This window comes from Archocentrus centrarchus, chromosome 24 (assembly GCF_007364275.1).
Source record: "Archocentrus centrarchus isolate MPI-CPG fArcCen1 chromosome 24, fArcCen1, whole genome shotgun sequence".
NCBI classification, from domain to species: Eukaryota; Metazoa; Chordata; class Actinopteri; order Cichliformes; family Cichlidae; genus Archocentrus; species Archocentrus centrarchus.
In genome coordinates this window covers 25972007-26035221 of record NC_044369.1, presented here as the reverse complement: position 1 = coordinate 26035221, position 63215 = coordinate 25972007, and the positions used below count along the sequence as shown (strand labels likewise).

The 63215-nt window shown below is 42.6% G+C and overlaps 1 protein-coding gene across 2 annotated transcripts; it reads left to right on the top strand.

The window, feature by feature from the left end:
* The first annotated feature begins 2490 nt into the window (after positions 1-2490).
* On the top strand, positions 2491-32816 carry hmbox1b (homeobox containing 1 b). Of its 2 annotated transcripts, none has more exons than XM_030721717.1 (10): positions 2491-2724; positions 4750-5433; positions 13996-14081; positions 18270-18380; positions 24105-24258; positions 24520-24602; positions 25153-25248; positions 26673-26764; positions 27373-27456; positions 29774-32816. In XM_030721717.1, exons 2-10 carry the CDS (start codon positions 4757-4759, stop codon positions 29915-29917), a joined length of 1527 nt encoding a protein of 508 aa, XP_030577577.1. In that variant the 5' UTR covers positions 2491-2724; positions 4750-4756; the 3' UTR covers positions 29918-32816. The 2 variants fall into 2 exon arrangements, with proteins under 2 accessions (XP_030577577.1, XP_030577576.1); XM_030721716.1 differs by having other exon boundaries at positions 26670-26764.
* Positions 32817-63215: the final 30399 nt, after the last annotated feature.

Below are 63215 nucleotides of genomic sequence, written 5' to 3'. Positions count from 1 at the left end.
GATTTATCAACCTTTGGATTTTAAAAGCTTAGATGTGTATGTGTGCTTTTGGATGATTTTCAAGAGCCTTGTACATCTCAACTGCGTTGTCAAAGTGGAATAAAAAGACAGGCAACATTACCTTAAGGATTACCTTAAGGCAGGGCTCTTCAACTCCAGGCCTCGAGAGCCCCTGTCCTGCAGGATTTAGATGTGTCCGTGATCCAACACACCTGAATCAAATGGCTGAATGTTCTTCAGAGTCCTGCTAATGACTTCTATATTTGACTCAGGTGTGTTGAAGCAGAGACACATCTAAAACCTGCAGGACAAGGGCTCTCGAGGCCTGGAGCTGATGAGCCCTGCCTTAAGGATACACTTCTAAATCCCCTACTGACTTGGGTTACAAAATTTTTGAGGAAAAAAAAAAATTGGGAGTTACAAAATTTTTGTGGGTTACAAAATTTTTGTGGGAAAAAAATCCTAATATCAAACCTTTTTTTCCACCTTCTGGCTTCTTAGTAACACAAAAACGTCCAAAGTTTTACAATCGCATCTATATCTTTGAAGTAAAAATTCCAAGTTGCTGTCAGTGTCATTTAGAGGCAGAGCAAAAATTTCTGAATAATTAAAAAGGTAAACATAAAAAGGTAATAAAAGCTTTAAAAGGTACTCATAGTAAAATCTCATGTCTAAAAATAGCTAAAAACATCAGTGTGACTTCACGACTGAAACATGTATGTATGGTGTTCTAGAAATATCAACTGAAGCTGTAGTACAGTTGCATGAACTGTACTTTCGTGCAATACCAGTTTGCACCACCAGATGGTGCAGAAAGCCAATGTCACCTTGAAGAGAACCTTCTTGGGAAAAGCCAAAACCTCTTTGAAATGGGGGTAGTTTAAGATAAATATGAATATTTAAACAGCAGCACATTTGTCCACACCCACCAGTAAAATGCTCCCCCTTGGTGGTCAAAGATTTAGATAAATTCTGCGAAGAGAAATTATTTAAAAATACCTTTAAACTACATCCTTGATGTGGCATTGAGAGACACTTTATTAGTCTCTGGATATTGGAAAAAGGGCGACTGAACTTCTTTTTGTTTCTTGAAGATGTTTCACCTCTCATCCAAAAGGCTTCCTCAGTTCTGGTACTATGACCTGAATGACTGAGAACCTACACAGACAGTCTCATGGCAGCAGTGAACAGCAGTTCTCTGGGCAAAAATATGCCTTGTTGATGCCAAAGGTCAAAGGCCAATGGCCATACTGCATCAAGCTGATAGAAAAGCAACAGTAACTCAAATAACCAACAACAAAGACATGTAGAAGAGCATCTCTGAACACACAGCAGATCGAACCTTGAAGTAGATGGGCTACAGCAGCACAAGACTGAACTGGGTCCTGTCAGCTAAGAACAGAAAACTTAGGGTAAAATTTAAACAAGCCCACCAAAGTTGGACAATAGAAGACTGGAAAAATGTTGCCTGATCTGATGAGTCTGAATTTCTGTTGCGACATTCAGATTAGGGTGAGAAATCAGTGTAAATGACATGAAAACATGGATCCCTTCTGCCCTGTATCAACAGTTCAGACTGCTGCTGCTGCTGGTGATAGTGTAGGGGATATTTTTTGGCACACTTTGGGCCCCTCAGTACCATCTGAGCATCTCTGGGGAGTGTTTTCAGCACCTTGTTGAATTTATGCCACAAAGAATAAATACAGTCCTGAAGGCAAAAGGGGGCCCAACCCTGTACCAGTGAGGTGCACCTAATAAAGTGGCTGGTGCGTGTATGTAATAATGTGGGTGTAATATTAAGCCTGTTGTGCCATTTCAGTTTATACTCTTTTTTTTTTTTTTTTGCTTTTTGTGTGTTTTTATGTTTCGTTTTGTTTTCTGTTTGGATAGAATCTGCAGCTTTGAGGATCTAGATCCTTGTAGTAGATTCCCATTCATATCCTTGCCCATTCTTTCATTTCTAAGAGTGGATTCCACATTTAATATAATCTTGATTGCTGAGGCTGGTTTCTTACATCCTGGAGAGTCTGGGTCATTGCTACTGATGTGTGCTCCAACCAGGGCTGTTTAATTGGCTATTCTTCTAATCCCTCTCCCTGGGTTGATTACTGCCACCAACTCAATTAGACATTTTTCCACTTCATTTAAAGACTAAGTGCCCTTTACCTTTTGTTTAATAGAGTAACAAGTAGAGACCCCTGTATTGTCACACTGCAATTGAATTTGTGTGAGATGTATGAAACGTTTTGCAGCTATAATGCAGTTAGATGCGCAGTGTGTGCAGCCGGCTGGAGGCTGGTGGTACGGGTCGCCTGGTGCAGCTGCTGCGGGGTTAAGAAGAGCAGCCGCTGTGGCCACATTAAAAACTGCATCGCCCTTTTTGTGACAACTGTAGATCAGCGAGCCATCAGCTCCCCCTCTCCCTCCCTCCTTTCAGGGATTTGTAGTCTTTAGCGCAGGGAACGCCGCCGCGTGTTAGCGGCCTTTGTGGGAGTGAAACTACAGTTCCCTCAGAGCTGCTCGGAGGTGTTAGTTGTCAATATGGCTGTTGTCAGACAGACAAAGCGGAGAGGCAAATAATTCGCCTCTGATTAGAAATCCTTGGAAAAGGGTCGGACAGGGCACTGTTATCCAGCTGCTTTATTGTTCGGCTGCAGCAAACGACACCGCGCGTCTTTGCTTTAGTTATAAAGTTAAATGGTTAAGCGGACGATTTGAACCGAGGTAAGTAATGTACTTAGCTCTCTCTCAACACTGAAAGTGATGTTATTAATATCAAACGCTCGCTAGCCAGCCGCGGCGGCTAGCGTCAGCTAGTGTCAGCGTTGGCAGTGGCTAGCATTTTATGCTAATCATCTCACGAACCCAAAGCGAACCCGTTAAGCTGCTACCCGCCCTCTGCGGTGGCAGGGGTGCTGTAGTCAGTGTGAATTCAGCCCCGGGGAGCAGCGAAAAATGACTGAAGTCCCAGAGCGTTACAGGGGGCTTGCCTGCTGGGTAATTTGACGGTGTAGACGGGGGGCATTGTCGGCGTGCCACGGTACGTTCGCTAACGTTAGCTTTTGGGCAAAGGGCGTGAAAGCGGGCATCACCAGCGCTTCGCCTGCAGCGGTGAAAGGCGCGACGGATTTGTGCTCTCACTGCGGGCCCCACAGTCAGCAAAACAAAAACACATGGAGGGAGAAGGGACCCACTGGGGCAGGCAGTTTGTAAAGACTGAGAACATTTAGAAAGGCGCGCTGTCAAACAAACTAGAGTTTGGCTAGGAACATCTGATGCGTGTAACCTCTATTTAACGGGAGAGAGACCGCGGCTGTTTCTGGTGGCATGAGGAGCACTCAGTCGCTGAGTTGTTGAACTTAGTTGGACTGTTATCAAGGGATATTCAGCCCGATAGGAATGCAGACAAAAGGAAGTTTGCGTTAAAGCCAGCTCCGTTTTTTAACTGCTTTAGGGCAGTAATGTGCACGCTGCCTTTTATGCAAGATTAACTCCTGCGTACTGTGTGAATAGTTAACTCGGCAAATATTTAGTCACAATGGGCATGATATCAGATCCTTTTTTTTTTTTTTTTTTTCACCCTGCAACACACATTTTCCTTTCACTCAGTAGTAGAAAATCTGTAAAAACTGGTGAAATTCTTGCGTGTTTAAAACTGATTTTATTGTGAAATTCACCGGTTCTGCAGCCTCCTGTGCAGCTCATCTTTCTGGGGTGTGACAGGTTTTGTCCTGTAACTCCCCTCGGCAATGATTTACAGCATTAACAGCTTGCCTTTTAAACTTGAAGGACTAGTTAATATTCACCTGTCAGTGCTACTAAGCCACTGAGTGCAAAGAAATAATGTGTTCCAGTACAAACCCAAAGTGACTCTCTACTGTATGTGTCTGAAATCTCGATAATGGTTTATGTTCCAGACCCTCCCATTAGTTTTCCTTTTATGATAACTTCAAATGCACTCAGAAGTCCATTTATGGGTATTTTTTTTTCTGTCCTCCGCACAGTTCAGAGAAAGACAGATGTAGAAAAATGCCAGTGACCCCTTTTAAACCGTTTATCATATCGGCACAGGTCGGGCTGGCACAGAAGATGGAAAATCTGCCGCAGTCTGATTCCAGTTGCATTGATTTTGAGCACAGCAAATTGCTCATGAAAAACATACAGCGTGGGTGGTGCACAGAGCCGGGGATGTATTGTAGCTCTTAAAGAACGACAGTCAGAATGTTAAGATAGCATCAGCTGTCAAGGTGACTCTGGCACTCTGCGCGTGTTGCCTGCTGCTTCCCAAAAATAGCTGATTTTTATGCCCTGCCCCTCCCCTCGCCTTTTTTTTTCTTTCACACTTCTGTCTCTCGCTCCTGTCTCCCTTTCTTCTCTGCTGCCTCTTTATTTTCTTCCTGCAGTTTTTTTCCTCCCTTCCCACCCTTTTCTTCCTACTTTATCCCTCTAACTCTCTTCCTCTACCTTTCCTCTGCCTCCTTCCCCATCATTCTCATTTTTTTTCCTCCCCATCTGCAACTGCGTTTCTTTTCACTCTTTGCTACTTAATCCTCTCATTTCCTCTGTGCCACCACCATCCCTTCAACCGTCTCATTTATGCTTGACTTTCCTCCTTTTTTCTCCCTCTTCCTGTCCTCCTCAACTTACTTTCCTAGGGATTCCTTCCTACTTTCCTAAACTTCCCCCTGCATTTCCTGTTTCCTTTCCTCTCCTCTGTTTCTCAATCTGTCTCTATTGTGTCTCATCCAGCAGCAGGATGTCTGAGTTCAGCGAGGAGCCGCGCTTCACTATTGAGCAGATAGATCTGCTGCAGCGGCTGCGTCGCACTGGCATGACCAAGCAGGAGATCCTGCACGCGCTCGACACTCTGGACCGGCTGGACCGGGAGCACGGCGACAAGTTTGGCCGCCGCACCTCTTCCTCCTCCTCCTCTTCGTCCTCCTACGGCGTAGGCGGGGCAAACAGCTGCACCAACAACTCTGCCTCCAATACTACTACCACATCATTCAACAATAACAACACTGCCTCGGCAACCACCACCTCTTCCGCATCATGCAATGGCAACAACGGCGCCATCAACAGTGGCGAGGTCGTAACCGCCGATCACACCGCTGCCACCTCTTCCACGACCTCCAAAATCTCCACAGCCACGCAGACGCAGTTCAACAGCAGCGGGGGGCTCTCGCCATCTCCCAGCAACAGTTACGACACGTCCCCACCTCCAGGGCCACCGCCGCCTTCTGCAATCCTGCCTTCCCCTGTGTCGCTGGTGGCGCTGTCTCAGAACGGCCGTGACAGTCTAGCTGCCACCCCCAACGGAAAACTGTCTCCGCCACGATATCCAGTAAACAGTGCAGCAGCAACGCGAGCATTTGGGTTTGAAGCTACAGAGGAAGATCTGGATATTGATGATAAGGTGGAGGAGCTCATGAGGTCAGTATTAACAGAGAAATTTTTTTTTTTTTTTTTTTAATTATTTATCTATTTATTTGAAAGATTTTTGTGTCACTTGTGCTTTTATTAGTGTGTCATGGAGAGGGGGGGTGGGGGAGACACGGTAAAGGGTCAGAGGTCGGACATGAACCTGGGCTGCCTGCGCCACAGCCATGGTGCATATGTGGTCGCCTGTTTAGTCACTGAGCCACCCCAGTGCCCCAAACTTTTTTTTTTTTTTTTTAATATTGGGTGGGTGTTTATAGAACTGGAAAGAATATTAACAGTAGCTTGAGCAGTATTCCAGTATACCAGGTATTTAGAAGTCCTGGGGGTTTGATTTTTCCAACTATTTTTTTTTTTTTTAAATTGTCTTTTTTTTTTCTTACAGACTCTGTTTACATGAGAACATTTTCAGGTGAAAACCACAAACTTGAGTTGTGCTTTGGCTGTTTGTTTACATGACAGCTGCATTTTGAGTCCCTGAAAACAGTACAATTTGAAAACAAGTTCCAGAGTTTTTGAAATGCTCTCTGATTAGAGATTCTCTGTCTAATCAGGGAAAAACGCGAGTTTTCCACAATGAGAGGTACTGGCACACGCGCAGTGTGGTTACACATAGACGTTTTTGTACTCACCATTTTGAATGCTTAGAATGAATGTATCGTTCTCATGTATGCCTCTAAGTAGGAGTGTGCGCATATGCGCATGTTTTTATATTACAAACCACACACTGCCAACTTGTGGCCTGGTGTGGAAACTACAGTGTTTTCAACATCTCTTGTGGTTCCATGTGAATAGGATCTTTTTTTTTTTTTAAACGTTGCCCTCTGTATGCATTACTTTCTGAAAACAACAACAAAAAAAAAACGATAGTTTCCAGCAGATCATTCTAATGTAAACAGGGCCTTAGATTTTGGGTTGTAATCCACTGCACAAAAACATCACCAGAGGGCAGTATCAGCTGGTAAACAAGCAGCTGAGCTCAGGGAGCTGTGAAAGACGGCAACAGGGAGTAGCAAAGTGTAAATAAACTGTACTATTTTGGTATACTGTTGGATTCACCTCTGGAAAGTTGTTGCAGAAGATGGTAACACTTCAAATCATCATCAACACAGCTTCTCCATTCAGTCCAGTGTGTTGGTGTCCACAGTATTAGTGAACCTTTCACAAAATGTCCATGTGCATATAAACACAGCATACACAAACTGCTACTAAAACCTGATAGCTTTTTTTTTTTTCCCTATCCTTTTTGCAAATTCTTTATAAAAGCTTGCAGTGGTCACTAGGTTAGAGTTGGGAGATTGTTTTTATTACCAGTAATGCTGGTAATGAAAAGGCAAGAAGGCATTGTTTATGTAAGGGTTAATTAGCTGGAAACTCCATTGAAGCTTGGTTGTGTGCAGCTGTTGTTGGAATGCATACATGAATTTCTTGGTTGTGGAGGTAGAAGTTTAGAGAAAGATGTCGCTAACAGACTGGTTAGAGTATCATGATCTCCGTTTTGCTTTGCCATACTGTCCATATTGGCTCAAAACCAAGTTTAGGTCTTGTTTTTGAACCGGGAATAAACAGGTCTCAATTTTTATAGCCGTGCTGTAGCGTTTGGCTTCATGTTGCATAAAATTTCACCTGAAAACCTCTGTAAATCAGGTTTCTAAGGTGAAACAGTGGTGAAATGGTTACCGCTGTTGCCTCTCTTGGGTTTGAATCTACTGGTCATGCTAGGGCCTTTCTGTGTGGACTTTGCATGTTCTCACTCTGCATGCGTGGGTTCTACTCCTGCTTCCTCCCACAGTCTAAAGACCTGCTTGTTGGGTTGATTGGTTATTCTAAATCAGCCGTAGGTGTGAAATTGGCTGTGAGCATGAATGTTTGTCTGTGTTAGCCTTGTGGTAGACTGCTGACCTGTCCAGACGATACCCCACTGCTCACCCCATGCCAACTGGGATTGGGCTCTAGTCGCCCATGACTCTGCATGGGAAAAGTGGATAAGAAAATGCATTGATAATGTTGTTATTCTCATAATTCCCTCCAAGAAGGTTATATGTGGTTCTCTTTGTTTAACACAAAAAAGGTTATGGGCAGATTTAGATAAAAACCTTTAGTAAGAATTCTTTATCAATGAGACATTGGACATTTTGCATCACAGATACTTAACCTATGCATATATTGAATAGATTTAAGAAAAACTGAGACACATTGTCTTGATGTTTAAGAAAATATAACAAACTTACCTTGATCCAAGTACACAGTTCATGCATGTGGAGGGAATTTTCAGTCTTGGCAGAAAGGTTTGTAGGTTTAAAACAGCAGCAAGTGCAGTGTTGGTTCATCTCCTCAGGTAGACGCTTGTGATCTTCACTCTGAAGTTCATCCCACTTTGTCACAGTACTTTTATGAGTGTCATGCGGCTGTGTGGAAAAGCTTGATGAATGAGCTGATGAACTCATTATTAATTAGCTTACTGTTACTGATTGACTAGAGCTGGTCAATAGTACCTCTAGGAATCCGTTCAGGTTGTTTAATTGTATAAAGCTTATTTGATTGAACAGTGGAGGTGCAGTGGGTTCAGACCTGCCTGAATGCGTTCTGTGGAGAGTTTGCATGTTCTCCGTGTGCCTGTGTGGGTTTCCTCTGGGTGCTCTGGTTTCTTCCTGCAGCCCAAAGTTAATTGGTGATTCTAAAATTGGCCGGAGGTGTGGACTTGAGATGGAGAAAACGTCAGTGTGTGAAGAATAAAGCTGTATGGGTGATTGTGGCTTATAGTGTATCTTTTGAATGCCCAAGAAGACAACAAAAGCACGGTTTAAATGACTGTCCAAGCCATAAAGCCTTGCTTGTTTTTTTTTTTTTTTTTCCTTTTAAGTGCACCTTCTTATATCTCATATTCTCATAATCATGCCCACTGGAGGGGAAAGCAGGATGCCCTACAGTATTTATCTGATTGCTAGCTAACAAAATGTTGGATTTCATTGTCTCAAAAGGTTATGTTAGCAATCTACTGTTGGAAACTGTGACACTTAAACATAGTAGACACTCAGACACAAGTTGCACGCTGCCAAAATGCTTTGGGTTACAAAAATGCTGTCTTAATACTGAAATTTGTAGGATTGAATTATCAATGAATAGGTTATGCACACAGGATCTCATATGTTCCCCTTTTGTTTTCCTCCTCTGGAGTTTCCTGTTTTCTTGAATCTATACACTTGGTTTTTTTGTTCTCCTGAACAGTTCAGTTTTTGGTCAGGCAGTCTTTTCCGTAGTCAGACTGACCTATCTTCAAACTGTGAGATTGCCAATATTTAATACAATGCTATTTCATGCCTCCTGTGTGACCCAAACACACAAAAGAGCAACAGCTACTACTGCTGGTGTGAGTCAGAGGGGAGTTAATTGCCTACTTCTACCACTCCCACTTCTAGAAAGGAAAGATGAGAATGAACGTCTATCAGCCCGAGAGTCTCGTTAACACATGATCAATGATTTAGCTGACCATAAGTGGGCTGATATCAGCTCAACAGTTAAAACTGTATTCATCATAACATGCGCCTGGCTTTTTTAAATTTTATTCCTTTGTACTGGATCCATCAATACAACCGGACATTGCACCACACACAAGCTTTTTCAGGTTTTCTGCTGATACATGGAACTAACACAGACAACACAACACACAGCTCTGCTTTGTTGGTCCCTCAGGTGTGGGCAGGACCGTCTCCAATAATACAAATAAAGAGGGTAAAACAGGCAATATTACAGCAAGGTTCTGTAGTAATGGTTTCATCCAGTGACTTGAAATAACTTACATCCTACGTCATTTTCAAGGTCATTTACTCCAGTTCATTTTATGGACATTTGCAGTCACAGTGTTCTTAATCTGATTGTTTGGCTGCAGCTATTTCTGTGTGATGTCCTTTTAGCCAGCAGAGTTTTAAAGAGGTGTTCATCTAAAGCCACGAGTTTGTCTGGGATGATGCCCAGGTGCGTCTCTACTAAAGGGCAGTAAGTGTTGACTCCCAAAAACATCTTCAGTGGTCTCATGCCAGGAAGGAAAATCTGAGAGTTGTTTGTGGTCTTAGTCATCTTTCCATTTATCAAGACAGTCATTTTCACATATCTCTGTGCCTGGTTGTGCACAGTAGTGTATTTCTTAGTTTTTGTTCCGTTGCATGTTCCTGATATACTGTAATTTATCTGCTGTTTATCTTCTTTACTAAAGAAATAACTGACCTGGAGATGGTGGAAGACGGTGTTCTTTTTTTATTTTTTTATTTAAGGTTTTATATGTGTGAAAGGTGTCTTTAGGGTTCTCTCTCATATTGGGCTGGTTGTTTGTGTCCATTTGCACAGCTGCTCTTTGTTGTTCGCTGCCACTGGAAAGATGAAATGATACAGGAAAAAAAAGGTTGCTTTGGGCAGGGTTTTCATAAACTTAAGCCATTATTTTTTCATTGTTTTAAAGATTGGAAATTAAGCAGTGATATGGCATCGCATCACATTGGTGCATTGTTCCTTCCTCTGTCCATGCGTCATCTCCCCAGCAGGTTCCATGATGTTTGGATGGGTAGTTTTTATAGAATCGGATGGAAAAACAGACAAACAGATTTTGTTCTTCTTTGTCTGCTCTCATGTCAGCAGGGAACTAAATTAAATGCTGGTTTATTGCTAAGTGCAGAACATAGAGGGTCAGTGAGGCGCATTGAGAATCTAAGGTATACTGCCTTTCCTCATTTATGGTTTAAAAAAAGATTAAACCTAGCCTGTAGGCTAGATATAGGTTGTCAAATGCAAGTCAGTAAAGTGCATTGTTTATTTAAATCTGTAGCTTGGCTTGTATGCACTGGAAATGTAAGGAAAAAAAAAAAAGTGCTTTTGCAGAAAGAATAGTCCAGGTTTTAGAGCAGGGTTGCTGTGTACTTATTGCTCACTAGGAAAACCATTAATGGTCGACATGCTCAAATATGATTGAGCAGGATTAAAATGTATTTTTCTTAAAAACTCTTGTTGCACAAATTTACCTTTACTTAGGGGGAATTTTTTGGGGGGTGGGGTGGGGGTGCGGCACACACCGATTGTGGTTTTGCTTGCCACCCCTTGAGGTTTGCTTATAGTTTTGGGTTTTTTTTTTATTTTTTTTTTTTTATATAAGTTTATTATCCTGGATATAAGTTATTCTAATTCTTATAAAACTGACAGATTTCATGTCTCATGCACAAGGCTGAATTCTGTATGAACAATTAACCCAGTACAGAAATAATGAAGCACAGAAATTTTGGCGCTTTTCCTGTTGAGAAGTGGATCATCACCCTGAAATCAATCTGATTTCAAGCTCCATCTTTTTATTCTGTGATTCTGCGATATTAAAGTAGCTTTGCATAACAAGCCACCCTACCTTCAAGCCAGCCTTCTTCTAATTGGCTGCCCTTTGCAAACAGAAGGTTGAAAAGCAGGTGGGTGGAGCTGTGTTACTGAGATGACTATTATGGGAATATCTGATCTCAATGATATCATAGAGCACCAAGAGTAGTTGGACCAAATCCACTGTGGACATTACATGCTTGTACATCAGATAGGGATACCTCATATATAGAACGTTCCACATGCATAACAAATTACGAGTGTTGGACGGGGCTGTGAAGTGGGAAGAGGCGATGGGCCACTTGGTTATTCTATTTCTGGGGCTCTTTACTCAACTGCATCTTACAGATCTGTGACGCTGTCCTATTGACAAAATCTGTCTGCAGACAGACACATAACCACCTGTCAAAGTACTCCAGATCTGTTCATGGGCACGTTTTGTTAGAATCACACAGTGAAAGCAATAGGAGCTGCGTCATCACGACTGCTAAAGATACCCTACATTATCTAGCAGTGCTGTTCATTTCAGCAAAGAGAAGATTCATACTGGAAATATTTTAGCTGGATCACATAAGCCCGAGTTGTTGTTTACCTCATCAACCACTGTAATCTTAAAAAAACCAAAACAGTGAGACCATGTTGGTGTCTTTTGAGTTAGATGTAGACACCATGGAACATTTGTACCCATGAGTCAAATTCAGTTTCAGTAAGGGGACATTGGGGAAAATGAGGACCAGTCATATGTATGTTTTTATTCTAATGTGCTATTTGGTTTTTATAGAATCCTGAACAAATCGATAATAAGGGAAACATGCTTAGCCATCTGTTTTTTAATGCAAAACCAAAACATTTTTAATAGAGTTTTTAAAAGAAAGCTGCCATACAGCCTATTTCCACAGCTTGAGTACGAGACTGCTGGTAGTACGGGTCATCAGTCTGCCTGTCTTCATGTAGCAGAACCTAGCCTTCTGGGCTTAAATAAAAACCTTGAAAGAAAACATGTACTTTGCAGTTTCTTCAAACATCCCAGTCTAAATGACCTCCCTGACTCGAGCATTTGCTCTGCTGTCATGAAACTTGCCTTTACAGCTCCATCACTTTGAGATCTGACTTGAGGAAACATTTTGCTGAAGCAGCATGGCGCCTCTTCAGTTCAGCAAGGCACAAATGGACAGGCAGATTTCTTCTTATTAGTAAGAAGATCGAAGACTAAAGATCTCCAGTTTAATACATGAACTGCGTGATGAAGAAACAGAAGTATTCTGGTTAGTTCTTTCTTTAGCAGCAGAACATGTGATAGATGTGATTTGGCTTGTACCCCACAAAGATATGCATCCTGTGAGATATCAAAATAACTCAGTCGGCATAGAGGCGTTTTTGTTGAGATGATGCGTATAGTCAGAGAAAGGAAGTACTCAGGAAGAGGCGTCGGAAAAGCCTTCAGGGTTCAGGCTGATCTTCTCTATGAAGGAAGAAAGAATGAGCATTCTGTTGTTCACCTCTGGAAACACTACATGAAATTACATTTAGTAACATTCAGTTATATTAGGTTTGAAAACACAGGCTCAGTAGTTATTTAGGCCCATTACTCTGACAGGTTCAGTGTTCATAATGTATCACAGTGCGCATGTTAGCCACCTCCTCTCTTCTTCTAAGCACTTCACACATGAGCTGTCTCCTCCTACTGCTGTGTTGTCCTGCTGCCTTCCAGCTGCCCTGTGTGAACTGTCAGAGTAAGAATAGGCTCTATCCTCAGTGCTGCACCGGCTGCCCCGGTCCTCATTCTCACTGCCTCTGCATTAGATTACATGTCCTCTTTAGACAGACTGAGAAGTTAAGTAGCATTCAAAAGCCCTCGTCCTCTCCGTCTGTAGGGCTCTCGAGCTTCTCGCTCTGCAGGGCTGCGGGGGCGTGACATGAGGTTTCAGCCTGTCGACAATCCCACGGTGCCCTTTCCCATTTTTCTCACTTTAAAAGTGCACATTTCCTTCTCTGCAGGAGTTCGGGCTTTGAGTTGGCACCCAAAACATCCCCTCCTTTTCCTCCTCCTCCTCCCTCATTCTAAGTCTTGTACAGCAGCTTGTGCTACATTGATTCACTGGTGTCGATACAAGCAGCGTTTTTCGAGCTCTAATTTTAGCTGCGCCGTGAGAGGCTGGTGTGGATGATATTGATGCTGGATGTCAAGAGTCGTGACGCATTTTAATTTCAGAAATATGCCAAACAGAGCGCTCAGGACTTTGATGCATTTTCCATTTTGCATGTGTGAGTCTGGGATAGTGGCTGGTTCAAAGGCTGCTGTGATTGTATGGTTTGTTGGGTGGGGGTAGGCGCCTGCTGAAAATGCTTTCCTGTGGAGGGGAAAAAAAAAAAACCTGTATGCACTTTTAGATGTAGACATCTGACAAGTGTTTGCAGTGTGTGTGTGTGTGTGTATGTATCTGTCTGTAATATATATATATATATATATATATATTATTATATTATTATATAAAATATAATATAAATAATGGGAGGGGAATGGGCTTGATGCCAGAAAGCAGGGTGGGTACATTGTGTGACTACACATCCTCCATTCCTGCAAGTCTGTGCATGCTTTATAATTTCTCTAGCTGCTGAGGACTCAGATAGCGGAAACATGCCCTTTTTAAATACATCCTGAAAATATAGATTACTGGATTGCGGCTCAGCTCTAGAGCCACTGCCTTTATGTTCATCTGAAATGCAACGCTGATTATGTGGGGACCATAAAAGGAAAAAAAAAGAACAGTACAGCGATAATGCTGTCGACATGTGGGCCAGATTAAAAAGGAGCTGCGGTTTCATAGGTCGCCCGTGAATAGGTGCAATAAAGAAACGCAGATTGACTCACTGGAATGTGTTATTGTGCAGAAAACCAGACGAATGGCTTGTTCTAAATGAGCGCAGAATCAGTGACAAAAGCATTAAACATGTATGCATTTCTCTTTAAAGCTGGGTAATTATACAGCAGCATGCCTGTGTAATTCCACTTGAAGAGCATAACAGTAAAAGCTGTAATTCAATACATATATTTTTACAGCCATCCAGCAGCTAAACATCGCCACAGCTTTACCAAATGTATAATAATGAAGCTGTTTTCTTTGCATTGCTGCCACTTCTATAGTGCTGTCTTCTTTAGGTTCTTGGCTCGTGCTCTATAAAGTGGTGTTGCTGTGTTTGCAGGAGGGACAGCAGTCTGGTGAAAGAAGAGATCAAAGCCTTCCTGGGGAACAGGAGGATCTCTCAGGCAGTGGTGGCACAAGTTACCGGTTAGTAACTGACAAACTGACACTCCTGTGTCAGACCGTGTCCTTGATATTAGATGTTTTCTGTTGCTGTCTCCTTGCTGTGCACGTGTATTGATTGTGTGTCCTTCTCCTCAGTTTTGACATTGATGTTTAAGGAAATGTGTGTTATTTCTGACTCCTTTTGAAAAGCTTGTTTCCTGACCCTGAAGACATGTCAGCCTGGCACATTATAAGCAGGGCTGCCTTCTAAACACTGACAAGGCGCCCGATTTCACACATCCTCTGTGCACTTTTTTTGTCTGCATCATTTCACACAAAACAACACAAGATCATAATTCAGCAAGCTATAATTTTTACACATCGAGCTGTGTTTCTCACAGATTTAGTAGGATGCTGTGTGCATGCAAGTGCATGTGCACACATTGAAATAACTCTGTTCATAGGTTTCTTCTCTGCAAATAGGTTATTTTCCAAGTACTTTCTGACAGATCATTGAGCAGTATGATCAGTTTCCTCTCCAGCAAGTTTCTCATCCTCCACATGAACTCTGTCTCTGCCGTCTTGGATTGCAGCTGCTGACAGCAGTCCTTGTTCTGCTCTGCACACGAACCAGATTTCCACCTGCTGCAGGTTCTCATTACTGACCCTCCAGCCCAGCTACTGCAGTCCAGGACAGTGGAGCAGGAGTTTGTCTGATTGCAGGATGAGAAACTCATGGATCTTGAAGCCTAACATAACAGCTGTTTAGCAGAAGCTGAACTTCAAAAATGTTAGGGGGTCCACTAGTATCGCAACTGTTCTCAGTGTCTGAAATACACTGCTCAAAAAAAAATAAAGGGAACACTCAAATAACACATCCTAGATCTGAATGAATGAAATATTCTCATTGAATACTTTGTTCTGTACAAAGTTGAATGTGTTGACAACAAAATCACACAAAAATCATCAATGGAAATCAAATTTATTAGTCAATGGAGTCACACACAAAATTAAAGTGGGAAAACACACTACAGGCTGATCCAACTTTGATGTAATGTCCTTAAAACAAGTCAAAATGAGGCTCAGTATTGTGTGTGGCCGCCACGTGCCTGTATGACCTCCCTACAACGCCTGGGCATGCTCCTGATGAGGTGGCGGATGGTCTCCTGAGGGATCTCCTCCCAGACCTGGACCAAAGCATCTGCCAACTCCTGGACAGTCTGTGGTGGACGGAGCAAGACATGATGTCCCAGATGTGCTCAATCGGATTCAGGTCTGGGGACTGGGAGGGCCAGTCCATAGCTTCAATGCCTTCATCTTGCAGGAACTGCTGACACACTCCAGCCGCATGAGGTCTAGCATTGTCCTGCATTAGGAGGAACCCAGGGCCAACTGCACCAGCATATGGTCTCACAAGGGGTCTGAGGATCTCATCTCGGTACCTAATGGCAGTCATGCTACCTCTGGTGAAAACATGGAGGGCTGTGCGGCCCTCCAAAGAAATGCTACCCCACACCATTACTGACCCACTGCCCAACTGGTCATGCTGAAGGATGTTGCAGGCAGCAGATCACTCTCCACGGCGTCTCCAGACTCTGTCACGTCTGTCACATGTGCTCAGTGTGAACCTGCTTTCATCTGTGAAGAGCACAGGGCGCCAGTGGCGAATTTGCCAATCCTGGTGTTCTCTGGCAAATGCCAAGCATCCTGCACGGTGTTGGGCTGTGAGCACAACCCCCATCTGTGGACGTCGGGCCCTCATACCATCCTCATGGAGTCGGTTTCTAACCGTTTGTGCAGACACATGCACATTTGTGGCCTGCTGGAGGTCATTTTGCAGGGCTCTGGCAGTGCTCCTCCTGGTCCTCCTTGCACAAAGGCGGAGGTAGCGGTCCTGCTGCTGGGTTGTTGCCCTCCTACGGCCTCCTCCACGTCTCCTGGTGTACTGGCCTGTCTCCTGGTAGCACCTCCAGCCTCTGGACACTACGCTGACAGACACAGCAAACCTTCTTGCCACAGCTCGCATTGATGTGCCATCCTGGATGAGCTGCACTACCTGAGCCACTTGTGTGGGTTGTAGAGTCCGTCTCATGCTACCACGAGTGTGAAAGCACTAAGAACATTAAAAAGTGACCAAAACATCAGCCAGAAAACATAGGTACTAAGAAGTGGTCTGTGGTCCCCACCTGCAGAACCACTCCTTTGAGTGTGTCTTGCTAATTGCCAATAATTTCCACCTGTTGTCTATTCCATTTGCACAACAGCATGTGAAATTGATTGTCAATCAGTGTTGCTTCCTAAGTGGACAGTTTGATTTCACAGAAGTTTGATTTACTTGGAGTTATATTGTGTTGTTTAAGTGTTCCCTTTATTTTTTTGAGCAGTGTATTTACAACCCCTCCCCAAAAATGCTGAGTAGTCGCTAAAGAGTGCTTAGATGGACTGCCCAAGTCAAGTCATAGGACCAAATGTACTTAGACCCCAGTCACACTGGCCTAGAGTCTGGTTGGTGGACCTCTGGCAACCTTTGGTCACTTGGAAAATTGTTTATTCCTGGACTGGGTGACAAGTTTTGCTGGAGGTTGCTAGGTGAATTCAGTTGCTAAAAGTGAGATGCTCAAAAACCTGCTTGTGGTTGCTTTGGTCACCTGAATTTCACATGGAAGAGGCTAAGGATGTGCGCTTACTCGATTACTCAACTAGCCGACTAATCGTCGCTATTGTTACTAGTCGGTACCAGACATACTAGTCGGTTAGCCTAATTATTAAGGTTTCAGTAAACCCAGTGCTGGTAAGTGTTTGTCCTAAATGTTATGCAGCCATCTGCCACCAGATGGAGCTGCAGCCCTTACATTGTTATAGAAAAATGCCATAGCGTAAGCACACCTCCAAAGAAACACCCTTCCTTCCCTGCATTTCCGTTTTGTACAAAGAAGCATGAAAATTATAGGGACAAATGTGTTTGCGTCTTTAAAAACACTGAGAGTAGGACCCAGGAGGGAAAAAAGTGCCAGCATTTTATGTTTGTCGGCCTACATTGCATGTAAAACACCAGGACACGACCGAAAGGTAATTAACACATGCGATGCACCTGCACAGGTATAAACGCAGCAACATCGTCCACTTACGTCATAGCAGCTGAAGCCTGAATCAGGGGTAAGCTGGAGGAGGAGGCTGGGCGAGGGGGAGGTCTGGGCTCCTCTGATGCGGAGTGCCGTACAGTTAAGCAGCATTTAAAATACGATTCATCATAGAAGAACGCGATTAACGGTTTCAAATGCCTTTGTTTAGACAGCTTTTGACATTGTCCATTAAACAGGCAAAAAAATTAATTTTATATCTGAGTGTTTTAGTTTTAGACTAGTTGGTTAGTCTAATTTTTTTTCCCCCTTGTTTAGTTGACTCTTAAATTAGTCACCAGGAACATCCCTAGAAGTGACCCTCTTATCTGCAAGCATTAGCCAACTGCTAGTAAAATTTGAAAAAGTGCAGCGCAACCTGGAAACGGAGAACGTTTGGTTGCAGTGCCTCAGCGCCGCAATCATCACACTTGAAAAGGCACAACAAAAATAATACAAGGGAAGTGCATGTTTTAGAACCAAGTTTGTCTCTGAAAACAGCATCACAATTCATATGAAGGAAAGGCAGCTGAAGGAGAATCAATATGTTCTGACATAAGGGTGAAATCTTTCATTAGAAATTGATGGCAACAGACTCTCTGGGGTCGGAGGTTGGGGCAGCTGTTCTGTTTAAATTTAACAGCTCAGGTGGAGTGCAAGATTTGTGCAGAGACAGGCTGCTTTATTACCAACAAGTCACCTGTACAAACCTGAAATCTGTATTACAGCCGACCTGTGGAAGAACACGCCTGTGTTGCTGCACATATCGCTCTTTTTTTCTGCAGGTATTTATTAAAGTCAAACAAAGGAATGTAACTCATTGCCACCAACAGCTTGCTGGATGACTTAAAAAGCAAAGTGGTGCTGTAAACGTTACAAGCCCATATAAATCAAACTCTAATTTCAATTTAACAGGTATTGAACTTGCAAGTTGACTGACAAGTGATCGTGGAAGACATCAATTCTAAGCCTAAAAGAGAAAATGCCACCTATCCCTTTTTGTATTCTCCTCTGTGTCTCTTGAATTCTTCCAGGGCTTGTCTACAGTTTGTGTAAGGGCTTGATGCAAAAACCCCACTGTGTTGTAATTTGATGTCTGGCTGCTTTCCAGGCATCAGTCAGAGCAGGATCTCCCATTGGTTGCTGCAGCACGGCTCCGACCTGAGCGAGCAGAAGAAGAGAGCTTTCTACCGCTGGTACACGCTGGAGAAAACCACACCAGGTACATCTGGCTTGATTAAATGGCACACTATGTTTTGGCATTTTGCCCTCATTCGACAGTTGGCAGTTGAGAGAAAGTGGTGGGGGTGGGGTGGTGGGTGGTGACCCCATAGATTATTTCTATAGCTCAGTGGAAGTAAATCAGGACTGTTCCCTGGTTCATGCAGCTAATGTGAAGTTTGGAGAACCCAATGAAATATTTAGGATGAACATGGCATGAATGTCTGAGTCCAGCATCGTTTACCATAGCGTGGATTATGTTGTGTGTAATGTAATGGGTGTTGACATGTTCATTTAAATCATGAATTTTGCAACCTGGCACATTTATTTTTCATCTGTGATCGGTATACAACTTGTTCTTATATGCTCTGCATTTCAGCATATATTTATGTATTACTTAGGTGCTCCATACACTGGCCGGGCTTTCTGATGTGAATAGGCAAGCAAATAAAAGATAATACATTTATTTATTAAGCAAGGTTATGTTTTTATTGCCATCTTCTACATTTTCATAATATTACAAACAGCAACATCATTTCTCTTGTAAACACTTTCTGTAGCCAGACATATCTGTTCTCTAATCTTTGGATTCTCAGGAGCTGCTTATTGAAACCTTCATAGATCATCGGTGATGTTTCAGATTGAGCCACTGTGCGGGCCATCACAAAACTTTGAGCTTTTTTCCTCTATGGTAGGCGGTCGTAGCGATAAGTGGGTTGATGATCTTGTATCACAGACAAGCTTATTTCCGTAGCAAATCTGCTTTTCCGTTAAGTCTTAGATATGATGTCATTAAATAAGTAAATAATAGTGCTGTCTGCTGTCAGCTGCACCAACTGTAGAATAGATTTTTGAGTCTTTTGCACCAACCAGTCTTAACTCTCGTCTTAAATATGATGTCTTGGTGATGCACATTTATGTGAATGCACGTTTGATTGTGGCTGTTGCTTAGCAGCATGCACTCTCTTGTTAATTTGTCATTTCTGATATGCAGCTTGTTATGAAGGATCAAAGCAAATGAAAAGGCAATTTCACCTCCACTAAAATAAGAAAATGAGTAGAGCATAGCAGAATATAGTCAGCACAAAAACACAGTCTAACTTGATGACAATCAAGAAGGATCAGTCGACTAGGAAATGAATAAATAATTGTTTTGACCTGGGCATCCTTCACTCAGAAAACAACATAGAGAAAAATTGGAAAGAAGATGGAAGAAGAAAAAGAAACTCCTCCATCAGCTCCTCATCATTGTAGATGTCATTGTTTTCTGTTTGTTTCTGGTGGTCACATGACATTGCTACTTTGTTACAAGCTCTTCGGAAACAACCTAGATTTTGACCTACCTTATTCTCCTGGTTAGGTTCAAGGTTTACACCTGGTCACAATGAGGAGAAGGTGTAGGTCTGGATAGCACAGCTAGTGTAACTGTTGGGTTTTACTTAGAATACCACATTGGCAGCAGCTGAGTTTAAGACCGAGCATGAAGACTGGAGAATGATGAAAAGCAGCAGAGATGTGGATCCTGACTTCTGAGTTTCAGAATAAACTTGAGAGTGAAAAGAGGCTGAGGTGAAAACTTAGGAAAGGTTCACTCTGACTTTTCCAGTCCACAGTAGATCAGTTCACCACCACTCCAGACTGTCTTACTAACCTCCACCCTCACCTTAACTCTTAATTGCCATTTCCTAATGTCATGAACAGGGGAACTGGCTACCTGGAAACTTGTTGCCTATTTCCTTATAGGTGTCAGTGATTTAAGTGATAGAGAACCAGGCAGCTGCTCAGAGGCTTCAAGGCTGCTGATTGATGGGATAAGGTGTGAGGGGTCACGGTGTTTATGAAGCTTTCAATTTGCATCACCCCGTCTTTGCTGTTGATGATGAAGCCATAGTCCTCGTCTTGGTAAAAGTTCTCTTTTTAAAAACTGTACAAAAAAACCCAACAAATTTATCTCTTAAGGCCCTTTCACACCGGACGCGTAAATTCCGTGCGAATGTTTCGTGCGTTAAAAATATTTTTTGGACTCTCCTGTTCTTAATGCAGCCGTTCACATCGACCGCGTCATTTCACAGGACGAATTTGCGGCATTTATTTTTTCGGATCAAGTTCGATTTTTCTGACTTTCGCAAGCGAACAAACAGGACTGACCAATCAGAGTGCTGCATTTAGCAGCATGCGAGGTCATAGCTCAAAACACGAACCGATGTACTGAATATACAGTGATGTGGGAACAATAAAATCATAATATTTTACCTCAGACACACAGCTGCACGCTGCTCCGGGTCAGTCGGCTCTCTGATATTATCCTCTGCCTCCTCACATGTGATCCCAACTCTGCCAACAAGAGCTCAAACTGTCCCACTGACATCCAGAAATTTGAGTGAAAGCATCCGTGATGCAGCTTCAGCTCCATGATCAAACCATGAAACTCTCCCTGCTGCTGCCTTCTTATGAGTTGGATGAACCCATAAACTCTGTTTCTTCCTTCTCTTGTTTAGAAACATCAGGACCATTACATCATCACTTGATGTCGACTGCATTTTTTTTTTCCACCGTGCGTTATATAGGGAGGATTTAGTCGCAAAAACGCAACGCGTCCGGTGTGTATATAGGTTACACGACAGGTTCGCATCCGAAAGATTCGGAATTTCGTGTCGTTTTTACGCAACGCATCCGGTGTGAAAGGGCCTTTAGTTTAAAATGTTGAAAAGAGTGTTTCATATTTTGCTTTATGGCTTTTTGGCTACATTGTGACCTGGAGTTCCCAAACTGTTGTTGCCAGTGTTAATGTGGAGAGGTATGTGTGCTTATTTATCTACCTTAACTACTGCACAGATGTCTTCCCAACTTATCTCTCAACTAATTGTCATCTTCAAAGCTTATTTTCTTCAGTCAGAGCAGTAAAGGATGTAAAGATAGCAGCAACGTTTGCCTCACGGATCTCAGCATGGAGGCAGCTCCAAAGAAGAGTAGCACAGTTGGAGAAACTCCACTGCCTGCAGTGTTTAGTGTTGCTGTGATAATAAAGTAGTCAACATCGTGTGATATTTGTGGTGCAGAAATGTTAAATGTTAGCAAAAACACTTTGAAAACTTGTATGAATTGGCGTTGAACATCAGCCATTTGTAGGAGCTCAAACAGAGTGCAGATGTGGCGTAAGAAATTAGAAATTGCAGCTCCAACAAGAAGAGATGAGGGAATGTACTGTAACATCCACATAGCAGCACCTTGGGAAGTCACCCACGGATCAGTTTGTGGGAGATTTTTTTTTTTACTCTACAAACTTTAGTAATTTGTAGCATCAGATTCGAGTTGAACCATTCATGGCCAATTACAGGGTTTGTCCCAATAATCTCGCTTAAGTGTTTCTCTGTGCAATGCATTTCCTCTAATTATAAAGTCAAAGGCTTAAGCTAGAAATTAAGTAGGACTAGTATACATAAGAGGCATCATGATTTCCTGTGTTGTCTTACGTGTTAACCTGTAATTTCAAAACACTAAAATATAGTGTTTTGATTTGAACTAAGCAACATGGTTTGATTGCATAAGATAAACAAATGTAAATGCAAATGACATTTGTTTTAAAGAAATATGGCTGGTAGAAGAAAGATAACAGTAGCAATATATTGTGCATAAAGAAGTTCAATGCCATTTTATTTATATAGATTCAAATCACAACAGTCACCTCAAGGTACTTTACATTGTAAGGTAAAGACCGTACAATAATTACAGAGAAAACCCAACAGTCAAAATGACCCCCTGTGAGCAGCACTTGGTGATAGTGGGAAGGAAAAACTCCCTTTTAACAGGAAGAAACCTCCAGCAGACCCAGGCTCAGGGAGGGGCAGTCATCTGCTGCGACCAGCTGGGAGTGAGAGGATGAAGTTATAAATATATTTAAAGTTCAGAAGAAAGCAAAAGTATTTGGACATCCAAGATCAAAATCTTTAATACTTAGTTTGCCATTTGTTATCTTCCACAACTGTAGTTGAGTTTTTCAGCAGGAACCAGCATGAAATATGTTTACATTTTGCTTCAGAGCATCAAACAAAGCTCACGCTTTTTTTTTCTGTGGCCATTATAAGACTTTGATTTACCCCTGTGCAAAATATTGAACAGACAGCTGGCGTGCTTTGGATCACTTTCTGGACAAAAAATGTCTTGAATATTTGCTCTATGTAACTTTTGCATGTTTTAAACGCATTATGATTGTCAACGTGTGCCCTGATTGTCATATAACTGAAAAAATCAGGCTAGTGTAGCTAACTTACAGCTAGCTGGATTTTTTTTGTTTTCTAATGTTACTGCTAGCAGCCAAATAACATCACCAGTTAACGGGAGCCATGATTTTAGTTCTATATTTGATGTTAAACAGGATTGTTTAGTCAACAATAAATTGTACAATAGCACTGTAGATGGTATAAAAGATGGACTAAGATACTGTGACATCAGACGTTGGTTTTGGACTCCACATTTTGAAGCTTCAACATTAGCATTTTGGCTGGTACCATCTTTGTTTCTTGAAGCCGGACGTTACCTTATGGATGAAAGAGTGGACCACTAAATTATCAGCTAATGCTTATTAGTTTGGTTAGCAAGCTGTAAACATAAACTGTATGGGTGCAAACCACAGACATGCATATGGTCTAGTTAGTGCTTAGTAATTTTAGTACAGTGCTGATGAGTTTCCTTCCTCCCCAGGGAGTGCAAGATATTTATATAGGAAAAACCCTGATTAAGCTAGCAGTATATACTGTAATTACATCAGCTGGGCCAGTAAAACTATACAGGAGGCCAGTCTGAGCTACTGGGGACCCAGTGGAGAAAAAAAAACAGTTTTCAGGTGATTTTCCAAATTCAATATAATTTGAGCTCAACATTTGGACTCCTACATTTCTCATGATGGAACTAACAGGATTATCCCGCATTTCTAAAGGTCATGGAGAAAGAATTCTGAATTGGCACACCTAGAGACCAATAATACATTCTCTTTATCAGGTAACCTTTATGGTAGTTTGCTGCTATAAAGAAATCCCCCGAAGTCATCTGGTGATAGTCTGTTACGTCATCCTGAATCCACACTGCACTGTAAACAGCAGAAACAAGAGGCCTGATGCTTTCTTCAGGTCCAGCGTGTGCATACACACGCGTGTTTACTGTATCGCCCTATAGGCAGACAGCAGACATCCCACGCCTTGTCCTCTGCAGCATGTTCCTTGGTGGAGCCCTGCCAACACCGTCAGCACTGGAAACTGCTCTAAGTTATTTATGGCTAGACGCACCACACATGCTTCCACTGCTGCTGCAGAGAAAACTGACGCCTCATTCATGGCATTGTGATGAACTAGGCAGTGGCCGGGTGACCCAGTTTGGCCTTGTTCAGTGTCCAGGCTTTACAGCGTAAAGTTAAATGAGTGCAAATCAGAGCTTTTTCAGTCGTTTTTCTCCTGTGGTCATGACTCGAGCTGAGGAGGCACAGCCTTCGTCAGCACTTTACACCTGAGTTTATAATCAGAATAAAGTGTAACATTAGCAAAAGGCAATGCACATTCTCACATTAATCATGAAGGAATTGGGTTCTGGCTCTCGAAACAGCCCCTCCTCATGCCATCAGCACCATGGTTTTCACTCGCGCTTCCAAACCACAAAGACACCTGCAGACTTCTTGCGGCTTGACTCTTCCTGACACGTTGTCAGTTGTAACTGAGTAATTCTCCTGCTGCAGGTGCCACTCTGAACATGCGACCAGCTCCCTTGCCCCTGGAGGAAATGGAGTGGAGGCAAACCCCACCCCCACTCACCACTGCCCCAGGAACCTTCCGGTTGCGTCGGGGAAGCCGCTTCACTTGGAGAAAAGAGTGCCTGGCTGTGATGGAGAGGTGAGGTCCAGAGGAAATGTGGACTTTAAAAACAGAAGTGAAAAAGGTGATGGATGGTAGGAATGCTTCATAACAACTTTTATTTCCTCAAGGAATAAAATAAAAACAACACTGCAGCCAGCAATGCGACTTGTCTCATACACACTCAGTGTTAGCTTGGCTGTGCCGCATACATGACAAACAGCAGTGACTCCAGCTTGTTGACATCGTCCTTGTGTAGTGAAATTAATTTAATCACTGTGACTCTTGTGCTATTTATAGCTACTTCAACGACAACCAGTACCCAGATGAGGCCAAAAGGGAGGAGATAGCAAACGCCTGCAATGCTGTTATTCAGAAACCAGGTAAACCAGCAGGTGGAACCCACTGAAAGAACACAAGCTTTTTGTTAATTGGAACGAATAATGGCTTCATTTACAGGCTACAGGAAGGCTCCAGCACTGTGCAAACATCAATGCATCTTGGATGTGAAATGCATTGTGTTCTCATAACTGTGAAATCTCAGGGAGGCCAAAAGGGAATTTGTTCATATTTGATACAAATATTCACTCCCAAAACATTGTTTTTTTGGCCATAATTCATAAGCTAATTATGACAACATTTTACACAAATGTCTTTAAGGATAAAATAAGGACATGAAGACACTTTATAGCCTACAGGTTAAAGTCACCTTCACTGGGGCTTTCAAAAATACTTTTCTGGCCATTATTCACATTACTCACCAACTGTATTATCTACTGTTATGTTATAGATATGTCATGTAGAGCTGTGTTTTCTGTCAGGAAAAAAACCAGTAAAACCTTTTTATTTACATTGAGTCTAAAAAGACACTGGGAACTGCAACTGGCGTAGAATGACATGTGATTATATATTTGTACTTTTTTTTCCCCCCAGGAAAGAAGCTGTCTGATCTGGAGAGGGTCACCTCTCTGAAAGTTTACAACTGGTTTGCCAATCGCCGCAAAGAGATCAAGAGACGTGCCAACATTGGTAATGTAGCTCTGGGGAGGGACCACAAATTTACGCTGTTGTTGATGATATCACATCATTTATGACATTTATGTTATGGTTTTCCTAACGGCTCACCAGGCATTCCTTCCTTCCTTCCTTCAGTATAACTGTCAGTCACCTGATATGTCATGAACTCTGCCAAAGGGCTTCAGTAATGAAGACAGCTGAAGGTTCTGAAGACATTCAGATCAAACTGTATGAACACCATCCAGGGTTGTTTAATATGGTGATGGTAGCAGAATGTGGATATTTAATACATTTATCAGTTCTTTTAGTTTAAACTTTCAATCAGGTGTGCACTACTTTTGTTGCTTTGGTTAAACTCTGGACTAGCTAAGTGCTTAGAGCAAAAATTTTAGGTTGCTTCCGTTTGGTGAGGTTTGCGGGCATTGATTCATGCACAGCTCTGTTAAGGTCCCACCTCAGCATTTCCATCAGGTTGGGCTCTGGACTTTGATTGGCCCATTGCAGCACCTTGATTCTTTTCTTTTCAGTCATTCTGGTGTAGACTTGCTGCTGTGCTTGGGTTCATTGTCCTGTTGTATGATCCAATTTAGGCCAAGGTTTAGCTGTCACATGATGGGCAGCAGTAGCTGCTCCTCTAAGGTCGTTGCTGAAGTCTTTCCTCCTTGGCATTATGTTAAAACACACTTGAACACTCCAGATCTGCACAAACTGCCAAAACATCTGCTTTTATAGAGGTGCACACACTCGCTGATGATCTGTTAATTTGATTAGCAGCAGCAGGCTGCTACTTACCCTTTTAAATCCTATGGAAGCTGTAAGAGTGTGCTTAGTTTTTCACACACTGCTTCTGCATTTTGGCTAAGTGTGTTAACTACATAATGACACAGTGTAATATGTCATGTGTTGTTGTTTATCTGTGGTTGTCGCTCCCTACTTTTAAGACCTGGTAAGGATCAGATCTTTTTTTTTAAGTCCTGGTAGATAAAACCTTAGAATTGAATGAGGGTGTGTTTTCTGTTTATTGTGACTGTAGCTGTCCATTTACCAATTATTAGAGCTATCACAACCATTTAGCTTCTATTTGTAGCCAAATATATCATCTATGCAATTAGTTTCACCAACTTTTCCAACCATTTAGCCATTCTTTTAGGTTTTTCCACTAATTATGTTAAAACTATCCACCACTTTGGGATTAATACTTAAAGCATGAATGCACTGATTTAAGCCATTTCAACCATTAGCTTCTGCTTTTGTTTTTTTTTTTTTTGTTTTTGTTTTTTTTTTTTTTACTTCAAATATCATTTCTTTAAAATTTATTGGGCTGCTCTACAACCTTGCTTGTTCCCCTGATTTGGAATCACTGGTCTCAGTCATATTTTGTAATATTGTCAATGATGCTTCATAAATCTAATGAGCCGTCCTCTTTCTCCAAGAAGCCACAATCCTGGAGAGTCATGGGATAGACGTCCAGAGTCCGGGGGGACACTCCAACAGCGATGACATCGACGGGAACGATTTCTCAGAGCAGGTAGAGCGATTTAGGATACGCGTGTGTAAAGGTTGCGGTGAGAGAAGAGTAAGCAGCCACTAATTTATTTATTTATTTTTTTTTCCCCCCCAACAGCAAGCATGATGATTTTTATTTTTGCCAGCTACTGACACTCAGAGGTTCATTGGTTAGTCCGCTGTGATCATCGTTTTACGTGTTGCTCATTTCAGCTTCACAAGGCCTTCGTTGACTTTACTAATTGGTTTCTGTCTGGTTAAAGTGGTGGTAATAATTGCATCAGGCAGCTCGCAGTGCACCTAAATATAGAAAGCACATGAAGTTCTTTGTTGTAATTGAAACTTGAAGTACATCAGTGGACAAACTCTTTTTTTTTTTTTTCTTGTTACCAGTGGAAACCAATCTGGTTTGTTCTGTATTGAACACACCAGCTTACTGTTAATTGCACAACATTCAAACCTCGACCAATAAGGTTAGATTTAAAATATGTTTGTGATATATATATATTGGTTTGATCATCCTGTGACGCACCGCTGTCAGCCAGGAACAGAAGAAGTTATTGTGCATATTTTAGTGCTTTTTGGGTTCAGCATGACCTGCTAACTAACTCTTTGTTGAAATGCCCCCAGGCCTGTGACCTCCCCTATTTTGACAAAAGACCTCTGAGCCGACCTTTTGGCCTTTATCGATTGGAGCCCACCTCACCCACACAGGTAGCACACACACAGCAACATGTTGCATTTTGTACAATTAATGGATTTTGATAATTAAAGGCAACGTAATGTCCAATCATGAGCCCTTGGCACAGGTTTCACATCTGCTGTATACTTCCATGTGTGTGATTGTGCAAGGATAGCACAGCTCTGCAGCACTGCTGTAAATGAGGCCAAAGCAAAGTCGCAGTTACGTCAGACGGAGGTTAAAGAGGTCCCTCCATCTTCGTGATGCTCTGATTGCATTTCTGTAATTAGATGAATATAGTAATCACATTGCATGTCACTTAAAAGTTGATGAGATGCTTGATGCCATTGCTCACTGATTTTTCAGGCTCTTGTCATGTCAATCTGTACGTCATGTTCTTAACATCCAAAATAACCGCTTTCTTCACATTACATCATCCCATGAAAAGATCCCTGCAGTAGATATTGTAGGGTTCATTTACTAATTCCAGCTGCAGTATTTTTAGACTAAAATGAAACGTGTAGCATAGGAAACCTAGTTTTAGGCTATGATGAATGATGGTATTTCAATAGTTCAGAAATATTGTCCCTGTATAGGATTGGGCTTTAGGAGAACAGGACTCTGTTTTAACTGGATTTACACTTCTTTCAGACATGAATATATGAACAGCTTAATGACTGTTTGTTTATTTTTCAAACATTTAAAAAGTAAGTGATAAAATGAAGAATATACTTACATGCTAAACTTTCAATATACAACATCAGTGGTCCAAAGAAAGCAAGCGTCTTATCGTGTCAATGAGACAAAAATGCTCTTTAATATACAAGATACAGTAACAGTTTTACTTGGACTTTGCACCATGAACTTAAAGAGTTTGAAATGCTGCAGGATAGATGTTGAAATGTGTGTGTGTGTGTGTGTGTGTGTGTGTGTGTGTGTGTGTGTGGGTGTGTGTGTGTGTGTGTGTGTGTGTGTGTGTGTGTGTGTGTGTGTGTCTGTGTGTGTAAACATGGGAGTCTTTCTGTATTGGTGCTAATTTTCTCACCTAATATATACAGCAGAATCCTCTGGTAAATAAATGAAGTTGATAGTGATATTAATGGGGTGATCCTTTATGCACCTGTTGCTGGGATCTTTCTCTTTATGTAATTCTCTCTCCTGAATGACAGAAAGATAAGGTGGTGTGGATGATCCCTGCAGTGTGCCAAACTATATTTCAAGTACCAGTCATGAATTTGAAACCAGGCCTCAGATAAGTGGAATTCGTGGTACTGGGTTTGTGTCCATTTTCACATTCATTTGGCTATACAGAGTGAAGGATTATGGGTGTGCGACCCAACAGGGGTGACACTATGCATCAGTGAAATGCTGACAGGTTGAACAGTGGGCTTGAAGGAGTTCACCCCAAAGGGGAAAGCTCAAAAAAGCAGCGTGAGCAGCACAGACGGTTTGTCTTTACTTGCACAGAAGCTCTTTGTCGGTGTACTCCACTGCAGGGGCTAAGCTTAAGAAGCAACAACAGCCCAAACATGAGAGCAGACCAGAGTTATGTGACTCTGACCGCTGGTAACAGTACACAGCTACGCATGTAGATGATTTACAAAGTGTATTACAGGCACCGGGTGGTCCCTATAATGGGTGCGGGTGTGACTGAAAAAACTTGATGCTGATGCATATGCTTAATAATGTTTCACAATTAAAACCCTGTTAAGACATGAGGGGTTTCTGTCCACCAGTGTGTTGAGTTTGTGCTGTGTTTTGCCTTTGCTGTGGCAAAGCTTATAAATGTTACGCCTGTCACAGTCAAAGTTATTTGTTCAGTTTTGTGTACACTTGTTTTGCTGATGTTGTGTTTGCTTTGCCTCCACTTTAAATTTGTGAAACTGTGATAACATGAGTGCAGTGGGTTGCCGTTAGAATGACCTGTCCTCTTGAACAAACACTAAAATAAAGTGATTGTGTGGAGAATCTTGAACAATCTCATTGTTCTGTCTTAACAAACATGTCATTTTGCCATTGCATAGTCAGTGTGATGCTGCAAAGATCCTTTGTTAGATAAATGTTACCCCTTAACTAGGGACGGGCACATGAAGCAAAAATATCACTAGATATTCCTTAAAGATCCATTACTGACACCTTGTGGCAGTAGTAGCCCATTGCAATACTACCAGGCAAATGTCAAAACAATAGAAAATATATATTTTAGCACAACAAAAACTTGTTTAAATGTTTTACTTCTTTTCTTAAACCATTTAATGTAAAGTGTCAGTACTCTAGTTACAGGTTTTCTTTCTTTCCTGTCATGACCTTTGTCCTTGGTGTTCTTCCCACTACCCCTTCCTCTCCCAGGATGACAGCGTAGCACACAGCGAGCACCAGGACCCCATCTCTCTGGCCGTGGAGATGGCTGCTGTCAACCATACTATCCTGGCCTTGTCCAGAACCGGAGGGGGCCCCAACGACATCAAGACGGAGTCCCTGGAGGACGAATGAACTGCACAGGACCTGGGATAGAGGAAGGGGACAAGAGAAGGAGGAGTATAAAAGATGGAAACCCAGGGGGGTGGGGTGCTGAAAAGAGACCAAAATAATGCTACTTAGTAAAGCTTCAGAATCTGCTCCTCAGCCAGCCCCTTACCCACTCTTCCTTCTCTCTTGGCCTCCCCCTTCCTCTCCCCTCCTCCAAGTAATCTTTGTAAACAGTAATTACCCTCAACCCCACCCCACCCTACTCAATATATTGACACAGCTGGGAGAAATGGGTCACTATAGGCCCTGCGATCTCTGTGAAAATGATCCACAGAAGAAAAAGGGGCTCTCCCAGGCCTTTAACCCCTCTAAATGGTGGCTCTTGCCTGGGAGTGTGAACTCCTCTCTCCTCCCCTCAGTACACTTTTCCTCACAGGATACCTCTTCTCTTTCCTTACCTCTTCCTTGCTCCCCTTTGACTACCCTCTCCAGCCTGGTCGTCTGAGCCGATCCTCAGTCTCTCACCTCAACGTCAACCTCAGAAAAATAATGTGTACTGTATATATAATATATACATATTATATATATATGGTTCTTATGGTTCTCAGTCACACTCACCTCATGGTGTGCTACCTACCTACTTACCTAATCCTCAAATTCACCTCTTCATTGTGCAATTCATCAGAAGAGAAACCTCTAGTCATCGTCTCGGGAATGATGAAGAGCTCATCCTCTGCCTCTCTGGCCACGAGGCTGTCTTCAAAAATGATATCAGAACTGTGCCGTCACTTTTATCCTCTATAGTTCTCATTCCTCAGCAGAATGAATGGCTTTTGGTTTACTTGCAGTAGAGCTGCTAGTTTGAATTAAAAACCCATCCAATGGTGTCCAAACTTTCTGCTAAAAAAACAAAAAAAGTAGTAGCCTTATGTTCACGCAGACAGCTGTTCTTCTTTTTTGCAGTATAAGCCAGTTTTCTGACAGCAGGGATTGGGAATATGATACACTGCACAAAAAAAACATGTTCAGCACACACTGATAATCCCGAAAGTTATTAAGGTTTATATCCAACAGCAGCAGTGGTTTTATTTACGTTCCTCACTTGCTCTTCCTCTTTTGTTTTAGACTGAATAAGCAACTGGACGTTCAATCGTTTTTTGCCTTTGTATTTAGCTCCCCTGTGACACTGTTGTTAAGTGCTAAAGGTTAATGAAGATCATGGTAAAGTCAATGTGATTATCAAGCAAACTTTCTAAGCTATCTGATAATGCTTTGTTTTAAATGTCATCCATGCCAAAGGAAAAGATGCTGAGTCGCTAATACTGATCTGAAAATGGTGTTCAAGTTAATCCAAAGTTATTTATACCAACTCCTTTGGTGTACGTAGGTTTATTTCTCATATTCAGTGAAGCCACTCAAGTCAGTGTAGGCTTGACACTACAGCAGGCCTGTGTCAGTATAGGTAGGTATTAGCAGCCAGGCATATAATGATTAAAATACCCTTAAGCTTTTTACTACTTCTGTGACGCTGCCTCTTTATAATAGCCTCAGTAATGTGCTTTTTATAATATCAGAGATATCAAATTAGATAAAAGTCCACAGTTGAAATGGTTACAAATATCAGAAGGACATTTGAGGCTTCTTTTTTTTATTATTATTATTATCATTATTATTTTATCTTTGTAGCCTCAGAGAAAAACGCACCACCTCAAAGGGAACCCGAATCAAAGACTCTTGAAGGGGTGATATAAGAACAGATTTTTCACTGGGTTTTCTTTGCCCTGGATGGAAGTCTTTCCAAAACCATCTCTTACTGAGTATCACTATGTTGTGAGCTGGGCTGTTTTGGTAGCACAGACTGACATTTACCTTCCAATCTGGCCTCAGGGTGAAGACATTAAAGTAAATAGGTTATAATTTTAAAACGTTACTTGATGTTTGAGAAGATTGATGCCACTCGCGTGTCTGTATGCCAGATATGCTCATGTTCGAGCTCCAGTTAGAGCTAGAAGCTAGCTTAGCTTGGCTTAGCTGCAGGGGGGAAGCAGCTAAGCTAGTTTTGTCCACAGGGGGAAGCTGCTCCTCTAAAGCTTGTTAATGAGCGTGAGGCATTTATTGTGGGTTTCATCTGCGGCTGCTCGCTGAAACTTTTCTTCCGGCCTGAATGCTGAACTCAAAACTAGCACTAGCGTGAAATTTAGCTTAGTAGATGCAACACTGTAATGTTTTCTTAAACGGGTTTTTGCTGCATTTTATGTTTAATCCATGCAAAGTGTTAATAAGTGCACTTTTTTGCCCCCTTTGGAAAAAAAACTGGCTTTCTGCTGAGCCTGGTTAATCTGCCTTCTAGCATTAGCATCATATTTGCATACTGTTGTGACAGTGTTATTTCTTTTCTCTCCAAACTCAGCAAAAACAGGGAATTGCATTTCCCCAAAAAGTCAGGCTGTTGCTCCAACCCCTGCCTCAGTGATGGTTTTGGAGAAAGGAAAGCCTATTCTACAAAGCAGGATTAAGCAGTCCACCAGAAATCTAATGTGTAGTTAGATTTGGAGGTTGGTGATGCACCAAATAACGTCTGGCTCCTGCTTGTACAATAGCTTCCAGCCCTCGGCTCTAGTCTAATAAAGCTCTATTTAATTGTACTGCTTCAGTATGTTCAAAGCTGCAATACAGTGACTCTCAACTGGGACCTGTGTTTGAAAAAGAGTTGAAAGACTAAAAAAAAAAAAAGTATGTATTTATACTCATTTTTTATGGTATTGTACAAAAAGGAATAACATGTTTTGAAATGAAACATGCTTTATTGTTTAATGAATCATGTTTGTTTGTTTGTTTGTTTTTCCCATTTCTCCTCACTTTTTCTTTTTTGTTAAATTATTTAATTTTTTTTTTTTTTGGTCATCCCTTGTTTGAGTGAACAGCAGTCCCCCCCCCCCCCCCCCCCCCCCCCCATTTGTATTGGAAATAGTAAGCTATTTCATGAAAGATAAAACCTGTGATGCACCTTATGAAAATTAGTATTGACATTAACTAAGTATTGTTGTTAACTAAACTTGAAATGTAACCTTCCATTTAAAATGGGGAATTTCCAGTATAATAATGTAAGAAAACATTTCATTAGACCTGCTTCACATAGCGTATTATTATAAACTAAACCCGTGTGTGCCAGCCTCATTGGCTAATGACACCACACCAAACTCCCAATGAAATCGAACATTTTTAATGTAACACAAGTGTGTAACTCATGCAGAATGGTGAGTGTGTATGAATTTAGGTTATGTGGATTTGTGAAATGTGCTCCTTATCTGGAACTGTAAACAAGCTTTAGCACTAATTTAAAAAAAAAAAAGGCACCAAGGCATTAACTTGTATTTTTGGCTACTCTGTTTCTGACAGATTTGAAGATTCATTCTTGAACTAAGTCTATATCTGATAAAACACTAATTGAAATTAACACAATTTTTTCACCCCCGGGAGTTTGGTGTGATGGTCCGCTACAAAGAATATTGTGTTTAGAAGTGGATAAGTCGGTCTTGGTTGTGGGGGTGGGGGAAGAAAAGGCAGCAAAGCATGCATTTGGAGATTATTGCCACTATGAGACACTTTTAAATGAACTGCCTTTGATGTTGTGAGATGCCATGGCCCAATTAGCAAATACAAGTTTTAATCCACTGGTATTTTTTGCATGAACATTTTAAGCTTGACAGAAAAGTTTATGGGGTGAAAGAAAGAACCCTCAGGTGCTCAAAAAGTAGTTTGTTCTTTTTTTTTTTCCAGAAGAAAACTGGAAACTGACTGAAGTGTAAAACAGGCCTTTCCCCGCCCGATGTCGCGCATACTCGGTGGTAGTGCTTACTTTGAAGGGGTGTCCGCTCGTGGCTGTCAGGGTCAACATGTCTACATGTCCTTCTGTGTCCCCTAGTGAAACAACATCCACTTCATCCCAACATAGCTCAGAAAAAGAGGACTGAATGCTGTTGTATCAATCTCAAATCTCGTTATGTTCAAAGTTACTGTATTGCCCATTTCAGAATTTAGTGCCTTTTTTGGACAGTAGACTGTTCTGTAATTAAGATGTAGTATATATACATTTTTTTTGTACAGTTTCTTTGTTCATTTTTTAACTTGTGTTTATTTTAGTATGATATATAAATATATATATATATATATATAATGTACAAGAGAATAAAGCTATATCAATGACAATGTGTGTTTATGGTTTTATGAGCATGGACCACAGAAGGTGCAGGAGAGCGCTGTCTCAGGAGTTCAGCTGAAATTACCTGCCATTACTCTTCTGTAGCATTAACCGGATGCTGAAGTACCACGACCACAACTTACAGATGAGATGAGACTTTGGAGGTATGTGGAGTGGGTAACTTGAAGAGGAACCTGGTATGACTGGTATAACGATCAAGGATGATTTTTTTCTGATATATTCAACTGACTGTGCTCAGTAGGATCAGAATTGCCATTTTTATTCAAAGTAATTTTGCAGTCCAATGAAAGTACGCTTGATTTTTTATTTTTTTTTTCCCCAGAGACATTTGCACCAATAATATGTAAAGTGAAAATCAGCCCAATCATAGCAGGTCAGGTTTAAATAGATTTCTAACAGAAGGGAATCATGAATGAAATGCAGAAGAATAAAAACATTTTGATTGGGGGAAAAAAAAATGCTACTCGAGCTTTATTTCTCTTAATTCCACCCCCCCCACCCCCCTTTGAAAATGTAAAGAGTAAAAAGTAGAGAGAATTGTGTTTAAATGTAGAGAATAAAAGTAAAATAAACACTCAAAGTACAGATACCTGAAAATTCTACTTGGGTACAGTAACGAGGTACTTTGTTACTTCCCATCTCTGGCATAAATAGGCCCCACGCTGGTGACAGTCCAGTAAAATCTGAGGTTTCTCTAAAGTGGACAGAGGTGTGCAGCCACAGCAGAGATGAAGAAGCGACTGTGACTGTGGTCACAAACTGAGCTTCAACAGCCAAGCAACACTGCAGGCTCCCACTCATTCTTCAGTGTGGAGACTGAGGGTTTTTCTTTTTTTATATACACAAGTTCACTCTTAACCATGAAAAAGCTTTGGTTAAAACAAAAAAAGGAATCCAAGCTTTAATTTTGAGTTTAATTCAATTTTATTTTATATAGCACCAAATCACAACAAACAGTCGCCTCAAGGTACTTAATATTGTACTTAATATTGTAAGGTAAAGACCCTGCAATATTTACAGAGAAAACAAATCCCTATGAGCAGCACTTGGCGACAGTGGAAAGAAAAAACTCCCTTTTAACAGGAAGAAACCTCCAGCAGAACCAGGCTCAGGGAGGGGCAGTCATCTGCCATAACCGGTTGGGGCCGAGGGGAGAGAGACAGGACAAAAGACATGCTGTGGAGGAGAGACATAGATTAATAATAACTAATGTTTAAATACAGAGTGAAGTATAAACAGAGTAAAAAAGAGGTGAATAAAAGAAACAGTGCATCATGGGAACCTCCCAGCAGCCTAGGCCTATTACAGCATAACTAAGGGATGGTTCAGGGTCACCTGATCCAGCCCCAACTATAAGCTGATCAAAAAGGAAAGATTTAAGCCTAATCTTAAACAGAGTGGGTGTCTGTCTCCCAAATCCAAGCTGGGAGCTGGTTCCACAGAAGAGGGGCCTGAAAGGTGAAGGCTCTGCCTCCCATTCTACTCTTAAGTATCCTAGGAGCCACAAGTCTGAGAGCGAAATGCTCTATTGGGGTGATATGGTACCATAAGGTCTTTAAGATAAGATGGGGCCTGGTTATTCAAGATCTTGCATGTGAGGAGAAGGATTTTAAATATTATTCTGGATTTAATAGGGAGCCAATGAAGAGAAGCCACTATGGGAGAAACATGCTCTCTTTCTAGTCCCTGTCAGTACTCTAGCTGCAGCATTTCAGATCAGCTGAAGGCTTTTCAGGGAAGGTATGTGTTACTTCCCAAAGAGTGAAACTTAAATCTGCTGCAGAGGGTTACACAAACATAAGAAAATCACACACATTGTAAATAAACTTCCAAGTATAGATTCTAAAAAATTGTTTTTCTACATGAAATCTATATGATGAAGAACAGAAGTGTTATGATACATCCATGCATTGTGGCTTTGTGAGGGGGACAATTGGGCCACTTCCCTGCACCTTTGATTCAGTGAATGGGTCTTGACTGTGCTTACTGGATGTCAGCTTCAAGTTCCCGGCCCTCTGGAGTTCCTGAAAAGCGAGCTGGAAGGTGATATCTGAGGCCCTTGTTGTCCCACTGAGGATCTAAACCTGAGGGCTGTTTTGCTCTTGGATCTCTGTGCTAATCACAGTTATCCATAATGAACATTGTGTAAATAAAAACTCTTATGCTTGCATAAGGGTTAACATATAGAAAATAGTGTTTGTTGAAGCCCTCTGTTCACTACAGTCACAGCTCGCTGTCTTTAATAGTCTTCTTGTTTCTCCAAAACATGTGTTAATCAGAATTATTGATAGTCAGGTATAATAAGTAGCTTTGTTTAGAGTTGTGCAGGGTGTACCTGTGTCATTGTTTCATTGAACAGCATTATCAAGATGTGGCGATAACCAAACTGGCCAGCAGGTGTCACAGAGGAGATGTGGTTCAGCTTTGAACCCCTCAGTGTTTCACAAAGCCTCGCTTTGCACATCACTAGAAGACTGAGACACTAAATACAAAGAAGGATAATCGGGGAACAGCTGAAGTCTGTTGCTTAGTTTTGCTTCATCGTGATGGACGTCTGCACCAAGTCACAAGAGTTTTTTAGCTTTCCCAGGCCTTTCACAAGCACTTCCTCTTTCATGGCCAATCAGCATGCCAGAAGGGGTCACCGTTAAATGGAAAGTCACAACTGTCACCCTGAAACATCATCAATATCTGAAGTTTATACAGACTGCTTTTGAGCTGGATGCAGTGAACCTGGGATCAGTAGTGCATCAAAGTATAAGACATGACATATTGTGTTGCCAATAGGTGGCGCTCTAACAGTCACTGACTAAATGCATATCAGTGTGTTCAGGGTGGAGCTCTTATCAAAGCAGTGATGTTTGGTGGAGATTGGACAATGTGTCCTTGAGTTAGAGTAGTTATGATGAGACGAAGCTTCGTGAAACACTGAAGCTTTCCATTCAAGTGGTGATGACAGTGAGACCTGGAGGGGCGTGATTGGGAGGAACGGCCTGCCCAATCTGAACCCGAATGGTGTTTTGTTATTGGACTTCTGTGCAAACCACAGTTTGTCCATAACGAACACCATGTTCGAACATAAGGATGTCCATAAGTGCACATGGCACCAGGACACCCTAGGTCGCAGGTCGATGATCGATTTTGTAATCGTATCATCAGATCTGCGGCCGTATGTTCTGGACACTCGGGTGAAGAGAGGAGCTGAGCTGTCAACTGATCACCACCTGGTGGTGAGTTGGATCAGGTGGCGGGGGAAGATGCTGGACAGACCTGGCACACCTAAACGTATTGTGAGGGTGTGCTGGGAACGCCTGTCAGAAGCCCCAGTCCGGGAGATCTTCAGCTCCCACCTCCGGCAGAACTTCGACAGCATTCCGAGGGAGGCTGAGGACATTGAGTCCGAATGGACCATGTTCCGCACCGCCATTGTTGAGGCTGCTGCTCAGAGCTGTGGCTGCAAGGTGGTTGGTGCCTGTCGTGGTGGTAACCCCCGTACCAGATGGTGGTCACCGGAGGTGAAGGGGGCCATCAAGCTGAAGAAAGAGTGCTATCGGGCTTGGTTAGCCTGTGGGACTCCGGAGGCGGCTGACAGGTATCGACAGGCCAAGCGGAATGCAGCTCGGGTAGTGGCCAAAGCAAAAACTCGGGTGTGGGAGGAGTTTGGTGAGGCTATGGAAAAAGACTTTCGGACGGCATCGAAGCGATTCTGGCAAACCGTCAGGCGACTCAGGAGGGGAAAGCAGTGCTCCACTCACACGGTTTATAGTGCGGGTGGGGTGCTGCTGACTTCAATTGAGGCTATAGTCGGACGGTGGAAGGAATACTTCGAGGACCTCCTGAATCCCACTGACATGCCTTCTGTAGTGGAAACAGAGTCTGGGGACGAGGGAGATGACTTGACCATCACTGGGGGTGAGGTCACTGAGGTAGTTAAACAACTCCTTGGTGGCAGGGCCCCTGGGGTGGACGAGATTCGCCCTGAGTTCCTGAAGGCTCTGGATGTTGTAGGGCTGTCTTGGTTGACACGCCTCTGCAACATCGTGTGGAGATCTGGGGCAGTGCCAATGGATTGGCAGACCGGGGTGCTGGTCCCCATCTTTAAGAAGGGAGACCGGAGGGTATGCTCCAACTTTCGGGGGATCACACTCCTCAGCCTCCCCGGTAAGGTCTATGCCAGGGTGCTGGAAAGGAGGGTCCGTCCGTTAGTCGAACCTCGGATCCAGGAGGAACAATGCGGTTTTCGACCTGGTCGCGGAACGCTGGACCAGCTCTTTATCCTCTCAAGGATTTTCAAGTGTGCGTGGGAGTTTGCCCAACCAGTCTACATGTGCATTGTGGACTTGGAGAAGGCATTCGACCGCGTCCCTCGGGGTGTCCTTTGGGAGGTCCTGCGGGAGTATGGGGTGTCTGGCCCGTTGTTGCGGGCCATTCAGTCTTTGTACAACCGCAGTGAGAGCTTGGTCCGTATAGCCGGTAATAAGTCGGATTCGTTTCCTGTGGGTGTTGGACTCCGTCAGGGCTGTCTTTTGTCACCGATTCTGTTCATAATTTTTATGGACAGAATTTCTAGGCGTAGCCAGGTGGTGGAAGGCTTCTTCCTCGGTGGCCTCAGAGTCTCATCTCTGCTTTTTGCGGATGATGCGGTTCTGTTGGCTTCATCAGGGGGTGGCCTCCAGCTCGCAGTGGAAAGGTTCGCAGCCGAGTGTGAAGCGGCCGGTATGAGAATCAGCACCTCTAAGTCTGAGGCCATGGTCCTCAGCCATAAAAAGGTGGAGTGCTCTCTCCGGCTCAGGAATGAGTTCTTACCCCATGTGGAGGAGTTCAAGTATCTCGGGGTCTTGTTCACGAGTGATGGGAGAAGGGAGCGGGAGATCGACAGACGGATCGGGGCTGCCTCTGCAGTGATGCGGATGCTGCACCGGTCTGTCGTGGTGAAGAGAGAGCTTAGTGTAAAAGCGAAGCTCTCGATTTACTGGTCGATCTACGTTCCTACCCTCACCTATGGCCACGAGCTATGGGTAGTGACCAAAAGAATAAGATCGCGAATACAAGCGGCAGAAATGAGTTTCCTTTGAAGGGTGGCTGGCCTCTCCCTTAGAGATAAGGTGAGGAGTGCGGCCATCCGGGAGGGGCTCAGAGTAGAGCTGCTGCTCCTCCACATCGAAAGGAGCCAGTTGAGGTGGCTCGGGCATCTGATTAGGATGCCTCCTGGCCGCCTCTTAGGTGAGGTGTTCCGGGCATGTCCCACCGGGAAGAGGCCCCGTGGTAGACCCAGGACACGCTGGAGGGATTATATCTCTCGGCTGGCCTCGGAACGCCTTGGGGTCCCTCCGGATGAGCTGGAGGAGGTGGCTGGGGAGAGGGAAGCCTGGGCTTCTTTGCTTAGGCTCCTGCCCCCGCGACCCGGCCCCGGATAAGCGGAAGAGAATGAATGGATGGATGGATGGATGGTGAACCCACGGGCTGAAGCTTAATGGTGCTTTCATTGCTCCACTGCGCCATCACGTGGACAGTAAATGTAAAACAGGCAGAGTGATGATAATGACACCGTGGCTTTGGTGTGTAAAGATTTAAACAGGATAAATGAATGAATGATGTTTGTGATGCCAATACATAAATTCTGAACTTATTAATATGGTGTCTGTTTTTCTGATACAATGGTGAGGTCAAGAGGGAAAGCAGAAACAAACTGGGGAGAGGTTTGTGATATGAATGGGATTGTTTTACTTGGTTTGTAACTGTGCTTATGTCACTTATTTATTCATATTTATAAAAAAAAAACAAAAAAAAACAGCTTTTCCATAGTCCTGGACTTAAGATGGATTTGTTTTTTAGATGATTTCACCTGCTTTAGAAAAATACCCTTTCACAGGGAACAGATGAAGCTGGGGTGCTGAGAAAAGCAACAGCATGTTTGTAGAAAGTGGGGTGTACAATTTTCCTTCCTTCCAATAATCTACCTGACGTCACCACATACGTCATCAACACGAGCCTCGATACGCGCTTCACAAAAATCTTACTCGATTACTCGACGCAGGCTTCAAAGCCTCGACACAGAAGGACACAGCACTAAAGTAGAGCAATTTTTTGCTTCATGGCGAGACCTGATCATTACCACCACCTTACTGAGATAATAGGAGTGTTTTACAGCAGGACGCGCTCTGAAAGGTACAGGGCAGTGTTCAGGACTAAGATTAGGAAAGGCTAATCCACCGCAGTGTGGAAATTTTCTCTAAACACAAACGCTAAACTGGGAAAAACACTTTACCCTGCATGACATTAAAATTCTTACCTTTGCATGGAGATCTGGGTGACTGGTTTGCAGATGTCGTTTAAGATTTGTTGTGTTTTTACCCGAGATAGTCTCCCCACATAGTTTACATGTCGTTGTGTTTGTCACACTGTCAAAGGACAAATGTGTCCATTCATCGGCTCTTCTCTTTCTCTCTGCTGACATTGTTTATGTAACTTAGTTCTATCGGAAGTAAAGACAAATCACAGGCTAGTTTGGTCTTCGCAGGTTTAGAGCAAATTTGTGCATCTGTGCGTTTGATTGGATGATTTCCTAACTTGTCCCTGCCTTTCACAAAATTAAATAAGTTCTGATTGGATGTCGTCCCCACCAAACATTTTTGTCTCGTTTTCATTCATTGACGAAAGTGTCGATTAATTTCGTCATCGTTTTTATCATTTTAGGTAGTTTTTAATTTAGTTATCATCTCATTTTCGTCATGAAAAAAGGGTCGTTGACGAAAACTATGACGAAAATATTTCGTCAACGAAATTAACACTGCACATGTGCCGCATATTTCATACTGTCATGGTCCTGGGCCTTTTGCCCAGTGTTTTATGTTTTTGTAGTTGAAGTCTGTTGCTTATTTTCTCTAGTTTTGTTTCTAAGTTTGCTTACGGTTTGGGTTTTTAGGTTGTTACAGTTTTCTGTTGTCATTTAGAGGCAAAATTGCTCCACAGCGCCAACCAGAAAATTACACTCATCATTGCCAACAGTTGAATCTCTTGCAGGCAGGGTTTATATTTGCAGCTGGCGATGGCCTTTAATTTTGTTTGTGACTAAAATATGAATAAAAATGATAGTAATATGTAATTTGACAGCAGGCCTGATGTGCTGTGAAATTACAGCTACTGGTTTTATGGTGAGCTATTGATACAAATACAGAATCAACCTTGAATGATTTTTATTCATAGAAAGAATATTTTAATACCTGGAGCAAATGCACTTTTATCACAGCTATGATGGCACTAGAGTGAGCTTTCACTGAGTCAGCTAAACACTGATCACAGTCCTAAATCAAATGTATTTTTCCTCCTGTCACTGAGCTTTAAATAATTTTTTCTGCATCCTCCACCTTTCTCCTGCTTCCTGCTCTGGAACCCCAACCACACTGTGCCATAAAACACAAGCTTTTTCATAGCTTTCTATTAACAGTTCTTTTTAAGTCAGGCCATCAAAGATGATGCAACTGTTACCTTAAATTTTCTGAATGTGTGTGAGAATTAAGTTATGTTTTTTCATTGTATGTCATACCCAGGGATCTGTTTGCTGTTCCACAAAGGACTACGCTGATGACCCATGAGGGAGGACCTCCTGCCGTAGATGCTGACTGTGATCCATCAGAGAGGAGGGGATGCCTCAGATACACATGTTGTATAAGCGCTTTGAGTGCTCAGACAGAGTAGAAAAGCACTATATAAGAACTAGTCCGTTTACCAGTCCATTACTAGGGAGGTGCAGGGAAAGTACATCCTGCAGTTTGGAAACTATAAACCAGAATCTTTCCTGTGGCTTTTGGAGAATGATGTCATTTGGTAAATGGACTGGTTCTTATATAAAGCTTTTCTACTCTACATAAGCATTTAAAGAGCCTTATAAGGCATGTCTCATTCACCCATTCACACAAGCACTTTATTCCTACATCTAAATGCTTCCTATCTAACATCCACAATCCTATCAATGCATTGGATTGGGAGTTCAGTATATACCTCCCTGTTACAATAGGAACTACTGTTTGTATAGGTGAAGCGCTCGGACAGTTTTAGGGGCCGGAAGCGTATGCAGCAGGGCATCCAGACCGAGCTGTATTGTTGTTTACACGCCTGAATTAATAAAGTTAAAGACCCTATGAGTTAAAGTGGACCGAGTTTGTGCTCTTTGAGGAATTACAAGAAAGAAACGAACAAGAATAAAACATGGTGGCAGCGGCGAGGACTTGGTCTGGATTACAGTAGCGTAGCACTACAGTGTGTGCCGTCTAGCGGTAGCGAGAGCTAACGAGGAGAGAGACCACTACAACACGTCATGGATGGCCTGAAGCCGCCCCGGACGCTATGCCTGGATTCCAGCAACATCGCAAAGACATGGAAGAGCTGGAGGGACGAGTTCCTGCTGTATGTGGATCTAACGCTGACAGATGCAGACGACACACAGAAGGTAAAGCTGTTCAGCTATCTAGTCGGTGACAGTGGCAGAGACCTTTTGGACACGCTGATGGGAGATACTGCTCATGATGCTTGGAAGCTAGAGGATATCATCAAGAAGTTTGATGATCATTGCAACCCCGGCGTGAATGAGACGGTTGAACGTTATCGTTTCTTTACTAGGAGTCAGGGGGCCAGCGAGAGCATTGACAGCTACGTTACTGAACTAAGACTGCTAGCAAAAACGTGCAACTTTGGGACATTAAGGGATTCGCTGATTCGGGACAGGATTGTGTGTGGCGGTAACAATACAAGCATGAGAGAACGCCTGCTTCGTGAAAAGAACCTCACACTGGACACATGTCTTCAACTGTGCAGAGCGGCCGAACTGTCCAAGGAGAATGTGAAAGCAATCACCAGCGCAATTGCAGAAGAGGTGCATGCTGTACAAGGAGCACAGTACCAGAGTACAGACAGCAACACAGTGCAGTGTAAATTCTGTGGGAAAACGCACGAGAAGAGGAAAGAAAAATGTCCTGCATTTGGGAAAAAGTGTGCTAAGTGTGGCACAAAGAACCATTTTGCAGCTAAATGCAAAGCAAAAATGGACCGGACAAGACACAAACATGTGAGTAACATAAAGACAGAAAGTGTGAGCGATGAATACGAGGATATCGCCAGTGTCACCTCAACAGAGATGGAGAAGGTGGACACTGAGGAGACAAGATGTGGTGAGGACAAGGGAATAAAAGAAAGAAAAGAGACAGGTACAGTTAAAAAAGACTCCCAGCTTCTGTACGCAGGCATGCTGCTAGGGAAAAACACAGTACAATTTCAAATAGACTGTGGAGCTAGCTGCAACATTATCCCAATCAACCTGCTAAATCCAGACGTTGAGTTGGAACATACCAAAAGTGTGCTAGTCATGTACAACAAAAGCAAACTGAGACCTATAGGGAAGTGTAAAGTTAAGATAAGAAACCCAAGAAACAATAAACTGTACCGACTGGAGTTCCAAGTGGTGGATACAGATGGTGTAATGCCTTTGATTGGTAGGAAAGCCAGTGAGGCAATGAAGCTGATTAAAGTGCACTATGAAAACATCATGGCAATTGATAGCATAGTCACAACGGCAAAAAAGCCTGCAATAGAACCCTGGACGGTGGAGCAGATTAAAGTGAGATACGCTGATGTATTCACTGGAGATGGGTGTTTAGAGGGAAAATATAAAATGGAGATAGACAGTACAGTAAAGCCAGTACAGCTACCAAAGAGACGTGTACCAGTGGCTTTAATGAAACCGCTTAAAGAAGAATTACAAAACCTACAACAGAGAGGGATAATCACACCTGTGGAATGCAGTACAGAATGGATCAGTGCCATGGTGGTTGTCCAAAAACAAAATGGCAAGCCTAGAGTGTGTATCGATCCCAAACCTTTGAACAAAGCGCTAAGGCGTAGTCACTTTCCACTGCCAACTATTGAGGACATTCTACCAGACCTGTCGAAAGCTAAAGTGTTCACAGTGTGCGACGTCAAGAGTGGATTTTGGCATGTACAGCTGGAGGAGGAGTCCAGCTATGTGACGACGTTTGCCACTCCATTTGGTCGGTATAGATGGCTGAGGATGCCAATGGGGATAAGTACAGCCCCAGAAATCTTTCAGAGAAAACTGATGCAAGCACTAGACAATATGCCTGGACTGTACATCATAGCGGATGACATTCTGATCACAGGGCAGGGAGAGACGGAAGAGGAGGCAGAGCAAGATCACGACAGAAAATTGAAGCAGTTTTTGGACAGATGCAGAGAAAAGAATATAAAACTGAATGCAGACAAGTTCAGATTGAAGCAGAAGGAGACTACATACATCGGACACCGCCTGACTGCTGAGGGCCTCAAACCAGACCCAGAAAAGGTGCGTGCTGTTGAGCAGATGCCAGCGCCGACAGATGTGAAAGCAGTGCAAAGACTGATAGGTATGGCTAATTACTTAACCAAGTTTTGCCCTCACCTGTCAGATCACTGTAAAGTGTTAAGAGACTTGACACACAAGGATAGTGAGTGGACGTGGAATGCAGAACAAGAGGAGGCGTTCCTTAATCTAAAAAAGACAATAACAAATGCCCCTGTGTTAAAGTACTATAACCCAGAAGAAGAGCTGACATTGCAGAGTGACGCATCAGACACAGGATTAGGTGCAGCACTGATGCAAATGGGCAAGCCAGTTGCTTTTGCTAGTAGAGCACTAACAAAAACAGAACAAGGATATGCACAGATAGAAAAGGAGTTTCTGGCAATGGTCTTTGGCCTGGAGAAATTTCATCAGTACACATATGGCCACAAAGTGACTGTTCAGAGCGATCACAAGCCATTAGAAACCATAGTGCGAAAACCATTGCTGAGTGCTCCCAAAAGGCTGCAGGGTATGATGCTGCGCATACAGAAATATGATACAGAAGTCTTGTATGTGCCAGGAAGGGATTTAGTGCTAGCAGACACCCTTAGCAGAGCCTATCCTCTGGAGGACGTACCTGTGGAGGCTGAGCTAGAAACAGTTAACATGGTACAACATCTACCGATCTCAGCAGACAGACTACAGGAGATAAAGACAGCCACAGAACAGGATAAAACACTGCAGCTTCTCATCAACACAATGACATGGGGATGGCCAAAGAACAAGCTGCATGTGCCAAGTGAAATCAGGCCTTATTTTTCATTCCAAGAGGAACTCAGTCACCAGCATGGGATAGTCTTCAGAGGGGAGCGTGCAGTTATACCAGATGCCATGAGAACCGAAATCACCAGCCGTATACATGCATCGCACCTGGGTGTCGAAGGATGTCTTAGAAGGGCAAGAGAGTGCGTTTACTGGCTAGGCATGAATGAGCAGATTAAACAGTACATAGCGAAGTGTGACATTTGCCGGTCCATGGATGACAAACAGCAAAAGGAAACACTAATACCACACGAAGTGCCAAACAGGCCATGGGCTAAGGTGGGCACAGACCTGTTTATGTTTGACAACAGGGATTACCTCATCACAGTGGATTATTTCTCAAATTTCTGGGAAATAGATTACTTGGCCGACACAAAATCAACCACGGTGATAAAGAAACTTAAGGCTCATTTCGCCCGTCAAGGTATACCAGATATAGTGATTTCAGACAATGGCCCACAATATGTGTCACAAGAATTCAAAAAGTTTAGCCAACTGTGGGGATTTCAACATAAGACCTCATCTCCAGGTTATCCCCAGAGCAACGGCAAAGCAGAATCAGCTGTTAAGACAGCAAAACGACTTCTGCACAAAGCCAAAGCCGCAGGACAGGACCCCTATCTTTCCTTGCTGGACCACCGTAACACACCGTCGCTGGGCCTGAACACCAGTCCAGCACAAAGACTGCTCAGTCGGCGCACCAAAACATTGCTACCAATGAAAAGTAGCTTGCTGAAACCAAGGGTTGTTCAAGTTCAACAGGAACTGATGAACAGGCAAACACATCCAAGCACCTACTACAATCGCTCAGCCAAGGATCTGCCTGTGCTTAAAAGTGGGGACTCAGTGAGGATACAGCCGTTCCCACCACAGACCGTCTGGAGATGCGGCAAGGTGCTGTCGCGGATCGATGAAAGGTCCTATGAGATACAACTGCAATCTGGGAGTGTCATCAGGAGAAACCGCAGACACCTCAGACTGGTTCCGGAAAGGGCAGTCAGGGACCCCGTTGATGTGGACATCAACTTCCCAATTCAGGCAGAGGTTACAGGACAGGGTCAGGCAGGGTCTGTCCATCCTCCGCACAGGGTTTTAGACCACACACCAAAGGACATTGGTAGCGGAGAGACCACTGTCACAACCAGAGCAGGTCGCACAGTCAAGATGCCACAACACTATAAGGACTATGTCCTGTCACACAGATAAATTACTCAGTGTTGCTCATGGCCTTTGGGGGGTTTACATCAAAATGGGGAAAATGACAATAAGTGTTCAAAACAGAAAAAGGACAATGGAATATGTTTATGTTAATAATTACCTGTTATAAAGAAATGCACTCTGAACTGAAAAAAAAAAAAAAACTGTACTGTATATGTTGAAATGGGGATGAGCTATGTTCAGGCTCGGAATGATGCGAGTCATGTGACAGTCAATGTTTTGTTTTGAATTTTTTCAGAGGTCACTAAAGATGAATAGTTTGTTTTCAGAGGTACTAGTCAGATGTTGAAATTAAGGGGAAGCTGTAATTCTGAAAAGAAAAGGGATGTTACAATAGGAACTACTGTTTGTATAGGTGAAGCGCTCGGACAGTTTTAGGGGCCGGAAGCGTATGCAGCAGGGCATCCAGACCGAGCTGTATTGTTGTTTACACGCCTGAATTAATAAAGTTAAAGACCCTATGAGTTAAAGTGGACCGAGTTTGTGCTCTTTGAGGAATTACAAGAAAGAAACGAACAAGAATAAAACACTCCCAAGCATCAGTATTAATTGTACAGAAGCTTTAAATGCTACATAACATTGCTAAAATGCTAAAATTTATATCAGTTTTATTTTCAGTACCAGTCAAACGCTTGAGCGTGTCCAAACCTTTGACTGGTACTGTATGTAGGACCAAATAACAACAGGCACTATTGGGTAAAGACCCCACAATGCAAGAGAGAAAACCCCAACAATCAGACGATCCCCTATTTAGGGAATGGGTTTGACAGGGGATTTAGGGAATCCCCTTTCCCTAAATCAAATCCACAGTAGCCTAAATGAACTTCTCGAATAACACACTCTTCTGGCCAAAATATGAACACAGTTCTGGCACTTAGCTACATCCAGTGCAACTCAATCACTCATTTTTCCGTAACAGCAAACACATCCTCAGTCACTAAACACACTTCACACGTATGTTGCCAACTCCAGCACCGCTGTCAGCTGTTACACACAGCAACTCACAATTGAACACACATTTGTCAAATGATGTGACCAGACCGGACACACCATCATGCTAACCTGAAGCCATACAACTACAAGATCGCATGGCTGAACAGCTGGATCAGCAAGCAATGCCTCCTGTGTACGTCATAGTTTGGGACAATGTGAACTTTCACCGTGCCGTCCGGATTCGCGAGTGGTTCACAAACAACCAGCGCAACATGAACGTGTTCCATCCACCTTACAGCCCCTGCCTCAATCCAATAGAGGGGTTTTCTCTGCGTGGAGGTGGAAGGTGTATTCTTCCTACACCAGGGGGAATATTTTGGGGGCAATGGAACACGCATGTGACAATGTTACTGCAGAGTCCTGTCAAGGCTGGATTTGGCACACAAGGGGGGAGTGCATTACCTGTGACATGGATGAGGTCCTCTGGCCAGACCTGACACACAGACATGATGGCGCTGACTGAATCTGTATCCTACAGTGCTGTGCTCTTCATTTGTTTTGTCTACATTCAGCACTGTCATGTCACTCTGACTATGGCAGTGTTTTGTGTTCACACTTGAAATAAACATTTTCTGTTGACTACATGCCCTGGATGCTGTATCTTACAGTTTTTCCTCGATTGTTTACACACATTTTCTGAAAGCATGCTTCATACTGTCGGAACTCTACACACAAATCAAAACACACACACACACAATGGACAAAACCCTTCAGTTCTCCTGCAAAATGAAACTCTACATTCAAAACAATGTTCTCTCTTCTTAAAATTGTATTTTGTTTTCAGATGACACACAAACCATCATATGAATAGACACTGATAAGAACCAGTTGAACACTGATGTGCTCAATGTGAAACACTATGATGAATGGAAAACACTTCTCCATTCATCATAATGACTTAGGCCTTTTTTGTTCAGGGTTACACTTACTACAGACAGTACAGAAGTGTGTTGTAAAATATTTTAAAGTATTGTTTGTATACTCACATAAACACAGCAACAAATATATTTTATTTTTCTCGACGAAAACAATGTACACTGTACATCCCAGCCAACACAAAGTACAAACATACAAAAAAGAATTTACTGTATACAGTTACAGTAAAAAAAAAAAAACTATGCTGCATCCTCTCTTCTGTCTCGGTCTGGCCACAGCACCTCATCCACATCACAAGCAATGGTTTCCCTGGCCAAGCAGTGGGGGAAAAATCATCTAGCATGGCGAATCCAGCCATGAAAAGCATCAACTGCTATATCTCCACATGCATCTTCCATAGCTTGGAGAAGGGGTATACGCATTTGTGGATTTAGGTCATACACTTTCCATCTCCAGGCAGAAAAAAAATCCTCAACAGGATTGAGGAATGGAGAATATGGAGGGAGATAAACAATTGAAAAGTGTGGGTGGGCAGTGAACCAGTCATGAACCTGAGCAGCCCGATGGAAACTTACGTTGTCCCAAATGACAACGTACCTGAGCTGCTTTGAGCCGTCTGTCTGATCTGGTGGCATGAGTGTGTTGTGTAGGGTGTCCAGGAATGTGATCAGATGGCCAGTGTTGTAGGGGCCAAAGGCAGCATGGTGATGGATGATGCTGTGTTGGGTAATCGCTGCACACATTGTGATGTTCCCTCTGGCCAGAGACTTCAACAATGGCACGCTGCCCAATGACATTCTTTCCCCTCCTTCGTCTTTTTGTGAGGTTGAATCCAACCTCATCAATGAAGATGAACTGGTGCTCCACTGCAGCCACCTCTAGCTCAAGGACTCTAACACACATGACAATATCAGAAATAGACATGGAGTGGTCACCATTGTGAAGCACAATCATTATGATTACAGTACTGAAATATGCATAGTTCTTACAGTGTTGAGAGGATGCATCAGTTGTGGGATTGTATAGGACTTACTTGCACATAGTTATATCGTAGTTCTTTGACTCTTTCTGAAATGTGTTCAAATGGCACCCTGTAGACCTGCTTCATCCTCAGATCATTTCTGCGCAAGACACGGTCCAGTGTTGATAAGGTTACCCTATCAATATATTGAAATATCTCATTGTTCTGTATTATTCTTCTTTGTATTTGCCGTAATGTAATTATTTGATGTAGTGTGTAACAGATGGTCTTTGTGAATAGATTTATTACTTGCTGTGTGTGTGACTTGACCACGGTTTTGCACACAGATCACTGCGTTTTGCAGTGATTATTTGATTTTGATGGGAAAGTATTGGATTTTGGGGAATTAGCTTGAGTTTTTGGGAAAATGGGTGGTGAACTCTGGAAATAAGATAAGATAAGATAAGACAAGACAAGACAAGATAAAACTTTATTGATCCCACAACGGGGAAATGTGCGCATTACAGCAGCTCAATACAGAGAAAAATGAAAAGGATGAGTAAAAACAAATGAACTAAAATAGAATAGAATAGAAAAACTATACACATATACATAAGCACTATATACATAAAATATATATCAATGTCAATACACACATATACATACACACACATGTACACACACATCAAAACACTATATACAGATATCAAAACATTATATACATTTGTAGCCGGTAAGGTACACTGCATACACGGTATGCATTATATGGGTGAGTGTAATAAATGAAATGTATATGGGCTGTAAGGATAAAGTGATGCCAGAGCAGGTAAAGTGTCCAAGTGACTCATGACATCATGATGTGTTATACAGTCTAACTGCTGTTGGGAGGAATGACCTGCGAAAGCGCTCCTTCCTGCAGCGAGGATGTTTCAGTCTCTGACTGAAGGAGCTGCTCAGCTCACCCACGGTCTCATGCAGAGGGCGATGGGGGTTGTCCATGATGGATGTCAGCTTTGCTAACATCGTCCTCTCACCCACCACCATCACAGACTCCAGAGGACGTCCCAGCACAGAGCTCGACTTCTGCACCAGTTTGTTGATCCTGCTCCTGTCCCTTTTGGTGCATCCCCCCCCCCCCCCCCCCCCCAGCAGGCCACTGCATAGAAAAGGGCAGATGCTACCACTGAGTCATAAAAGGTCTTTAACAGAGTCCTGCAGACACTGAAGGACCTTAGTCTCCTCAGCAGGTGGAGTCAACTCTGGCCCTTCTTAAACAGGAGTCCAGTCCAGCTTGTTGTTGAGGTGAACACCCAGGTACTTGTAGGATGTTCACCGGTGCTGTAGGGGGTGACTTCCTCCTGAAGTCTATGACCATCTTCTTCGTCTTGCTGGCGTTGATTTGGAGTGTGTTGTTCTCACACCAGCTGACAAAGTCACTGATGACCCCCCTGTATTCCTCGTCGTTCCCATCTGATACGCAAATGTGAGTTAGCAGTTCAGCAATACTGTAATGTTTTAGCGATTGTGAAATGCTGTATTGTAGGGTCTTTAGAATAGAATAGAATAGAATAGAATAGAATGCCTTTATTGTCATTATACAGGATGTACAATGAGATTGGAGGGCCACTCCTGTTCAGTGCCATGTAACAGAAAATCAAACTCTCTAAAATAAAAATATTATAAAAATATTATAATCTAGTATAATCAATATAATCAAGAGATATACAGAAATAAACAATGTGTAAAATATGCAAAAAATAGAATGTATAAAAATATATACATACATTGGTGCATCTGTACATTGTAAGAAAAGTAAATATGTGTATACATATAATAATGAAGATGATGAATATTGCACTTGGTGAATGAATATTGCACTAGTGAATGAATACTGGATATTACACAATATAGGAATGTCAGATATTGTTCAGTATGAATAATATAATATTGCACAGTTACAGTGGGTGAGTGTGTGAGTTCAGGGTGGTGATTGCTCTGGCGAAGAAACTGTTCCTGAGTCTGTTTGTTCTGGCTTTGATGCACCTGTAGCGCCTGCCAGAGGGCAGCAGGTCAAACAGGTCAAAGCCAGGGTGTGAGCTGTCCTTGATGATGTTCCTGGCTCTGCTGATGCAGCGGGAGGTGTAGATGTCCATCAGGGAGGGGAGAGGGCAGCCAACGATTCTTTGTGCTGTCTTGACTACCCTCTGAAGCCTGACCCTGTCTGCCTCAGTGCAGCTGCCGTACCATACTGTGATACAGTACGTCAGCAGGCTCTCAATGGATGACCGGTAGAAGGTCAGCAGCAGGTTTGAGTCCAAGTTGTTCTTCCTGAGGACCCTCAGGAAGTGAAGTCGCTGCTGAGCCTTCTTGATAACAGCTGTGATGTTATCTGACCAAGAGAGATCAGCAGAGATGAGGACACCGAGAAACCTGAAGGTGTGGACCCTCTCCACACGCTCGCCGTTGATGTAGAGGGGAGCTGGGTCAGTCCTGTGCTTCCTGAAGTCGATGATGATCTCTTTGGTTTTCATGGTGTTCAGTACCAGGTTGTTCTCTGAACACCAGGCTGTCAACTTCAAGACCTCCTCTCTGTAAGCTGCCTCATCTCCCTTTGAGATGAGTCCGACCACTGTGGTGTCGTCAGCAAATTTGACGATGAGGTTGTTATTGTGGGCCGGACTGCAGTCATGGGTGTAGAGGCAGTACAGGAGGGGGCTCAGCACACAGCCCTGTGGGGAGCCAGTGCTCAGTGTGCGGGTGGAGGAGAGATGGGGGCCAAGTCTCACAGTCTGGGGCCGGTTGGTTAAGAAGTCCTTGATCCAGGAACATGTGAGAGGGGGGAGGCCCAGGGTGTGCAGTTTGGTGGTGAGAATGTCCGGGATGATTGTGTTGAAAAATATTTTTACCAGGAGTGGTAAAAATTTTACCTAAAATACCAAGCGCCTTGAAGTGACTGTTTGTTGTGATTTGGTGCTATGCAAATAAAATTGAATTGAACTATTGTACATGTGCCACCTGCACACTAAACTGACTTTTATCCTGCCCAGTTGGTCTGGTCACATCATTTTGACAAACGTGTTTTCCATTGTGAGTTGCTGTGTGTAACAGCTGACAGCAGTGTTGGAGTTGTGTACACATTCTGCTGCCAGTGTTTACAGTTTTGCAGCACAGGTGTGAAAAGACTGAGACTGTGTTTAAGGTTTAGCAGCACACATGTGGAGTGTGTTTACTGACTGAGAAAGTGTTTGCTGTTTTGCAAAAAAGAGTGGTTGAGTTGCACTGGATGTGTCAAAGTGCCTGAACTGTGTTAGCGATTTGGCCCAAAGAGTGTGTGATTCCAGAAATTCCTATAGGCCTCTGTGGATTTGATTAGGGGGATGGAGTTTAGTGTTTTAGCAATTCAAAAATACTGTAATACATTTCAAACAATGCTTTGTTCTAGACACTTCAATCCTTTCATCGACCTCACATCTTTGGCCAATTTAGAATCACCACGTATCTTTTGGACATGCATGTTGGGTTAATTGCTGCTGTTGTCATTTGACTGAATTTTATTTCTTTACAGAGCAAAACAGCTTTGATAATGCCATGGATTTTGTAAAATCTGTAATAATTGACTTGGTCAACCAAAAGATGGATTCTCTGCCTAAACTACAGGACAAAGTAAAAGGAAATCCACTAAGGTGACGGTCCGCACTAATTAAAATCTAAAAAATAAATGAGCCTTCAAAATTTCCCTGTTTTCTTTCTTTTGAGTGTATTTTTTGCTAAGCAAAATCTTCACTGTTCTTTACTAACAGTGCAGAGTCAAGTATAAGAATATAGCAAATCAGCAGCAGTTGATGAACCATTATGGTTTATTCACTTGTGCTCTATCCTTTCTATCTGCTTTTTCTATCTTCTCCCCTTTCTCTTTTTTCCCCCTCAGCCTGTCAACTCTGGCATTACTATAACACAAATAAATAAATTAAATGATATATATATATATATATATATATATATATATATATATATATATATATATATATATATATATATATATATATATATATATATATATATATATATATATATATATATAAAGTTCAGAGGCAGTTTGGACCCCCTTTCTGTTTCTGCAATAAAGGACAATAATCCTCGTCATTACTGCAGGAATTCACTCACTTCTGTAAGTAACATAAGATACTGAACATGTTTGCATTTACCGATCACACCGGCACTTCCTTTTACAGCTAAGTGCTTACTCGCTAACATTCACACACATTCATACTCCAACGGTTGCATCAGAGAGCAACTTGGGGTTCAGTATCGTGCTCAAGGATATTTTAGCATGGAGCAACCAGAAATTGAACCACCAACCTCCTACCTCTGCAGCCACAGCCACCCAACATGAACAAATCAGTCACTGTAAATAATGCATTAAGCACCCTCACCCTACTCACACATGGCACTATGTAAGTGACTTAGAAGACGTCCTGTGGTCATATTTTCCTCTAATCATAGATGTGGGAGCATGTTTCATGTTGGTGGTGCTGTGGTAATGACACAATGGAGGTTAATAAGAATACACTGCAGCACTTTCTTCCCATGGCCTTGCCTTATATATATATATATATATATATATATATATATATATATATATATATATATATATATATATATATATATATATATATATATATATATATATATATATATATACAGGTTTTTACTAAACTGACCATAGTGTTCAGACAGACCAGAATATCAAGTTTAGCTGCAGTCCTGGCAGATCAGTTGGGACCCTTTTTTAAAATGCACTCAGCAAATGTCATGGTGCTTTAGTCTGCACATGCTTGTTGCACATTTGCAAGCCACTTTGCAAGTCACCTCTACCCCTGCTCCTCTCTTCATGCTGTTTCTGACTTAATCAATGTCATGTCACACCTGCTCTGCTCTGTGCCTGGATCTTTCTTCCCCACCTCAGAGAGATCCAAGAACAGAGGCCGTGCAGCCAAATATGACAACTGCAGATGAAGATTGTGATCTTCTTTTGACTACAGTGGTTCTGACTGTGGTACACAGCATCTATAGATTGTCTGGTTTGACTGCGCCTGTGTCTTTTAAGTACTTTTTACTTTTTGTTTTTTCCACTCTACAACCTCATTACTGCCAAATTGATTCGCATATCAGCTGAATGTTACATGCTGTCAGAATCCCAGTAATAAACTTTCATTGTTGTAATGACACAAATGAGTTCACCACCTGCCATAGAAGGAGATGACAAGCTGATCAGTGTAAGCAGATAGAGTGAGCAGAGAAACCAGGACTCTCTAGAACAGATGCAAAGTACTCTAGATGATAGGCCTACATGATACACATCTGCAGATGTGCAGGACCTTCAGTTGCAGTCCAGTGTGGCACCATCTAGACACAGCATCACATCAGCAGCAGGTCAGGAAAGATGCAAACATCTGGATGCCTGCTACACAGGCGAGAAGTGATATCTAGTGAAGATGTTTATAGCTTCTGTGCATATAAAATGAGTTTAGTCACTAATGTTCCTCTGTTCTTTAGAGGAAAACAGCAGTCCCTCACCAGATTTTATCAATCCAAAGTAAGCATTAGTTGTCTGGTGCCTTTTATGGGTGTAAATAATTAATACAGTAGTTCGATATTGTTGATGTAACAGGTAGATTTTTGGCTTGGATCTTCCTCTTTATCCTGTTTCTCCACCATTACTGAAAATCATTGCATTTTAATTGTTATTAGTGACCTAATCTCGTGTGTTATTTTTGATATCTCCAACTGCCTTGAACCAGCCTGAATCTGACACTTGTTAGCCTTAGCTTTGTAAAGACTGCAGTAAGTATGGAGAGGCTGTGAAAATGTGAAAATCTTGGTATTCACTGCAGGTTGCTGCTGCCCAAGTGGCATTGCAAGCAGAGACCTCATCTGCAGCAGCAGCACCAACTCCACCCCAGAAGGATTCAAACAGTGTGATCCTGCAGAACTCCAGGATCACTGCAGGGAAAACCAGAATTGTGGACATCACCTTTGTGCCTAAAACGGTGAGCCTCTTCACTGGTTACAATAAGAAGCCTTAATGTAGCGTCTGCTGGCAGGGTAATCACAGCAGTCACAATGTGCACAAACCAACCATGCATTAAACCCACCAGTGCACAAAAGTTCCCCACAGACCTGCCTGTGTAATTACATGCACGCCTCTCTGTGACTTGTCTTTTTGTCTCAGGTTTGGGGGAAAGCCGCCCACAACCAGCCAGCTGATGTCAAAGACAGAGAGAGGGAATAAGCACCTGTCCTTCGAGGTGGACTTGGACGATCTCATGACGCCTTTCAGCATCCAGGGGAGGATGCTGGAGCTACCAAACACCACAGAATAAAGGGCAGGAAGGTTAAATCATAATGTTTTGCAAATATGTTCTCTAACACCGTAACTCAGAAGGAGAAACTGTGACCATATTTCACATGTGATCAGCTGCTGTCACTCATTTTTGGCTGCTCCATCTTAGAAAGATTCAGTCGATCTGCTGCACAGTTGGACTGAAGACGTCTGAGTAATCTTCACATTTTAGAAATTGTAGCTTTCTTTCAGGAACAAACGTACTTGAAGCTCTTTGCACTGTCACAGCTACGACTTTGTGTTCCATTAGAATGAACCTTATTGGCCAAATGTGCCATCACATACAGACTTTTTGTTTATTTCATTAAACTAATAATAAACTACTGCGAGTATTTTCAGTCATAAATACACTGCTATAATGGTGGGTGCATTGTCAAATTTTCAAATAATCAGTGGATCACAGAATGTGATCAAAGAAGCCCTGCTTACCTGCTGTGTACACTCTTCTGTTTATGGGTGTCAGCCAATCAGGAGAAAGATGGATTAAAAAGATGATGGAACAGGTGGTTTCACACAGTGGATGTACTGAGGGCGTGCACCGAGGTCCAGTATAAGATAAAGAAGAGCTTATTTTGAGTTGTGAATTATGCAAAGCTACTCTAAGAGAAATATAGAGCTGGAAATGGTTAAAATCCTCTCAGCTCTGCAGTATCTGGAGTTGCTGTGAGAGACATGAAGAATCTCTTTCTTCCTTCCTCTGTGCCCGGATCAAAACATGTATTTAAAATGGGCTGTCGTATGAAGAAGGAGCACGTACTCATCAGTCACAGTTTGCTTATGATGGCTCTCCTGTCTCCTTCATGTCGTGGTAATTGGGTTTCACTGCCAGGAGTCCTCCTCGCAAACCATCAAACTGCGTGGCGTTCCAGCCCCGTGTACTTCCATATTTTTACCAGCACATGGCGCTGTTTGTCAAATTTTCCAATGCAGTGGAACTGCTGTTTATTAGAAGAGAAAACTTGGAGCAAGCTCTTATGTTTCTAGCACAGAAAGACATCAAAATGGCAGCCGTGTGTATTTACTGATCTCATATTACACACTCGTGGTTTCCAGCCGACAATCAGCAGATTTTATATGAATGAAAATGTGATTTTACTTTAAGATATTCAGGAATGGACCTTCACCTTCCTCCTTGTTTGGTCTTTACCTTGACTGCATTAACAATACTGCGTCTGAGCACTGTTTGTATAGTATTTTAGTTGCTGATGCTTATATCAATAGCAATTATTGGAAGTAGGTATTGTTTTCTTTTTTAAATGTCGCATTGAGGCACACCCCCATCATCATCATCACCATCATCACCATCACCAGATAAAATTAGATTGCAGTGTCCTCAAGGTCCACAGGGATGGAGTTATATAATCAAATATACCAGCAGAGAGGGTGGAGAGGTTTGAGGTTCACAATACAGGCCTGGGATTGTTTAAATATACATAACCACAATACCACTGATGACAAGGATGTGGAGAGAAAGAGGAAAAGAGGAGATGGATGAAAGCAGTGAGAGGAGGCAGAAAAAGGCACGCACGTATATAATGATATACAGAAAGAGGAATGAAGACGGTGAGCAGGGAATGAAAAACATTGCTGAAAGCCCAGCAGAGCCATTCATAAAGAGACCTGAGAGATGAGGGAAGGTGAGGACTGACAGTGAGAAGGCAAAAGGATACGAGGAGAGCAGGAGGTGGAGGAGGAAGGGGGGGGGGGGGGGGGGGGGGGGGGGGGGGGGGGGGGCAGCGGAGGGTGATTCAGAGGGGAGGGAGCACGACAGAGGAATGAGAGGGGGAGCAGAGGAGTGGGCGGGGGGAGGAGAAGATGAGGGCTTTTCTAGCACAATCAGTGGCACACAGGTTAGTGGGAGTAAACAAGGCTGACCGGCTCTGATCGCCGCCTCTGATGCAGTGTGTCTGTTAGGGCGTCGGCTCAGGCTTGCACTATGTGTGTGTTTGGGTTTATTCCTGTGGTGTGTGTGTAAAACCGCTTAGAGATACATATGAGTGAGTTTACATTTGATTTATGATGTGTCACTAACACAATTAGAAATGAGCTCTCCTGTTTGAATAGTGCGTTCATCTGTGCGTGTGCAGGCCTGTCTGCGTGTGCGTACGTGCCAACTGAACATGTCCGAGAGTCTTTTTTTTTTTTTTTTTTGCAGGTAAAAGGAGTCTTTTTGGAGCATCTCCTCTTGCCTCATCTCCTCTCCCGTCTCCTCCTCCTCCCTCCCCTCTGCTGAGTATCAGTCTGAGCTCAAATGAGTGTGTGTTGCAGGCAGCAGCACTGCAGTCTCCCAGCTCTGGACCTGCACCGCTTACTCAGCACTTCAACCCTTCACTTCCCAAAACAGCCCTCGGGGACAAACACACACACACACACACACACACACACACACACACACACACACACACACACACACACACACACACACTGCTTGCCACATCATAATATTATTGCTATAGCATTGCTTACATTAATCATACATTCACACAGACACAGATGTGCTCACACATGCATGTGTAATCCAATAATTACATACTTCAGCAGAGGAGCCATACACAGGCAGACACTGTGGATATACACTGTTGATATACACATGCATAAACACACATGCACATGCAGTACTGTCTGCAGTTTCCTGAAGCACATGGTAATAACGTGAGCATATGCAGACATGAATATCAATTAAATCTTAAATCTCTGCAGTACAATACAAAATAATTATTTTGTTTAATGAATGACTTTCATTAATTTCTATATAGCACATGGTAGCTTTAAAAGTTAGATGACAACATTTTGGTTTTATTCTTTTGGGGTTTTTTTTTTTTTTTTTTTGGAATTTCTTGCTAAGATGGATTTGGTGCTCATGGTCTCTCTTTTTCTCATCATTATCTGTAAACACAGTAGTGGTGATACGGCAGTGCACTGCCTACTGTGTCTGTACAGTGACAGCATTGTACAGATCTGCTATCCATTATTGAAAAGGGGGTGAGGTTTCACACCAGCCTGACTGAGCTCAGTGTAACAGAGCATGTACAGTAAGATTTGCAGGCATCTTTTGTCTTTGTTTAGCACCTGTGCAGGTTTACTGAGTACGTATTCAGTGTGTGTGTGTGTGTGTGTTGCAGTGATTCATCATTCATTAGTGCAGCCTAGGCAGTGCCATAGATCTCTTTAGCTTTCTGAGCTTTAGATTCCAATTTGCTGCAGGCCTGGAACTTTTATTATGAGAATATTGATCTGAATTTCATAGTGAGACCAATAACGCTGGGTGGTAGAAAGAGGACGGGGTCTTGGCTCACGTAAACAGACCGTTCCTGGGAAAGAGACCAAAAGCTGATATAATAAATATCTCACAGCTGCACCATTTTACTGACTATATTTCAGTATAAAAAACAAAAAATGGGATTTAAAAAGTGTTACTTAGAAACCACATTTCCATTTATCTGTATTTGAACAAAGGGAGAACAACAGGAGACTGAAGAAATGTCTAAAATGAATCAAATCCACAATAATGTGATTTTAAAACACATTTCAAAATACCTAAGGCACTGGTTCTCTTTACTCTATGTTTTAATAGATTATTATATGCGTTTTGTTTCTGTGAGTGACACATTGGCTTTAATCCACTTCCTTACCTCAAACCGCAGGAACAAATTGTAATTTCCTCTGCCCTGAAAACAGCTCATCAGTGTTGCTGGCAGTGATCACGGAGACCAGAGGGGTGCCATTAGACTCTTGCCGTGTTCTTACTTTGGCTTTTAGTGTAGATGACTGGAACTGGATTCAGTCTTCAATGTGTTTTTACAGCACATACAAAACATCCAAATCTCCAAAGAAGCGCCCCGAAGAAGAGTGCAGAGTGACTGTCAGCCTATTTTTGCCATTTTGATGAAAGATTTAGGAAATATTTTTCACACATCCAACAAAAAAAAAGAAAAAAATGGCAATACTGAAACAAAACTAACATCAAACAGATTTTATGGATGAAAACACAACAAGTGTGAAGCTAAATTATATCTGACACAATAGTTTAGTGTGCTGAAGAAACGATTTATTATTCATTTGACTTTGGAAAAAACTATTTTTTTTCCTCCTTCCCCGTGAGGTCTTTCCTGGTTTATAATATACCTTATTTAATATAGTTACCATGTTACTGATATTACTGACATCCTTCACCAAACAAGTATTGCACGTATAATACAGATTAATGCTTGCCACAAATATTTCTACATAAGTGGAGTATGCATTTTAAAAAAGAACTATAAGCATATTAAAATGATACATGCTCACAAACACAGCTGTGCAACTGATATGATCATATGAGGGAAATCAGCTTTCACTGACATCATCTAGAGCCAGAAGTGTTGGGAACAGGAGAGTTTAGAGTCTGGAGACAAGACAAAATCCAGGAAGCAGAAAAACATGAGTTCAGTTTTATGAAGCCAACACACCAATGTTGTGCTTAACTGAGCAGAAGTAGTTTAGAGGATTATATTTAGTGGGATATTTTGGATTTTAAGTATTGATAAGAGCACTTTCATGCACTCATATCCACTGTTAGAGAAGTTTATAAGCTTGTGTTATGCCTTTGTGTTTGGCTCAGTTTTATACTGCAGTATCATCTGCACTCGCCCCAAACTGTCTCCTTCAAAAAAGAGAGAGAGAGAGAGAGCGAGTCGGGCTCGGTCTCACTCTCACACATTTACACACACACACACACACACTCACACACACTCACACACACACTCCCTGCTGATTAGGGCCTCCTCAGTGGCCAACTGCTCAGCAGTGGATTCCTGAGCAAGAGAGACGTTTTAATCAAACTTCAACCAGAAAACACAGTCATAAAATATGAATGTTATATAAGGAATTGTCAGCAGGGCTTTCTGATAAGCCTGTAAATAATACAGATGAATGTTATGTAAAACGAGGAGGGTGACAAGAAGATGGAACAACTCCTGCTGCCACTCATGCATCAAGACATGGCTGAAGTTTTTTTTTAGTTTTACTCTCATGCAGGTTCGCATTTTATTATTCTAGCAAAGAAAAAGAACAACCAGTGAGGGGTCTGAAGAGCTTTTGTCACATATTATGTTTCATATTAGTGTTATTTCCCTTAAAGTGCTGAAGATCACACACTCATCACTGTCACTGTATGCTCTCACAGTGAATGGTAATGATACGTCCATAGATCCAGAGCAGACAGAAAACAATTAACGAACACCGAGCATCCCTGGATTTTAAAATGTTCCTGATTTTATCGTGTGCAAGAGAAATGTGCTTCAGGCTAGAAGAGACAAGGAAGGTGAAAGGTTGTTCTCAGGCAGCCGGTAGATGACAGAGAGGAGGAGGAGAGTGAGAAGACTGAAAAAGAGCCTCTGTATGGGGGGTTATAGTAGGTGAAGAAAATCATTCAGACAAACTGGTGAGTGAGGTGAAGTTTAGCTGCATGTACACCTTCAGAAGTAAGATGGTGTATATACAGCAGGGAGTAAAAGTGGTAAAAAGTCATCTTTCAAAAAAAATTGACCTGTTATTGCTGCGTCTGAAACTGCATGTATCTTAGTGGGTGTTCATTTGTACAAAGGGCTGTAGCTGGGATGTGTGAAACAAAATGAGAGCTCAGCAATCGAAGACAAAAGAGAGGTGTTTTCCCAAAACCGTGCAGCCACTGCAGAGCCCAAAGCTGAGAGCTGTTTTTTTTCTTCAAGAGCTTTGCTATGCTGCTGCTGCACTACTGAATCGATGAGCAGAGGAGGGAAGAGGAGGAGGGTCAGCCTGGTGTAGGGTTGTTTCTCTGCAGTGGAGGCTCCCACACTTACTTCACATTAATAAACCCCATCTCTCTGTCTCTCCTCCTGTCATTCTAACTGGAGTCTCAGTTATCTGTCTTTGCTTGGCTCTCTGTCTCTCTCTGTCCTTATGCCCGCTTTCCTTCAGGCGGGACCTTGCGCTCTGATACCTGGCGCCCCACTGTCCAGAGCTATTCTGGCAACCTTGGGTGAAGTTGTCTCAGATTCTTGCAGACAGCCAAGACCTACACTTTTCCTTATTAGCTGCATCAGCGTCTGCCCTACAGTAACTTGGCGCATTTGCACAAAACTTGCTATTGCAGAGTTTGTTTGGAAGGGAGTTTGTAGGGGGATGGTGTGTAGGTGGAAGGGATGCACTGATCAAATCTGGTTTTTTGCCTTATCAAGAACACTGGGTATTATCCAGTTGGGATGATCCACAATGACTAAATCTTTGTGTTTTGCTTCATTTGCTTAGTGTTGAGAACATTTTGAGAAGTTTAAATTCAGGCACCTGTTAGCTGTGCATAGAGGGAAGGTCAGGGAGGCGAGAGGGGCTGGTACAAAGTCAGACTATAACATGGCACACAGTGTTTCTTTTCTTTCAGCCAACTTTTTTGAAATATGACCACAGTTCCCCCTAACCATTCGGTCATGGGTATTAGTAACCATAATCTCTACAAACAGATAATATGCTATTATAAAATATAATACAATTCCACTCAGCAAAATCAAAGTTAAAGCTGCTTAGGTGGGCTGAACACAGCCAGCCATTTAATTTGTTAGACAAGTTGATTAAAATATTATTAGAGGCACTAAAATGCTTTAGTGAACTTAGTGGAGGTGAATCAGAGCAGACAGCTATCAGCTGAACCTCACTGTTTCCGCTCTCCTGCCAATCAAAGCAGCAATGCCCCTAACTTTAATCAAGCTCATGGATTACTGAGTACCTGACAGGCAGGTCGCAGCATTTTAGACTGGGCAGTGCTGTGTCTGATTTAGTGATGAGCAGTACAGGAACTCTACAGAGGACTGTGCTGTCTTCATTCCTGTTCACCTTGAACACCTCAGCCTTTCAGTACAGCTCCAGGGCATGGCACTCTGACCAATCTGCAGTGGTTGGATAGGAGGAGGAGTACAGAGCACTAGTGGATGATTTTTTTGAGTGAACTTGGAGGAATCATCTGCTTCTGAATGTAAACAAAACCAGAGAGATGGAGTTTGACTTCGGAAGGAAGTGGATGGCTACACAGCCTGTGTCTATCCTGGGACAGGATATAGTGGACGAGTGCAGGTACCTGGGCGTCTACATCAACAACAGGCTGAACTGGAAGAGCTTGTATACAGGAAGGGGGATGAGCAGGCTCTGTTTCCTAAAGAAGCTGAGATCCTTCAATGTGTGCAGCAAAATGTTGGAGATTTTCTATCAGTCAGTTGTCACAACAGACTGAATGAACATGATTGGCTGCACTTTTGAAACTCTGATGGAGAGGAGGTCACTGAACAAACTTTTACCCATCATGGATAATCCCGACTTACTGGACAGACAGCAGAGCGCCTCCTGTAACAGACTGATTCCGCTCCACTGCCACAGATACAGAAAATCTACCATGAAGTGGGCGCTGCCGATAGAGGCTATAAATGATTTTTGTAATTTGGCCACCTCAGCAAAGGTCAGAGGTCAAATTTTCTGACAAACGATGTG

What these genes read in the sequence shown, in the direction of transcription:
- hmbox1b (XM_030721716.1), top strand. Translation starts at nt 4,757, where the DNA reads ATGTCTGAGTTCAGCGAGGAGCCGCGCTTCACTATTGAGCAGATAGAT. An exon ending in AAGGTGGAGGAGCTCATGAG is followed by an intron (nt 5,434 to 13,995) that starts GTCAGTATTAAC and finishes CTGTGTTTGCAG; the next exon opens with GAGGGACAGCAGTCTGGTGA. An exon ending in AGCCCACCTCACCCACACAG is followed by an intron (nt 27,457 to 29,773) that starts GTAGCACACACA and finishes TTCCTCTCCCAG; the next exon opens with GATGACAGCGTAGCACACAG.